Consider the following 72089-nt stretch of genomic DNA (forward strand, 5'->3'; position numbering starts at 1 on the left):
TGCGAACGGAATTAGTGGTGGGGGTTTGAATGTGTCTCGATTCATTCAATTTCGGACTTGAGCATATATTCAACCACTACCATGAATGATATATATATATATATATAATTATTTTTCTACTATAATAATTAAATATATATATATATATATATATATATATATATATAAGAAATAAAAAATACAATATATATATATATATATATATATATATATAAGAAATAAAAATTACAATAAGTTTACCAAGGTAATCAAAATGGTAAACTTTAAATATAAATAAATATATTATAAATATTAAAGAGTTAATATTTACAAGTAAAGTAATCTCAACCAGATGTAAAAGCTCAATAAAACCAAAAAGGAAATAGAGCTTATCTGTTCATATATATATATATATATATATATATATATATATATGTATATATATATATATATGTACATGTTCAGGGCGTCTGGAAACAATGCCGGGATAAACTGAGAGCACATACAGCACCTAGAATTTCCAAATGGTCACCCATCTGATACTAAGGACAATATTTCTTTGTTGGGTCAGCGTAATGGTAGTGACTGAGTTCCAGCATGATATTCATGTTTCATGCACCTCATCGCTGTAAGTCTTAGCCTAATTTAAAAGCATACATTCAACAGCACGTATTGATTTCATCACTATGACTTATTATTAGTGTTATCAGGTCGAATTTATTGATAGTCTATTACACTGCACTAAACTATATTGTCATTGCTCTGCTAGTTATGCTCTGCCTTTTGACGAAGCGATTCTTAACTGTGTAGAACAGGGATGAGGTACCTGCAGCCTTTTGGGTCGCAAAGTTCGGCCTTCTGTGTAAATATAATATTTATTTTTGAAAAAATAAAAACATCACTTTTTTCTATAATAATTATACATGAATTTAACAGACCCATAGTCTGCACACACATAAATAATTAACTGGTCCCCCTTATGTTAGGCTTGAAACCGATGGTACCAATGTTTTTCTGACCTTCTGTACAATTTTAAATAAATATATATATATTTAACCAAACTATTAAATTCAAGACAGGAGCTTATGACATGTAGTCATAAACGTTGGTTTAAATTTAATAAATATAAACCACCTTAAATCATTAAAAATTACTTATTAGTAAAAATAGATTACAATTTTTTTTTTTTTTTAATAAATTAAGTTAGACTAATTATCTGCCTTTCACCCTAAAATAAATAAAAGTAAAGAAAACATGACAATTATCTCCCCTTAAAATACGTAATAGTAATATTCTATATATATAAACCGTAGCGTCTTTAAATCAAAAATACGCAAACGGAAACAATTTATTGCACGAGCGTCCCCCCCCTTTAAAATTCATCATTCAATAAGATAAAAAGCTATAGCAAACATCTTAATGACTATTTTAACCACAGTTCCTGATTTCAAAAAACGAAAAATTAAAAGGTAAATATCTCTATATATTTTTAAAGCAAATTTATTATGTAAATTCAAAAATATATATTTTTCTCTACTTATTTCTATCTCTAACCCATATTAATTTTCTTATAAATTTTAAATCCAGACCTTTTATTTCAATTTTTTCAGATTCATCTGCCTTACTTTTAATGCTAGGTTTATTTATGGTGTCTTTTAAATTCAATAAAAACCCTTCAAAATTTGCTGACGAGGAGACCTTGCTTATCAAAAATCTATATATAATTATTGTACATAACTTGATGTATACCACAATAAAAAGCATTGTTTTCCGAAACGATCGTACAGATAATTGATTTTGTTGTTGCTCCTTCTTATGAAACGGATTTTTAATTTAATTATAATTTGATTTTTAAATTTTAAATTATCAATCACATTACTTAATATATATATATATATATATATATATATATATATATATATATATATAATTCTAAGAAAGAAACTTTGTTCATGGAATCCATGTTTAGATTTAGGCACAGATAAAGAGTGGGGGAAATTATTAATAGTGGTTTTAGCTAAACAATAGAGTGTGTGTGTATATATATATATATATATATATATGTATATGTATATATACTGAAATTTCAGTATATATATATAGGCTAATATATATATATATATATATATATATATATATATATATATATATGAGTAAAATAAAGCAAGATATAAACGATGCTTTAGACGTTATGTGAATAAAAAGGAAAAACCTAAAAGATTAAAAACAAAAATAAAATCAACGTTTCGTCACTATTTCAGGGGACATCATCAGGATTTCTAGGTGAGGATGTACAGGAAGATGGTCATATATCACATGCGAAAGAGGAGAAGTTTAGTTCTCTTTCTGTTCTGGAGAGAAAAAATTTCATGATGAAAAGAGAATTTATATCTAGTGTGTGTGGAGGGGGGTCGGGTTATATACATATATGCATTTTTTTTTAATCAACCAGGATCTAAATTAATGTTTTGTTCATTTATTATTATATTACCTATGATTGGGGCTACATTATAAAATCATTTTCTTTGTTTGATGGCATTAATGTTTGAAATTAAAGCAGATTCAATAAGTCTCCGTTTTGCTCTATCTGGGATGGATTTTATTTTTGTTTTTAATCTTTTAGGTTTTTCCTTTTTATTCATATATATATATATATATATATATCTTTCAAGACGTATTCATTTATATACGTATTTTCAATTTTCAACTAACACAATGCTCCAAAAGCAGTGTTTTTCATAAAGGTTTGGCAAGGGGAGACCATAGAGTCACGCAATCTCCAACCACACCTTTCCTATGTCAAGAAAAAACAAAAATTTTCTTTCCTAATTTCAATTTTGCGTGGCTGGCGCGACACCTCTGCTGATGACTGTTTTTATTTTTATTTTAAATATCGAGCTGTTACCAAGAACATCGGGCTACTACCATCACCCTCGCACGCAGAATTCCACCATGCAGTCAAGAAAAAGAAAAAGAAAAAAAAAACAGACTCTACATTGATAAGGATGTTTAGCATCGAAATAATCTGATATAAGCAAATAAGTTTGTTTATATATTAAAAAAAAATGCGTTGTTTTCAGCTTTCAAAACGTATTCATTTATATACGTAATTATTTTCAATTTTCAACTAACACAACGCTTCAAATGCAGGTAAAGAAGAAAAAAAAATGTTCTTTCCTAATATACATATAATATATATAACTACTTCATTTACTCACATAAAATTAATATACGAAAGTATAGATTTATGCATAAACTTAAAGTATTTACTTCAAAAAAATAAAGTATTTACTTCAAAATTGCTCAATACGTAGGTAGAGCTAGTTAGTAATTTATAAAATATATATGGTGATTAAGCTTAATCGGCATATATATTTTATAAATTACTATATATATATATAAATATATGCATATAGTTCTAAGAAAGAAACTTTGTTCATGGAATCCATATTTAGGTTTAGGTACAGATAAAGAGTGGGGGGAAATTATTAATAGTGGTTTTAGGTAAACGAGTGTTTTTCATAAAGGTTTGGCAAGGGGAGACCATAGAGTCACGCAATCTCCAACCACACCTTTCCTATGTCAACACTGTTGAATACCAGTGGAAAGTGGAGTGTTTAGGGTAACTAAAAACAATGCTGAGATAAGCAGAGAGCACCTGGAATTCCCAAATTGTTACCCATTTTAGTACTGACCAAGTTTAACGTTGCTTAACTTTAGTGATCTGATGAGAATCAGTGTGTGAACGTTACCAATATCAATGCCAACGTGATTATTTCCATAACATTGTCAACAGTTCTAACCTCTCTACCCGGGACATCCGATGTTGCGTCGGCCAAATTATAATATTTATTTCTCATCAAATCTTTGTCAAGTGAATCTCTGTCCTATTTGAGGATACTTTTATTATAGACACTTTTACTGATAGTACACGCATGAAACTCTAGTCCCCTTTGAAGTAATTGTAACGAAAAAGTGTAAGGAAAAATTCAAGATGGCGCCCGACTCTCTCTTGAACAAGGTAAGATATCCTCAACACGGCACAAGAAGCAACAGCCACACGATTCCCCAGCCAACTCAATCGTCACTCACCCACGTCTTTCCCCTTACCCGCTTTTATCGTCGTTCTAGGCCGGCTAAATTTGCATATTCCGAGAATTCGTGTGACTTTGCGAGACATCATACTTTACAAAAGATGGCGGCCGCCATCTTGGTCTTTCTTTTCTTTGTCAAGTGAATCTCTGTCCTATTTGAGGATACGTTTATTATAGACACTTTTACTGATAGTACACGCATGAAACTCTAGTCCCCTTTGAAGTAATCTCCTCCGGCTGTAATGCACTTGTTGTACCGTTGCAACAACTTTTGAAAGGTCCCATTATGTGAAAACGTCACAGCCTCTTTCATCTTCTCGATTGTCACGTAACGACAGCCTTTACCATTTTCCTTGAGCTTGGAGAATAGTCGAAATTCACAGGGAACAAGATCAAGATTGCAGGAGGAATTTGGGAACATGCCCGTATTCGTCAAATAGTCTGCACCCATGGGACAAACTTTAAGTAAATCTTCTGCATCTTCAGTTCCTAGCGAACAATTATGTGTACAGTTCCCACACTGACATCAAATTGTACACTTATTCTTGTCTCTATAGACACACGACGGTCCTTACCCATTAAATTCTTTATCCGGTTAATCAACTCTGGTTTTCTGATTTTCTTACTCCTCTCACACCTCTCATCATCTTTCACAGACTCCCTGCCTGCCTTGAATCTCTTATGCCACTCAAAACCTGATACTTAATTCACGCAAGATGGCCCAAAAGCATTCTGAAGAATTCCATGCATTTCTGTGGCATTTTTTCCCCAATTTTAAAACAGAATTTTATTGCATATCGTTCTTCTAAAGCGTCCTCACATCCAAATTGCATTTTTGAAATTCACCAACTGTGACAATCAGGCTTTAGTAGGGTGTATTCCAATTCCTGCCGTAGCTGTTCATTTGAACCTGAAATCATACAAATTGGTCAGTCATATCATAAGCTACATAGCAATAACAATTTTAGATGGCTCTACAAAAAAGTCTGGAAATTTATTGATATCTGTAATTGGATTGACACGTTAATATAATGTGTGTATATTAATATGTCATGGGCTTTTATAGTTTACTTTTTTTGTTGCTTTGGGCCATATAAATTTATTATATAAATTTATATAATAAATTTATATAATAAATTTATTATATAAATTTATATAATAAATTTATTATATAAATTTATATAATAAATTTATTATATAAATTTATATAATAAATTTATTATATAAATTTATTATATAAATTTATATAATAAATTTATATAATAAATTTATTGTATAAATTATATAAATATATTTATTTATTACTAGTTCTCCAAGACGTTCCTTATGAAAGTCTATGTAATCTCCACACTAATGTAATGTACTTGCAATAACCCTTATCCCTGAGTGGCTTCCAGGCCTTGATAAGTGGTGATCACTGTGTAAAAAAAAAAAAAATTCACTGTTGGACTGGTTGTCAAGGACGTATCCCCGACTGGCACAAACTCTTACTCAGTTGTATTATCGTGTACACAAACATTGTTGTTGTTGTTGTTGTTGTCGTTGTCAATCGGTTCCATCACTTTCTGACTGCAATTAGTATTTTTCTAAGATGCCATCAAGATTATTTGTTCGTAAACTTTCAAGTTTAACATTATGTCAGTCAAGATCAGCAAAGAAACAACTCAATGATTCATCCCCCCCTACCCATTAGCCTACCCGTCTCGATGATGTTCTTTACTTGTACTGTGACAATATCGAGGTCTTATTTGTGTTGCAAATACTCTGTGATTTTCAATACAAGTCGGCTTGAAAGTCAACACCAAAGTGTACCTGGATGTACTGAAGAGTGCGGTGATCCCCAGTTGTAATCAGGTGGCTGCTGGCCAACCCTGGGTATGGCAGCAGGATTCGGTGCCGGCCCACAAGTCCAAAGTGCCCCAGGCTTGGCTTCAGATCGCCGCCATCAACAGAGTATACACTGAGCTCCCACCGGCACTTATAGAAAAGGCATGCTCCTAGTTTCAGACCTGTATCTCGACGGTGATTAAGGCTACATTGAATAGATGTCAGCTCTATGACATAATTAAGTTAGCTGAATTCATTTTTTCAATAAAAGTGTTAAAATAAAGTGTTGTTTTCTTGCGATGTATTTCTGTTTGGACCCATGTAATATAGAAAGTATACAGAAACCTTAAAGAGACATTTCTTGGTGCGACTATGCGTCTCAATTAGAGACTTTGTCTGTCGTGCCACCGTGTGACATAGCATTCACATTGTTATGGCCTAGGAGCAAAATGACGCATATATGAATGCCTGTTTTTGTTGTATTCGCATCATCTAGTATGAATATTCTATTCTATCTCATTTATAATTGGTCCTCGCGACGAAAGAAGGTTGACCTGTAAATTCACCCGTGTCCGTTTGTCCGTTCGTCTGTTCATTCGTGTGTCCGTCTTAAAATGGCACAAATTGACACTTTTGTGCTTATTAAAAAAATGATGCCTTGAATTTTTATAGAACTTTCTGAAAAGTTGTAACTAACTGGTTTCTATATAATTTTGTTGTCTATGCTTCCTATGTTACCTCTCTCTTTTTTTCCTGAGAAAATGTAATCAGAATATTGGAGCTGTTCCTTTTAAATGCAATACTGTAATCTCATATTTACTGCTCCTCAGCAATGCCGAATAGAACAAAACAATGAAAAATTCTTGAATCCAGACAATTCTGTTACCCTTTATCAGCTTTCACAATTGTATGAAGAGAAATTATATTGATAATGGAAATAGTCCAAAGAGATAAATAAAGGTTGGTTTCTGCAAGTTTTAAAATAAAGCTGTAGTGTTTTTTTCTTTAGGGTGACAACTTTATCATTCCACCCTGTATTAAATGACGATATGAAACCATGTGATTTTCAATATTTAGTCAGTGTTTTCTTGTAGAGAAAAGTATTTGTCATGACAAACCTGAGTACAGAGAAACTTTAAATGCCCAAAGATAGGCATTCAAGTTTTTTCATGTGTGTGCAGAACCTTTAAGTTGTCTCCAAATGAAAAATATGTGCTGTCAACAATTATTTGTAGGAGTTCATAAATGTCAGAGGGTGTGAGACCGAAGCAGTATATAGTGTGCCAAAGAGTTCTTTCATTGGCTATGACACTTGAGGACATTCAAGTTCTCTCCTGTAGGCATTCATGTACGTAGCAAAGAGTTCTCTCCCTTTTATTTTGTAGGGAAAAGTATCCTTAAGTTTTCTCAAATAGGTAATCAAGAGTCTTTAAATATTTGAGAAGAGTGTCTAGTAGGTGTTCTAGTTCTCTCCAGTAGGCATTCAGTTATGTGCAGAACATTTAAGTTTTCTCCAAATGAAAAATACTGATTGACACATTAATATAATGTGTGTATATTGATATACCATGAACATTTATAGTTTATTTTTAGTTGCTCTGGACCATATAAATTTATGTATTTACTAGCGGAGGTACCCAGCATTGCCCGGGGTGTGGGGAGGTGGTGTAGGGGAGGATCAAAACAACAATAAGCAGCCTGAATGGAAAGAGGTGTAAAAAAAGAAATTAGTAGTGAGAATGCTCGGGTGTGGAGAGGTAGGGGTGGGGGGAATCAAACCAACATTAGGCAGCCTGGGTGGAGTGAAGTGTTAAAAAAAAAAGTGGTAGTAGGCAGGCAGGCTCGAACCCGTAACGCAAAGGATGAAAGAAAAAAGTCTTTGCCAATGTCTCCACAATCCGACTGGAAGTTCGGAACATTGAAATTAAGCAAAGTCAATCCGACCGATACAATGATTTGCAAAAATGGTGACGCAAAAAAAAAAAAACGACCCCTCCTTGTAGAAAACTGCTCAGTTTAGGGTGAAGGAATTAATGTTTTTCGACAATTTTTCGATATTTGTTGCCCGAAGGGTGAGGCTTTAAAACAATACAGATCTCGTGAGGATCTGTTGCTTCTGTCAAAAATTTTTGCGAGACACACACACACACACACACACACACATACACAATCAAGAGACTTTAGACATTTGAGGACAGTGTGTAGTAGGTATTCAAGTTCTCTCCAGTAGGCATTCATTATCTCTAAATGAAAAATATATATTGTCAGCAATTATGTGCAAGAGTTCTTTAACCTTATCAGTTTGGTCAAGATGGTGATGGGGCATCCTACCAGATACCAAGCATTCACCCACTAACTCAGATAATCCAACCGGGAGATCTTTTTTAAGATTCTGACGGTCTCTTTAATTGTTTGAATCTCTCTTGCACTTGGTTCACCAGGTATATTTGCGAGGTAGTTTTTGAAATTCTTTTTCACAAGTCCAGTTGCCCCTCTGCATATTTCTTTATTCCCCTTTTCCCGTCCTTCCCCACAACCCTTGCTTTATCCTTCATCCAACTCATACCTCGCTTTTTTTTTCCTGAGAAAATGCAATCAGAATATTGGAGCTGTTCCTTTTAAATGCAATACTGTAATCTCATATTTACTGCTCCTCAGCAATGCCAAACAAAACAATGACATTCTTGAATCCAGGTAATTCTGTTACCCTTTATCTGCTAACTTTTGAACTCTGTATGAGATATATAGGCATTCAAATGTTCCATCAAATCGAACCTTAATCTTAGGCTTAGAGCGTTCTCTTTTTTAAAATTTTCTTATCAGTTTGTTTAAGCTGGGGATGGAGCATCCTACCAGATGCCAAACATTCACCCGCTAACTTAGATGTTCCAACTGAGAGATCTTTTTAAGATTCTGACCATCTCTTTAAGTGTTTTAATCTATCTTGCACTTGGTTCACTAGGTATATTTGCCAGGTAGTTTTTGAAATACTTTTTCATGAGTCCAGTAGCTCTTCTAATAACTGGGATGATATCTTTTTTAAGATTCCGGTTTCTTTTCATGTCGTAAATAAGACGTTTGTATTTCGTTATCATTTCCCTTCCAACTCTGTTTAGTCCAGCATCATTGTTTACACTAACTTCTACTAAGGTGGCTTCTTTCTCTTTTCCTGTCCCATATCACCACATCAGATTTTATTGCTCGGTTTTCTAAGTATGTCGCTGTAGGAATTGCATAGTCATAGTGGATGGTGAATGACTTATTACCAACTGTTCTTTCTGGTAAACATGTTCCCATGATTTTTTTATATTTTTTTTTATTACATTTTCACCCCCAAACAAGGCACATTGCCACTTTGGTGTAGGGGGCTACTATCAGGGGAAACAACTACTGGGGTACTATGTAGGGATTTGGGCAGCAAGATGTTGGTTCACATTGCACTTGAACTTCTGCATGTCAGTACAGTTGGGGAAGCAGTGACCTGGAATGGAATTCCAAAGTCTAGCGGTTCTGGGGAAGAAACTACCGGAGTAGAAAGATCTTTTACATCTAGGGATCTCTACAGTGTGGGGGTGGGATTTTGCAGCTTGTCGGGTCTGTCGAGGGTGTTCAGGTCGTGGGGGCACAAGTGCTTGCAGTTCATTAGAGCATTCACCATTAAAATACTTGTAGAACAGGCAGAGGGATGCAACGTTTCGTCGATGGGACAGAGGCTGAAGCTTAGATGCCAGTTTAGGGCCTATCAGATTTGCGACTCTCTTTTGAACCCTGTCAAGGAGCGAGAGACTAGTAGCCGATGCACCAGCCCAAATATGACAGCAATACTCCATACATATGTGAATGGTTGCCTTATAGAGGTACAGGATACTTTCTGGTGTTAGTAGTTTTCTAGCACGGTAGAGAGAGCCCACCTTCCTTGCAGCGGCCCTGGCAATGCCCTCGATGTAATTGTTCCAACTCATGTTTCCTGTGAACGTTAGGCCAAGGAGCTTGAAAGACGTACTCTCACATAAAGAGTCGTTGCCCAATTCAGCTTTTTGCAGATCGTCCAGTAGAGATATTTACATGCGCCATCGTGTTGGGTTATATAATAGCCATCCATCAACAGAACCTGTTAGCTCGATGTAAGGTTGACACACACTCTCTACTTCTGTGTGGTAGAACCTGCACTTGTTATCAATGCTGACACCACTTATCTTTTTGAACACATTCATCATGAAGTTTTCTCTCTTGTGTTTTATTTTACTTCAGTTGAACTTCTCAGAAATCAAGGGGCCCACGACCTGGGGCTAACACTTGAACTCTATATGAGATACATAGATATTCGAATGTTCCATTAAAGTTCTTTATCTCTCAAACACTGAGTTAGTAAAGAAATTGAGAACATAATCTTCCTCTCCCCAATTAACCGTTTTTATACGTTGTAGTATATCTTTCATTTTGATCACTTGGTCTTACTGGATTCCAGGACAAGAATTTATCTAGTCTGGTGGAGTATCCAGCTTTGTGCTATTACTTGAGGTAATATCACTTGGAGAAGGAACTGGTTAGTCACAGTGGATGGTGTATGACTTATTCCTGACTGTTTTTTCTGGTAAACATGTTCCCAAGATTTGCCGGTGCATTCGATATTCAGATGATATTTTGTTATCTTTTCCCTTTCAGCCCTGTTTAATCCATCATCATTGTTGACATTAACTTCTATTAAGGTTGCTTCTTTCTCTTTCATCGGCTATGAGTTCTCATGTGTTTTGTTAAAGACGAATCTTGCGCGAAAGCTGAAGGACAAATTTCACAACGAAAAGGTTTTTCTCCTGTATGAGTCCTTAAATGATTCCTCAGTGTAATTTTATGAGCAAACGACGCTTGACAAATGTCACAGGGAAACGGACGATCGCCCGTGTGACGTCGCATGTGAACGTTCAAATTCGATTTCACGGAAAATTCCGATCCACAAATTTTACAAACATGCGGTTTTTCCTTGGTATGCGTTCGCGTGTGTTTTATCAAATGTGATTTTTCAGAAAACGACGACGGACACAAGGAACAGGAAAATGGTTTTTCTCCACTGTGTAATCGGATGTGTTTCTTCAAGTTGGAATTCTGTGAAAACGAGGCCCCACAAATTTGACAGGAAAAGGGTCTCTCACCGGTGTGTTTTCGCAGATGGATTTCCAGATTGCCTTCACGTGTGAATGACGAACCACATACTTGGCATGGAAATGATTTTTCAGGCGGTTGTTTCGACATCTTTTCCTTTTTTTTGTTCAGTATTCTATGTCCTTCAATATAATTAGGTTTTTTTTTTCCAGTAGATATTCAAGTTCTTTCGAGTAGGCATTCAAGTGCACACTTCTTCTGATAAAATTAAGTTTTTTCCTCCAGTAAACCCAATATCTGCAAATTAAGAAAAAGAGAAATATTTAATTTAAAAATAAAAAAAAATGCACCATGTTTGGTTAAATCAATCTATATAATTATACAACTCTGTCGCCTTGCTTGCATCTTTTTCCTTTTTTATTCAGTATTTTATGTTTTCAAATAAAATTAAGTTTTGTCAAGTTCTCTCCATAGGCATTCCAGTTCTCACCAAGTAAGCATTCCAGTTCTCACCAGTAGGCATTCAAGTTATCTCACCAAGTAGGCATTCAATTTCTCTCCCCAAGTAGGCATTCAATTTCTCTCCCCAAGAAGGCATTCAATTTCTCTCCCCAAGAAGGCATTCAATTTCTCTCACCAAGTAAGCATTCCAGTTCTCCCCAAGTAGGCATTCAAGTTCTCTCCCCAAGAAGGCATTCAATTTCTCTCACCAAGTAAGCATTCCAGTTCTCCCCAAGTAGGCATTCAAGTTCTCTCCCCAAGAAGGCATTCAATTTCTCTCACCAAGAAGGCATTCAATTTCTCTCACCAAGTAAGCATTCCAGTTCTCACCAAGTAGGCATTCAATTTCTCTCCCAAAGAAGGCATTCAATTTCTCTCACCAAGTAAGCATTCAATTTCTCCTTTTCACCTGTATCAGTTAGCCATTGTGTAAGCATGACATGAATAAGGCTTTTCAATTTTGGTCTCTTGGTCTTACTTGATTCCAGGACAAGAATTTATCTAGTCTGGTGGAGTATCCAGCTTCATGCTATTACTTGAGGTAACATCACTTGGAGAAGGTGCACCATTCCTTGTAAAAACTAATATAAGTCAGCTATAGTGAGGAGATCTTATTTGGGGAACGAATACTATGTGCTTTGAATATTTGGTCGGGATTTACTTCTATGAAAAAAATATCCTCATGCCAGATTGTCCTGACAAACACCTATACAGAGAGACCTTAGACACTCGAGCATAGTGTATTATCGGCATTCAACTTAGTTTCAATGTGTTTCCTTTTTTATTTACTATTTTATGTTCATAAATAAAAATTTATTTTTGTCCTCCAATAAAATCAATATCTGCGAATGAAAAAAAAGAGAAATATTTACTTTACAACTGATTGAACAAAAAAATTGGCATGGCTCAGAGGCCAAGGAATGAAGGTGGAGAGTTGTATTTTTTTTTGTTTCGATTCTAGCTGATGGCACCTAAGTCATATATATATATATATATATATATATATATATATATTAGTTTTGGTCTCACTACTATATGTTAGATTCAATTTCATGTTCCCCAATAAAATTCTGTCCTCCAGTAAACTCAATATCTGCAATTAAAAGAAAAAAAAAGAAATATTTAATTTACTAACGTTCACTCTCCATGAAAAACGATAAAAAAAATGCTCCACCAGTGTTCAAACAAATATAATGTCTTAGAATTACACCCTGTTCTTGTTGCGTAACATACTATATAGGGAACGCATTTCTCTTTCGTTTGTTTCAACATATTGTATTTTTGTATTTTGCCAATAACAAAATTTTTTAATTCTCTTTACATTCAAGTCAGAAAATAGTTGTCCTCCAGTAAAATTAATATTTGCCTTTCAGTAAATTAATATCTGTTCTTCAGTAAAATTAATATTTGTCCTCCAGTAAAATTAATATTTGTCCTCCAGTAAAATTAATATTTGTCCTCCAGTACAATAATTATTTGTCTCCTCCAGTACAATAATTATTTGTCCTCTAGTAAAATTAATTTTCCCTCTAATAAAATTAATATTTGGCATCCAGTAAAATTAATATTTAGTATCTAGTAAAATTAATATTTGTCCTTCAGTAAAATTGATATTTGTCTCCTCCAGTACAATAATTATTTGTTCTCCAGTAAAATTAATTTGCCCTCTAATAAAATTAATATTTGTCCTCCAGTAAAATTATCATTTTTTTCTAATTCCGGTTAGAAAATATTTGTACTCCAGCAATATTAATATTTGCTGTTTACATCAAATCCAGTGAAATTAATATTTGTCCTTAAGTAAAAGTAATATTTGCTTGCCACTAAAATTAATATTTATCCTCCAGTACAATTAATATTTTTCTTCGACTAAAATTAATATTTGTTTCATTAATATTTGTCCTCCACTAAAACTGATATTTGTCCTTTAATCAAGTTAGAAGATATTAATTTTCTAGTAAAATTAATTAGCAATAAACTAATCTCATCTCAAAGAGACCTTAAACACTTGGGCATATTTTTGAGTAGGCATTCAAATTTTCTCTAGTAAGTAATCAAGTTATCTCCAATAGGCATTCAAGTTCTCTCCAATGTTGATTCGGATAAGTTCGCTTTTTGGCTGAACTCTTTTCCACACATGTCTTCATAAAAGCTGGCGGGTTTGTTATACCAATTAGATCTTATTTGAACTGCAATTACTATGTGATTTTGAATATTTGGTTAGGGTTTACTTATAGGAAATGTCAATTATTAAAAACTAAAATCTTAACAAAATCTATTATCGATTATTATTAAAAAATCGATTATTATTAAAAAAAGAACAAAATTGGATGCCATCAGCCAGAAGCAAAACTGAAAGCAAAATCTCATAAAACCCTCTTACTGATGTGTTCATGATTATGCAGATGCTATGAAATCTCAATTTATAGTTATTTAAAACTACCGGGTGTTTGGAGGTGTGTTGTTGGGGGGTATATCAAAACATGGCCGGGTGTTTGGAGGTGTAAAAGAAAAAAAAAGTTTTGGTAGGAAGGTAGGGTTGAACCCGAAGCGTTGATGCGAACGTGGAAACAAAAGGGGAAAAAAGCCAGACACCTAACAATCTCACCATCTCGGCCACGAGGGGAGAGGAATTGATAAGCATGTTAACATTTATAAATTGAACTTGACGTAAGCAATGGCTATTCAGCAGTTAAGATTTTGTGCGGGACAACTTTTACCGAACTTTGAGGAATGAAAAACAGCTCCCACGTTTATTAGGGGAGTGTCTCGAAATGAAGGCACCTGTCTGATATGACGGTGAAAAGCCGACATTGACCAAATGTTACGTCACTTTCTGGAGACCACTGGCCGTGGGCCAGGGAGATGGTTATTTGAATCGAGTTTTGCTTTTTTTATACTGAAAAACAAAAGCAACATGCAGTGATCCAAAAATGTGGTATATTTAATGTTTCAAAGTTGGGCAAATTAAATAGACAGGCGAACCCCGTTGTTAACTCGTAAATATGATTTAGATGTGATATAAAAAGTTTTGAGAAGGAGTGAGCCGATCAAGAAACCCGATGAAAAAAGCCTTTTGCGGACATACACAAAAAGCAAACATGCATACACACATTTTCGCTTTTATAATATACTAGCAGGGGTACCCAGCATTGACCGGGTGTTTGTAGGTGTGTGTGGTGTTAAATAAAAAAAGAAACAGCCAGAATGAGTTAGTGAAAGATGTTTGAAAGTCGTCGAGCGTTACGACGACGACGATGATGTAAGCATTCAACGTTTTAATTAAGCGGGGGGGGGGGGGGGTAATCAAAACATAAAAAAACAAAAAAAAATCTAACTAAGGCAAACAAACGATGAAAACAGAAAAACGAACACGTGAAAAATGGCCTGTTTCAATTAAAAACTCGGTGGATACCCTGGTGTTTTAGGGTGTCGCTAAGAATAAGCAAAGTAAAAAAAAAAACAGGAAAACGAACGTTACGTGAAAAATGGCTTAAATAACACAGGGTTCAATATTTAAATTTAAAAAATCGAAAAAAAAAACATCTCACACCACGATTCGAACCCAAAACGTTTAGATAATGAACAAACGCGCTAATCAACTGCGCTAAAGCGACGTAGACAAAATGTGTTCGGTTTTTCAACTATTTAAACGTCATCTGATGCATGCGTAGAATCAGTCATTGTTACGAGAAATCTGTTTTTGTTGACCCCCCCCCGTCGAAATTCGCCGATTTCGGGGTGAAAAAGTTAACGTTTTTGGCCAATTTTTCGATATTTTTCAAGCGAAGGATGGGGCTTCGATATGATACCGAGTTTGTGAATTTTTATCGCGTCTGTCGAAAGTTTTTAGTAGGCACACAAACATACATACATTTTCGCTTTATATATATATAGACTAGTGAGGGGTACCCGGTGTTGCCCGGGTGTTTGTAGATGTGTGTGAAAAAAAACAGGTGCCCGTGAAAAAAAAAGCCTTGACGACACGCAGTTGGAAAATAGTAAAGTGTGAAAAAAAACAGGTGCGCGTTTTTGATTGACGTGACGGCGATAGGTAATCAGCAGTTAGCATTTTGTGCTGGACAGTTTTTAATGAGGTCAATAAATCGGTTTGTTTGTTTTTAAAAACCCGCTCCCTCATCTTGAAATGAAAGCTACCGTCTGATATGACGAAGTCGACATTGACCAAACGTTACTTAGCTCTCTAGAGACCACTGGCTCTGGGCCTGTGATTAGAGTCGAGTTTCGCTTTTTGTTTATACCGAAAACTGAATGTAACGTGTGCCGATGCAGAAAATGTGGAATAATTAACGTTTGAAAGTCAATAAAATTAAATAGACAGGCAAGCTCTGTGGTTAACTGTGAGATATTACAATTTATAGATGATATAAAAAGTTTTAAGAAGTTGTGAAGCGAGCGAGCGCTTCTCTGAAAGAAGCCTTTTGTGGACATCGAGGAAAAGCGTACATACATACATTTTTCACTTTTATATTTATAGATATAGATGAAAAAAACTATCCACAAGTAGTGCATGTGTGGTTAATGTTATAAACTTTCATTTGTCAGCTTCTTTTTTATGTTTTTTGCATTGGTTATAGGTGAATAAAAAAATAATTGACCGGTGCTTCCTTGTTGAGATGAGACAGAAAAATGAAGGATATTTAAGAAAGAGCGTCATCAGGGGAGATAATTCTAAATGCATTTTTTTTTATTTTAAAACATTTTGTGGTACTTGTTTAGGCATCATGAGAGCCAGTCACTATTTAAAGTTTGTCAATATTTGACAAAATTATTTTGAAACATGGACAGAAGAAAATACCTAAATAAAGATATTTTTTTTGTACTTATTTTACAGAAAAAATGGCTGCCATGGATTACAAATGTTTTCATATCTGATAAACAACTTATCAGCACCAAATTTAACTTTGATATTTGTTGATAGTAGGGACCGCCAAACAATTGTGAAGAACGGAGCACATAATCCCGTGACTATACAAAGTATGAAACAGCAAAAGTGACTTAATGATTTTTTAAAACCTTTGTTTATCTTCTTCAAATTGCAATTAATAATTAATCTTTGTTATAATTTTGTTAGGTTTTAAGATTTACACAGTTTAATATTAATAATATTATAAACATTTGTATATTAACTATGAAGTACAGTTTTACTAAACATGTATGAGTCTTCATTTGGTTAATTACCGGCTTCCATACTTTATTTGGTAAAAAGAAACAAACTAGATATCGTAGTCATCTTCAAAAAGTTTATTTTTTGTGCAATAATATTTTTCAATCAGTTTTAATCTGGCAATAAAATAGCTTGCAAGAGTCATGTTTATATTATAACTTAATATTAAAAACAACAACAAAACAGTTAAACACCATTAATTAAAAATCTATGTTGTAACGGAAAATTTTGAAATAATGGAATTTTAATTGTTTTAATCTTTTAAAAATTAATTGATTTTTACGAGGTTTATTTTTCTTGGCAATTCAACTGATTATAGTATATATTAATTAGAAAAAAACGCTATAAAAAAAAGAAAACAAAACAAAAACATAATAATATTAAATTTACATCAATTTTTTAATTGCAAATTCAAGGTAATTTTTTGTTCAATACGTGTATTTAAACTTTAAAAAAATAAAAAGTTTTTACTTATTTGAACTCTTATGTTTCATAATAAATAAAAATTTCGATTGATGCAAATATATTTGGTGCTAGTGTAGGCACCGCCAAAACTGGGGGGGCAGGTCAGTACTTTTTGACGGACCGTCTTTTTAAAAATCTACCAAAAATCAGGTAATTATCCGATCAATACGAAATTTTCAGCGATTATTAGGAGAAGAATGAACTTTATAACAGTGTACTTATTTTTCATAAACGATATTTATATATATATTTTTTTTTGCTTACAAAACCCCCCCTTGTTTTGAAGTGGGAACAAATATGCTTAAAATAATCATCTGAAACTGAACAAAACATATTGTGTTGTTGTAAGGGACAGAATTATAGATTAAAAAAAAAAAAAAAAAAAAAATTGTTTGCATACCTTATTTTGACGTCTGAATATCAGAACTTCGATTGTGTTTAATTATCCCGCTTTTGAGTTTTGAAGTGTGAAATTCGGTGAATATGTTAAGTAAAATAATTAATTTAAGTTAAGCAAAACAAAAAAAAAATTTTTTTAATATTTATACATAAAAAGCCATTTTAAAATTTTTGATAAATAAATTAACAATTTTTTTTTAGCGAGCCGAATAATGCATGACCATTATTAAACAGAGCATGCTTTGAATAATCGATACAAAAAAAAAAAATTCGATAAATATTGTGCCCTTTGTGTTAAAAATAGCATCATTTTTTTCGATCTCGTTGTAAAACGTTTGCCGCCTTTCGACTACGGTGGACCAAAAGCGCTGAAATAATTTTTTTTTTATTCTGCTTTAAATTGCCCCCTCCCCCCATTTTGGGGAGCCTGGCCCCCACACACATACACATTAAAAACCAAACTCATACAAATGGTCACCCATCTGGTACTGGCCAGCCTCAGCTTAATAATACATTGAAATTTTCGTCACTGAAAAATAAGTTTTTTTGGCCTGTTTAGTCTTCCATAGTTTTCGTCTCATCGAAAGAAAACGTAAACAGAGTCGATCTGAACTCTTCGGCGACGCGAAATATCTGGTTACATATATGAATAAGTGGAATTATTTGAAATTCAGGTACTTATATTATAATATTTTTGCATATTCTCTTAGAAAATCATCCTAAATCTTAGTTAGACAATAAATGAATAAATAAATTATTTCAAAAACCCTTTTTTTTAAATATTTAAGTACGTTTTTTGTGCAAGACAAAAAATAACAATTGTTAACTTTTTGGGAAAATTTAACATTTAAAATTGAATTAAAAATAGTAGAAAAAGTTTTACATTATTCTGTTTTCTATATGATAAAATTCAGGGTTTTATCTTTCTGGAAAAAAAAAAGTTACTCAGAAATAATGGATTTTAATAAATGTAATTTAGTTTTAAAAAACAACAACAACTTGATTTTGCGGCCATTTTTGGCGGTGCCTATGCTAGTGCACTTACTGATCCGTGCTATTTTTAAAATCGTATTTCCAAGTTTAATTAAAGTTTCATGATGTTTTTTATTCAATTGTAAGGTTAAAATATAGAATAGTTACAAAACACTCTCCCCTCCCCATGTTAAGAATGGCTTTTTAAATAATAACGTTATTATTTCAGCACAAATCAATAAGTGACCATATATTTTGTTCGAATATAGAAAAAATAAATAGGGGGGTGGGACGCACTAAAAAAATATTTCCCCTCATATTTTACAGAAACTGCATTTTATATGTAATTTCATTCTAAAATGGATAAGTATCGAAAATTTCACGATAATCTAACCATTACTTGATTTTTGCTAGATTTATTAAACACGGCTATGTTTTCACGTTCGGAATGTGTACTACATGGGAACGTTATTTTAAAGCGCCAATTATGTAAACACGATTTTCGTCTCGCAATTTCATTATTTTCGTTCGATGAAAGAAATTTGTTTTTTTTAATTATCACTAGTTTATTTTGTCCTTTTAAATGGTAAAAAAGTTATATTGATAATATTAATTTATAATAAAGTTACATCGTGTTACATACAGGGGGGTACTTCTGTGGTGACTTTTGGCAGTCTCTACTGACCATTAGTTGATTTTTGCTAGATTTATTAAACACATTCGGAATGGGAACGTTATTTTAAAGCGTCAATTATGTAAAGAAGATTTTCGTCTCACAATTTCATTATTTTCGTTCGATGAAAAATTTTTTTTTTTTAATTATTACTGGTTTATTTTGTCCTTCTTTTAAATGGTACAAAAGTTATATTGATAATATTAATTTATAATAAAGTTACATCGTGTTACATATGGGTGGGGGTATTCTGTGGTGTATTTTGGAGGTGCCTATTTGTCAGCATACCGGAAAACCTATAAAAGTCGACATTTCGAATGTGAACGGGGAAATAGAAAAAAGTACCGCATTTTATACTTACATTTTTTTTTTTTTTTTTTTTCGGAGAGAAATGGTATGTAGAGAGGTTAAGATTTTAAATTGATTGACCGTTGTTTTCTGGTTGAAATGAAACAGAAAAATGAAGGCTGGAGATGAAGTGTAAAGAGCGTCGTCAGGGGAGATAATTCGGTAATTATGTCCTGGGAGACACAAAACCTACCTTTAGGTACTAGTGCAGAGTAGAGTGATCCGGACATAAATAATAACGTTATTATTTAAAAAACCATTCTTAACATTGGGGAGAGAAGGTGTTTTGTACCTATTCTATACTTCAACCTTACAACTGAATAAAAAAAAAACATATCATAAAACTTTATTTAAACTTGAAAATACGATTTTAAAAAATAGCGCGGATCACTCTCTGCACTAACACCGTTTTCTATTGGTTTTCAGGTGTGCTGAAAACGAATATAGAATTTAAAATTCGGACCGACAGCTAGTTTTCATAATAGTGTAAAAATAGTTTACCGCGTGTTTCATCTAGTAATGGAACGCGGTAGTCATATTTGTCCATATTTGTAAAATTATACTTGGTTTTCACTTTAACATTTTCCTTTAAAATGACGAATTTAAAAAGTTTTCAGGTATGATGAAAACGAATATAGCATTAAAATTTTCCACTAATAATTAGTTTTCCGAATATTAAGCCATGTAATTCTTTATGTTGTAAGTGATGGTCATTGTTGTACGTGCAAGCCCAGCCCCAGCGCGCATATTTTTGCATATTATTGGTACGAAGAAGTTCCTATTAACTTGCCTCCTCACGAGGGCAAAGTTCCACACAAGGTCGCTTTTTAATGTGGGGAAAATCCAGCTCCCCAAAAAGGGATACTCTGGATAGGAACAAAAATAAAAGTTGTCTCAATCTAGAAGGATTTCTCCTCCACTAACCGAGGATAGAAAAAAATGAAGTGTAACAATAATATCCGAACATATACTACACTTAAGAAGTTGTCAAAAAAATAATGTCAAAAAAATAATGTCAAAAAAAATAATGTCAAAAAAATAAAAATAAACAGGTTATTGTCAGTACTTCCTAACTTCCGGCAAGCTACCAGAAGCGGAAGCGGTGTCAAAGCAAATCAGTTTCTTCTCTCTCTCTCTCTCTCTCTCTCTCTCTCTCTCTCTCTCTCTCTCTCTAATGCTTATATCTCCCCTGCGCATGTACTCGTATTTGGTGCTTGTTAAGATAGAGTCGATAGATCGTTTTTTTTTTTTTTTTAATATGTGCTTGTAAGCAAAAAGTAAGGCATTCCGGCATATTTCTCAAGACATTTCACTGTTGAATTACTTCCCCTGTTTTCTAAACGGTGATAGATGATTTAGCGTTCCCGACGAAACATCTTCCAACCGGTATTTTAACTGAAGGAATTTATCACATTCTTAAAAGGAAAAAGTAAATGTTTTCAAATTTCATCAGTGCTTCTCGTGCTTCCTGTTGATTACATCAGCTGCTTTGCTTGGCCTTCGGGACAAGATCAAAGTGTAGTATCTGTTCTTCAGATGCTGCACTTCTATTTCTTGTTCTCTTTCGGTGGAGGAGAAATCCTTCACGACTGAGACAATTTTTATTTTTGTACCTTTTCTCCACGTTAAAAAACGACCCTGGTGTCTAACTCTGTCCCGTGGGGAGGCACAGTAAATAGGTAAATAGGTACATCAGCTGCAACATTATATCGACGAAAAAGCACGGAAATGTGGGTCATCAAATACAGAAGTACCGTTCTTCTCATTGACCATGTTGCATTTAACACCGAAATTCAAATTATAACTTGAAATGATACCTGGCTTAATTTGGCAACTTATCGGCAATCTTTAACAATTGCGTTTCTAAAATTAAGACGGCGGAAATGGATACAGTTGATATAAAAACGAAACTGAAGTCACCAAGCATGAAACGAAATACGAAACCATATAAAAATGATAAATTGGCTCATAATAATAAATAATAATAATAATAATAATAATGATGATGATGATGATGATAATAATAATGATACTCCCACCAATTTCGATATATGAGGTTTGCCACAGCAACTAAGTTGTTCAGGAATCCAAACAGATGATTGTTGTTTTACAAAGGAGTCGCCACTTATCAACGCTTGGAGGCCACTCGAGGATAAGGGTTAATGAGTGTATGGTAGTCAATGGGACAATATCTTAGTAATTGTTAGTTGTGGATATTTGGTAAATTGGATTACTTAAGGGGGCTGGTTTATCAAGAATTTGTTTACATGGGACTTGTAGATGACTAAATTGTAGTCGGCTAGAAAGCAGGCAAATGGAAAAAAAGTTCCATAGGCAAAGCATTGTTCATAGAATTCAAGTTTAGGTTTAGGCACAGATAATGAGTGGCGGAAATTATTGACAGTAGTTTCAGCTTGACGAATGTTTTTTGTGAAAGTTTGGCGAGAATGAATCATGTATGTCATGAGCAGCTTTGTAAAAATTCAAACTGCGATTTGCGTCAACATTTTTGTGGATAATTGTTTTCTCTGTTTTTACTCCAATCTCTGTCATTTGATTGGAAATATGCGACCAAGGAGAGCCAGTGTGTCACGCTGCACACCTGGAGAAAATTTTGGAACACTGTGTCGTTGTACTTAGGATCATCATCGGAGCTCAACTCCTCTGATACACCATATGCAACAAATAGGTTACATAAAATGACTACCAGTGTCTTTCCATTGACTTTGTGTGCTTTCAGTGTATATACACAAGTCCGCCAACTAAAGTTGTCCACGACAGTCACATATGTATGCGACCAAACTTCAAAATAGTTGTGACATATTTGTTGGAACGGATATTCTGATGATTTGGTGTAGATTTGGTGTAGATAAGTGGCTCAGGTAGATTTGATTGTGCATGTTTTACACAATCAAGGCAATTGTCACTCCTTGCGACCAGACTAATACATACACACTGATTTGCATGAAACTACATGCCAGAGACACCCTAATTGGCAACATGCAGGTTATCAAGGACAACTTGCGCAATGCTTGTGGGATTACAAACTGCTGATCTAAAAGAGCAACACAATGAAAGGTAATGAGCCGATGACTCCATTTATTAGGAAAGCCAGTTTGGATAAGAGAAATCAGGTCTTGATAGCTCTGTGCTGCACCGGTGACATCATCAAGCATGATACAACTCAATTTGCTCATATTTGAAATGCTGGCCATCTCAGGTTTAGAATTGGTGCAAAAAGAATGCATGCTGGTTTGGCTGGTGGATTACGAGATGGCTGGACTGCTCTGACAACAGGTGGTGACTGCATTGGATAGAATAACTAACACTTTTTTGAAGCAAGGAAGCAACTGGGATTCATCGAGCTCATTTGTCTCAACTGTTTCAGGCCAATCAAGCATATGTTTGCATCACTATCAGGAAAAATGTCCAGAACAGCAGGTTGTTGTCCAATTATATCTGATTCTACAGATAACAGAAAGGGCAGTGTAGAGGTCAGTGTCTTTATCGAGCTGGACTCAAACTATCAGATTATTGTTTTTGGACATTCATAAAGATCTGCATACATTACTGGAGTGGTTGGTTTCCTGCACACCAAATAAGTATTACCCCAGGTGGGGCAATGTGTATATGGCAAAGGGGTGGCCAAATATACCATGGGCAATACTACCACACCCTTAACAGAATTGTGGTGATTTGAGTTGTTGAGCCTTGTTTCTGTGACAGGTCTACAAGCACAAATATCAGATGACTGTCTGAGCTGAGATTGAGCACTGAACGCTGCTTCAAAGGCTTCTGCATGCTTGACAACATCTTCGATGACTGGCAACTGACTAGCCTTAGCCAAAATGTTTGTTTGGAGAGTTGCTTTGTTGATCCCACAGAATAAACTCGTCCTCAATGGTGATCGGACACATGTCAAAATGTCAAAATGTCAAAATAGGACAAGCGAATTCACAATCCACTGCAACCTCTCTCCCACAGAAGAGACGTTGCGAGCCTATCCTTGTTTTATCGTTATTTCCATGGCAGGTGCTCGTCTGAACTCCAATGCCTAGTCCCCCCTCGCCAATCTTTCATGAAAAACACCCGTCTAGCTGAATCCATTGTGAAAAATTTTCCGCGCTCTTTATCTGTGTCTAAATCAAAACGTAGATTCCATGAACAAAGCTTCTTTCTTAGAACTGCACGCCTGTGGAACTCTGTTCTGTGTGCCTGCTTCCCACCTGACTACAACCTGGATGTCTTCAAGTCCAACGTTAACAAATTCCTAATGAACCTCCTCCTTAAGTAAACACTTTAATTAAATCTCCACACTAACGTACCGTACTTGCAATAATCCTTATCCCTGAGTGGCTTCCGGACCTTGATAAGTGGTGACCACCGTGTAAAAAAAAAAAAGTGATCACAAACTAAAAAGTGATTCAAAGCTTCATTTTCAGCTTGCGTGAGATTGCTGAAATTCATGCGATGGACAGCAGGATTGATGCATACCATAACCAAGGATTCAATTGGCTCAAGGATTTCATCTTCTGACATGCTAAAAAACACTGGGTACAAACTAATGACACTGTTATGTACGGAATCCTCACAGCAATTGCATAGACGTTTGTAAACCTGTGTTGAGGGTATGTTGGTAACGTTCTTGTACACTTTCCAATCAATGAGAAACTTTTGGAACTGAAGATGGGTCATGTTCGCTATGACAGTAGGGAGTTTGATTGAGACAGCGGGAGGTTTGATACTTATGGAACGGACAATGATGAACGGCTCTATCTTTGGATAATAGGTTCGTGTGAGAGCGAGGATAGCAAGCAAGTCTGTCACGAAGAACATGAATAACGAGACTGTCCAAATGAGCATCAGTTTGTGTTTGAACGGTTTTCTCAGTGATACGGATATGGTGGATATCTAAAAGAACTGTCTCCATTCAACATCGCTCTTGCATCATAGCAGCATATTCAAATGTGAGACCGTAGACTCGATGAAAGGGAGTTAAATGGCTAAATGGCTAAAGACCAGTCACCTGCTAAAATGAAAGAAACACACATTAGCAATAAGGAAAGAACTGAGGAGTATATTGTTCATCTCCTTCCTCCTACTCCTGTACAGCACGTGATAGTTTTTGATTCAAAAGCAAGAGTATTCAGGGTTAATTCCTTCAGAGCAGAGTTGTTGAAAGGCTGTAAGTTCTTCAGAGCTCGGGGCACCATCTTCGTCAACACCAGTCACTCCTTCATCTTGACATGTCATATTAGGAACATCAGAGTTGAGTTACCGATCATATATTGGTGTGGACTCACTTTGAACAGTGGCGTCAGTGATCAGTGGATCAGGAAGGGGAGCATGAACAGTAAGAGGAGCACGAACTGGTGGAGTATGAATTGTCAATGGATCACCAATTGACAGAATTAACTAATGATTGGTAATCGTATTTGGTGGCATCAGTCTCAGAAAGTGCCTGTTCCACAATGTGGTTCGACTGGAAAGAATCATATGATATTGGCGGTTTGGTAGAATCTCAACAATATGGTCACCAAACATTCATTTCTTGTCTTTACCCTGCAACAACATGTCAGCAACAATGAAGGAACTGAGGAGTATACTATTCAAAGTTATTTTCAGGAGTCAAGTGTTTGGTGTGAAGTTTTTTGTTCGTTTTACTGGATTCTTGAGATGTTTGACTACAGAATTAGGATATCCATTCATTTCAAGCACCTGATGATGAATTGTTTAGTACAGATTGTCTTATCCGATCGATTACTACACTTGTTCTGAATGCTGATTACTTCATTAGCAGAGTGCTTAATTTTGGGGAGGAGAGAGTCGAAATACACAAAAATATTTCTCGCCAAGTCATCAGCTTGATCTAATTGCTAATTCTATTACGACAGCAAAATCACAAGGACACAAACAGGTGTTTAAAAATCTATTGACTTCTAACCAAATTGCACAACTACTACGAAAATTCCTAAATCAACTTCATTTATTTTATTTCCAAGTTAAATTCCTGACTAAAAATTCCAAGCTGTAAATCCACATTTTCAAAAATTTAATTGCTTTATTTTTATTATAATAATAATAATAATAATAATAATAATAATAATAATAATAATAATAGACTAGGTTACTCGGCGTTGTCCTGGCATGCTGATATAATACTACAGTTTTAGGTGCTAAGCAGCTCTGCAGAGTTGTGCTCTGAAATTAAAATTTTTAAGGCTGTACGGTACTTGTTTTAAAAGTACTTGTTTTAAAAGTACTTGTTTTAAAAGTACTTGTTTAAAAATACTTGTTTTAAAAGTACTTGTTTTAAAAGTACTTGTTTTACAAGTACTTTTTTAAAAGTACTTGTTTTAAAAATACTTGTTTTAAAAGTACTTGTTTTAAAAGTACTTGTTTTAAAAGTACTTGTTTTAAAAATACTTGTTTTAAAAGTACTTGTTTTAAAAGTACTTGTTTTACAAGTACTTGTTTTAAAAGTACTTGTTTTAAAAGTACTTGTTTTAAAAGTACTTGTTTTACAAGTACTTTTTTAAAAGTACTTGTTTTTTCTACAATTAGAGGCTCTCAAATGTTACTAAATTCTTTGCTTGGTCTGCTTAGTAATTTTTCTTTTTTAGCATATTATTCCGTATGTTACATACTGGGTGTTATTTTAGAAGGGATGACGTATATATTCGTTGTGAGTGTTCATATTTTAACTTATGATCAGAATTCTCAATTCCAAATCTAGCTTCGCAGGTTTGAATCCTCGGCTATCCTATCTCATATTTACTCACAAGGACAGACAACTTATTCTTGTAACAATATGTGCTGCCCCCATGAGTTGTCTGACCCTCCACAGGGTTCTACATTGCGAGTGAAACAGTTGCATTTGCAAGTGATTTTTCAAAAAGCGACTAGAAATAATGGAACGCTTATCTTTTGGCGATTACATTTGTTACCACGACAATCTTCCAAAGCTTACTACTGAGTGAAAAATATCTTTTTTTTTTAATATAAAACGAACAAAGTTCAATTATTTAAAGAATAAAAGTTTAATAGAACGATATACTCTTTTTCTTTTTAACAAAGGCTGTTTAAAAAAATATCTTTTCAACTTTTTTTTTATATAAAACGAACAAAGTTCAATTATTTAAAGAATAAGAGTATATACTCTTTTTCTTTTTAACAAAGGCTGTTTAAAAAAAAAACGTCTGAAGAAATTCGAATGCTTATATCTTTAAGTATCAACATAAAATTTGTATATTTAGAATTACATTTATCAAAAAAACAGAAAAATCTTTATGATGTACATACTCGTCACACAACAAAGATGTCATATTCCAAAAATCATGAGGGGTTGGCTAGTAACTTTTCTATTTGACTAGTGAAACGAAAATATTTAGTTGTCAAATGTCAACTAAAGATAAGTTTGTCCATAGAGCCCTGCTCCACCTTGCATCCCTGTCAATTATTTTGACTTCATTCTACAAAAAACGTGATCAGCTAGTTATGACTTTTCAACCTCTCCTTGTGTCAGAATAATTGTTATTCTCTCATATTCTTGATTTGCCTCAGTCAAGAAGGATGGGCTGCTTGGAGAAGAGCATTAGATGCATCGCTTATGCAACTACAATGGAGTAATGTTGCCACATCTGGACAGGAGCTGCTTGTCGTTCCCTATCCTGCCTTGACAGAATTCAAAATTATTAAGTAATTTTTCTTTTTTTCAGAACTTTAACACGGGTTTTATTCATTTATCGATTCCCTTGTTGGAGTTTGGCATGCTGAGTCTCTTTCTACATATTCACTGATTTCGCCTCTTCTACTTCCAACGGGGGTTGTCAACATATCTGTTTGCTGACATGTTTCTCTCCAACTCATTAGTTTGATCTTTGCTAATTAACTATTATGTCAGTAAAGCAAACTAAATCATGTGTTGTTCACATAAACTAAAACCTTGTTTATGTGAATATTATGGAATACGTACATCAAATCTGTTGCCAAGGCCGCTGTAAAAATGGTCGGATCTTTCTATCTATCCAGTAGATATCTCACTGCTGATGCAATTCTCTATCTATATAAGAGCCAGATACGTCCAAGGATGGAGTACTGTTGCCACATATGGGCAGGAGCTGCTAGAAAAGACTTGTCCTGCCTTGATAGGGTTCAAAATAGACTTTGTGGCCTGGTGGGAGATGTCCTTTTCTCTTCGCTGCAACCTCTGTCTCACAGAAGAGATGTTGCGAGTTTGTCTCTACTTTATCGTTATTTTCATGGAAAGTATTCAACTGAGCTTCAATCTATGGTCCCCCCTCGCCAAACTTTCACAAGAAACACTAGACTAGTTGAAAACATTATCAATAATTTTCCCCACTCTTTATCTGTACCTAAACCTAAACATAGATTCCATGATCAAAGCTTCTTTCTTAGAACTGCACGCCTGTGGAATTGTGTTCCGTTTTCCTGCTTTCTGGCTTTCTATAATATGGTTGTCTTCAAGTCCAACGTGAACAAGTTTCTGATGAGCCGTTCCACTTAAGTTAACAAATTTACCGAACTTCCATTACTATCGATTACTATATTGTCCTTTTGACTACTCTACACTCTTTAACCCTTATCCTTGAGTGGCCTATCGGCCTTGATAAGTGGTGACGTCTATGTAAAAAAAAAAAATGTAATTAACTAAATACCAATTTACTTTAAAATTCCTAAATCAACTTTGCTTATATTTTTCTGAGTAAAATTCTTGACTATGCTGTAAATCTGAATCCACATTTTCCAAAATCTGATTGTTTTATTTTTCTAATAATAATAATCGAACAGGTTACTCAGCATTGTCGTAGCATGCTGATTTGATACTACAATTTTAGGTGATAAGTCGCTCTACTGAATTGTGCTTCAATGTTGAACGGTGTGTTGTTGTTTTTGGGTGATGCTGAATTTAGGGCAGAGGCCGAGAAGTTTCTTTTGTGAGGGAATCTGTGATGGCGTGCATTAATATGCGTATACATATAATAATGAAATATAGTTTGCTTAAAGCATTGTGTGTAATGTACAAAGGTAAGTGTTAGAAAGCTCTCATAGTGCAAGGAATGTCCAGGAATGTGTGTGGGGTTATTTTTTATGTAGCAGCCATGTTAATTTCGGCTGGTGCAATTGCTACTAGTCTCTCTCTCTCTTAGACAGAGTTCAAAAGAAAGTCACCGACCTAATAGGTCCTGCACTATCAGCTAACCTTCAGCCACTGTCCCATCGATGAAATGTTTCATTCCTCTGCCTGTTTTATAAGTATTTTAATGGCGGATGCTCTGACGAACTAGAAGCCCTTGTCCCTCTCAATGGAAATACACCCGACAAACCTGAGAAGCAGCAAAATCCCACCCCTACACATTAGAAATCCCCAGATGCAAGAAAGCCTATTACTCTAATAGTTTCTTCCCTAGAAGTGCTACTTTGAAATTCCCTTCTGGTTTCCTGCTTCCCTGACTGTACTGACATTCAAGTGTAATGTAAACAAACATCTTGCCACTCAACTCCCTACATAGTGCTCCAACAAATTATGTCCCAGATAGCAGCTCCCTATATCAAAGTGGCACTGTGCTTCGTTTTGGGTGAAAATGCAATAAAAAAATTTTTTGTGTAAGTCTTTTTCTTTCAATCCACAGAGAGTGCTGGTAGCATCGGTCTATGGCAGCCATAGTTTTATGAAGAAGGAGTGTTGAGGTTGTGTAGTTTTATGAAGAATGAGTGTTGAGGTTGTGTAGTTTTATGAAAAATGAGTGTTGAGGTTGTATAGTTTTATAAAGAATGGGTGTTGAGGTTGTGTAGTTTTATGAAAAATGAGTGTTGAGGTTGTGTAGTTTTATGAAGAATGTGTGTTGAGGTTGTGTAGTTTTATGAAGATTGGTAGTTGAGATTATGAATAGTTTAGTTAGGATGCAGTGATGGTAATGGAAGAGTTTCTTTATGCAGAAGACTTGCACGAAGTCTCTTGATGGTTTGAATTTGGGTTAGCAGCAGAATGTAGGTAGGTGTAGATTACTGATGGTATTGGGGAAAAGCAACGCTTGATGAAGTTTATCTGATATCCAGTTTCAGCACGTTTCTCAAATAGTTTTTTGATAGTTGCAAACTCAGTCCTGCTCAGATACTAATGAAATGTAATTTGAAGAATTGTGTGAGTATATGTTTTTTTGTATTTTCACAAATGTCACTGAAGCAATGTTGAAGTGTTTCAGTTTTGTTGTGCAAGAAAAGTTTCAACTGTTAAACATTTTACAAATCCAGTCAAATCATTGCAAGTTTGGATGGTCTTTGATGTCTATTGGTCCTGAGTCTGTAAATTCACTGAAAACTGAAACGAAATATATTTTTATTTTATTAATAAAGTCAGGTTATTGCCTCTTGACACATGTTATACTGTTAATTGTATTCCAAGAACCATTTATACTTATTTTTGTGAGTAAATGTTAAAAGAGTATTACAATGATAAGAATGGAATATTTTCAGTGTCACAGAAGAAAGACAAAAACAAATGCTATTATATAAATCTATATCTACATATAAATATATATATATAAATATATATATATATAAATATATATAAATATGTATATATATATAAATATGTATATATATATAAATATGTATATATATATGTGTGTGTGTATATATAAGTATGAATACATATGAAATTTGACCAAGAAGAAATTAGAGTTATCACCCCCTAACAATTGCGCCGTTTGTGTAATGCAGAAGTGCGTAAAAAAAATAAATTGTGTAGAACTACATTTGAATATTAATTTTACTCTTTACTTGAATTAAAAGGCGAATTAATATTACCAGAGGGGAGAAACCGTTTGTGTATATATATATATATATATATATATATATATATATATATATATATATATATATATATATAAGAGTAGGTAGTAGTTTGCTTGAAGCATTGTTTGTAAAGAAATGTATATATATATTTTTTTTTAAACAAAATAAAAAATACATATATATAAATATATAACCAAAGCTTACAACAGAAATAATGCAATAAATATATAAGTAAAATAAAATATTTCTGCAGGACTGTCACGCTCTCTCCGCCATCTTTAATCCCCTTTTGTCTTCTATTTTGAAAAAGAGAGGTACCTTTCTCTCGAAATTAATCAAGTTCCACACCACCCACGGACTTTACATACACCGGACATACCAGCAACTTGGTTATAAATAATTATACATTGAAGTGAAGAATGATAGTCAAATAAAGGTTAGACACTCCTCTACTCAACCATACTCGTCTACATCTGTTTGTTTTTCTTTTTTACTTCATCTTTTCTGGTCTTCCTTTGCATTGTTTTTGGCTTTAAAAAAAAAAAAAAAAAAAAATATATATATATATATATATATATATATATATATATATATTTAAAAAAAATATTTATGTATATATATATATAAATATATGTATATATATATATATGTATATGTATATATATGCCTACATTATTTAATCGCATAAATTAATATACGAAAGTATAATTTTATGCATAAACTAAATATTTACTTCAATAGTCCTCAATACATAGGTAGAGTTAGGTAGTAAGTTATAAAAATATATATGGCAATTAAGCTACACAAAATATTATGCATAAGCCTGACGAATCCTAGTGTGGATGAAACACGGAATATTCTGTGTAGCTTAATTGCCATATATATTTTTATAACTTACTATATATATATATATATATATATATATATATATATATATATATATATAATAAATTACACACACACATATATATATATATATAATAAATTACATATATATATATATATATAATAAATTACACATATACATATACATATATATATATATATATATATATATATATATATATATACGAGCAAACAGTTAATAAAATATGTTAAAAAACACTTTGAAATGAGTTAAAAAAATATTTAATCTGAAAAGGAAACACTTGATAAGTGGATAGTCCTTAATCCGTGCAGTTTTGAAGAAATACTTTCCTTCTTATCAGAGGGTAGGAATTAGCAAAATGCGAGATCGGATTTTGCATACAAAAGTATTTGATGAAACAACAAGTAAGTCAAAGATCTTACTTGATAACAAAAAGAAGTGAAGCAGAGGGAATATGGTGAAGAGAAAGATGATTACACGTGAATGGATAGTCTGGTGGAAGATAAATAATCCAGTGACGGTAAAATGCAAATACATAACTTCAAGAAAGTTAAAAGAATTTCCATTTGCACAAGTAAAATCTAATATATATATAGTAGTAGAGTTTAGTACATAACAACACCTGCCTATCCAAAAAAGTGCTCAATGAGTTAACAGAGCAAGTATATTTAATTTATGTATACAAACATTGATGGCTACATATGTGTATATATGTTTCTGTAATCACTCATTATTGGGGAGATTACGTGTTCAGGCCAAGAATATATAGCGTAATGGTTAGGAGCCTTGACTGCCGTACAAACGGTCGGGTTTCAATCCTGGCTTGAGGTAGTTGCCTGTCTAGCCGCACTGATGAGCTGTGAAACAGCGAAACAGTACTGTATGTGGATGACTATAGTGCTCCTCACCTTGAGTTGAGCATATTGAGAAGTGAAACACGAATTACCATTAGCATATAAGCGACGCTCTTTGTGTAAACAAATCGAGCGGAGGTATTTCAGACGATATCAAAACATCGTTAAACTCACTACTCGTTCAAGCAGCCGCCAATAGCGTAATGGTTAGGAGCCTTGACTGCCGTACAAACGGTCGGGTTTCAATCCTGGCTTGAGGTAGTTGCCTGTCTAGCCGCACTGATGAGCTGTGAAACAGCGAAACAGTACTGTATGTGGATGACTATAGTGCTCCTCACCTTGAGTTGAGCATATTGAGAAGTGAAACACGAATTACCATTAGCATATAAGCGACGCTCTTTGTGTAAACAAATCGAGCGGAGGTATTTCAGACGATATCAAAACATCGTTAAACTCACTACTCGTTCAAGCAGCCGCCAATAGCGTAATGGTTAGGAGCCTTGACTGCCGTACAAACGGTCGGGTTTCAATCCTGGCTTGAGGTAGTTGCCTGTCTAGCCGCACTGATGAGCTGTGAAACAGCGAAACAGTACTGTATGTGGATGACTATAGTGCTCCTCACCTTGAGTTGAGCATATTGAGAAGTGAAACACGAATTACCATTAGCATATAAGCGACGCTCTTTGTGTAAACAAATCGAGCGGAGGTATTTCAGACGATATCAAAACATCGTTAAACTCACTACTCGTTCAAGCAGCCGCCAATAGCGTAATGGTTAGGAGCCTTGACTGCCGTACAAACGGTCGGGTTTCAATCCTGGCTTGAGGTAGTTGCCTGTCTAGCCGCACTGATGAGCTGTGAAACAGCGAAACAGTACTGTATGTGGATGACTATAGTGCTCCTCACCTTGAGTTGAGCATATTGAGAAGTGAAACACGAATTACCATTAGCATATAAGCGACGCTCTTTGTGTAAACAAATCGAGCGGAGGTATTTCAGACGATATCAAAACATCGTTAAACTCACTACTCGTTCAAGCAGCCACCAATAGCGTAATGGTTAGGAACCTTGACTGCCGTACAAACGGTCGGGTTTCAATCCTGGCTTGAGGTAGTTGCCTGTCTAGCCGCACTGATGAGCTGTGAAACAGCGAAACAGTACTGTATGTGGATGACTATATATATATATATATATATATATATATGTATATTTCTGTGGAAATATACTTTATTTCCTTATAATATGTACTAATCCATATTTAAGAAGCTCAATGTAATTACAGAGCAATATAGTGAATAAATGACAAAACTCTATATTCCAAAGTTCATCATGTTGATGAAAATTCAAAATGGCATAATATAAGCATATTATAAGATATTTACAGCGTCTCTTCCAATTTTCGGATTTTTAATTATGTCAAAATACACTTTATATCCATTTGACGGATTGATGGTTGCTATTTCTTCTGATGAGTTTAGGGCATAATAGATTCACTGATTGATATAATAATTAAGTGATTGATTTTGTGCTATGAAACATATACTGTCAAGAATTGTAAATGTCAACTGAAGTAAAGGAATAAATTATAAGATGGTCAAGATCATGAATTTTGGAATATAGTTTTTTTGTAATTTATTCTCTCTCTATATATATATATATATTCGGTAGCATTATCTGACAATCGGGAAATATTTTCCTTGAGTGAGGCCCGCTGATGGAAATACTGACTGACAATGTTGCTGTTTTCATCCTCAAAGAGTTTGGTGAATTTGCAAAAAATTGGGACGTACATCTGCGACTTGGATGTAACTACTCACCGAGTGGAAACGGAATTGTAGAACAAAGTCATAAGACCGTTTTTGTTTTTTGTTTTTTTTACACGGTGGTCACCAATTATCAAGGCCCGGAAGCCACTCAGGGATAAGGGTTATTGCAAGTACAGTACGTTAGTGTGGAGATTTGATGAAGTGTTTACTTAAGGGGGCAGTTCATTAGGAATTTGTTAACGTTGGACTTGAAGACATCCAGGTTGTAGTCAGGTGGGAAGCAGGCAGACGGAACAGAGTTCCACAGGCGTGCAGTTCTAAGAAAGAAGCTTTGTTCATGGAATCCACGCAGCCATAAAGAATTGTTCAATATCGGAGGAAGTCTACTGGCATAACGTCACCGCAAATGATGATGTTTCACCTCCCACCGTGCCAGCTGACGTGCTACATAGATATCATGTTCGAATGAAAGGTGTTGAAGCTAACCCACTGGCCAAACCAGAAGTGACTGAAAGGAAGGGTGTAAGAGGAGACGTTGTTTGGGTAAAAAATCTGTGTGGTAGGTGCACAACAAAATATAACACAGGTTGCGTTACTGAAGTGATCCGTCCACAGTCTGTGAAATTTGACGGGGTGCCTTGGCACGTTAAAGATCTTTGACCAGTAATACGGACGCACTTATCAAGTGACGAAAATGATTCTGAGAATAGTGAGCAGCTAATCTATTGACATTCTAGAACCCTCCCAACTGATGAGGTGTCTGTTGAAAGCCGATCCACAGATGAGAGTATGCATGAGAGTGAGTCCCGCATCATTCCTCTCCGAAGAAGTACCCGACAAAGACAAATCCTACTCCCCTGCCCTGTTTGTAATCATGAGATTGAGGCAAGGAGGGGGGGGGTTAAGGAAAAAATAATTAAGAAAAAAGGAAGCTAAAACGGCGACATCTCTTTTGTATTTGATGATCACATGTGAGTAACGCCAGTCTATGCAAATCAGTTTATGCAAGATGCATAAAAGAAGTGGTAAAATGTTCGAAAAAACATACAGTGTTTATCGATGCATTTAAAAATTACAAATGGCGGCAGACTCTGTTGAACACGTTAAGTTTGGGAAAATGAGTTAAAACTAAAAAAAAACATATAAAATACTGTTAGAAACCCACCGAATATATGTCAGCCTATGTCATGGTAACATATATGAGTGATTTTCTAACAGTATTTTGAATAATTTTTTTTAGTTTTAACTCATTTTCTCAAACTTAACGTGTTCAACAAAGACTCCGCCACCATTTGTATTTTTCAAATACATCGATAAACACTGTATGTTTTTCGAACTGAATAAACATTATACATTAAATAAAAACACTAAAAACTTATCCAGTTATGTAGAAAAGTAACTTATCTTTCCTTTGATAACATTTATTTGTTATATATTTGTTTTTTGACAACTTTTTCGAATCTATGTGTACAGTAATACAAACCCACAAATATTAATTTTACTCCTAAGTTGAATTAAAAGACAATTTAATTTTATCATGTTTGTAATGTTCGAATATATATATATATATATATATATATATATATATATATATATATATATATATATATATATATATGTATAAGGAATGTAAAAATACCAGCGGTGGTTGACGCTATGTTTTGAGAAAAATAGAAAAACCGAATGAAATTATTAAAATAATCAACGTTTCGTCCTTATTTCAGAGAACATCTTCAGGATATTGAAGTAAAAATGCAAGAAAAGAAAAAGTCATAGATCGTACGGAAAAGAGGACAGTTTTTTAATCCTACCCATGTCGGGAAGGACAAATACGCATAGATACGCACGCATATGTTTGTCCTTCCCTTGTCCTGAGTTCAATTTGTTTTTAATATTATCTATGTGCGTGTTTTCAGGAAGAGAAATTAAAATGCCAATATATCTAAAATATTCTGTGTTCACACATATATATATATATATATATATATATATTTATAAACACAGAATATTTTTAATATATTGATGACATTTTGATTTTATTATATATTTGAATTATATATATATATTCCTCTCAATCAATGCCAGAGGTTTTGGGTATATATATATTTTAGTCATTGACATACAGACCTGTTTCGTTGTTTCACAACTCATCAGTGCCGCTAGACTAACACCTATCCCAAGCCGAGGATCGAACCTAGAACCGTCGTGATGACAGTCGGCAGTTCTAACCCCCTGACTACGAGACATATATATATATATATATATATATATATATATATATATATATATATATATATATATATATATATATATATAGGAAATTTATTACTGTGAGTCCAGAATGAGTTTACAAATTGTTTCAGCTAGAAGAAAATCCTCAAAGAGAGGAAAAATCCAACTAGCACGTCAGAATTAATAGATGGACTAAGGTATATATATATATATATATATATATATATATATATATATATATATATATATATATATATATATATATATATATATATATACATTAGTCCTCGCACGGCGAAAGAGTAGGACACAAAATGTTTTAAATAATAATAATAATAAAATAACAATAACAAAGACTTTTGCTGGCGAGGACTACTATTGAGCGTAACCAGTTATACAGTCCTTTTGAAATTTTCATCTCTATTTTTCTCGTTATCTACTGAATATTTTTAATGAAACCTATATGAAATATGTTCCTTATTAAATTGTAAAGATTTTCTATTCTGAAAGAAGTTTAAAAAAGTTTAATCTAAAAAAGTTATTTTAAAGTTTTTGTTAAAAAAATTAAGATTTTCTCATTATTCAGACATGTATGAAAAAGAGGGAGTTGCAAAAAAGAGCTGTGATGTGAGGAGAAATACAAACTGAAATAGAGAGAATATTCAGACCTGTAATAATAGAAAGAGGGGGGGATGCAAAAATGACTTGCAACAAAGACTTTTTATAAATAATTTTTTAATTTTCGGGCGTTGAAATTGAAAATATTTTCAATTCCCCCCCCCTCCCAGCTAATTTATATTTATATATATATATATGTATGTATATGTATATATATATATGTATATGTATGTGTGTGCATTTGTATGTATGTGTATTTGTATTTATATATATGTTTATATATGTATATATGCGTGTATTTTTACGTATCTGTGTGTATGTGTGTATATGTGTGCATATATGTGTATATATATTTATATATATGTATGTATGTGTATATATTTATATATATGTATGTATGTGTATATATATATGTACCTAGGCATGTGCTCTTCCCCCATTTATGTATGTGTATTTGCTGTACATATGTATGCGTGTGCTTGTATTTGTGTGTTACTTATTATCATAAAAATTTTTCCTTAATTTTATTAATCTATTATTTAAGTTACGTAATGAAGTTTTCACCTATTTTATTTTATTAAAATAAACCTGTAACGTATAATTTCTACCTGCCCGGCTAATTTATTTATTCATTTATATATATATATATATATATATATATATATATATATATATATATATATATATATATATATATAACTACTTCATTTATTCGCATAAATTTAATATATAAAAGTATAGATTTATGCGTAAACTTTAAGTATTTACTTCAAAAGTGCTCAATACGTAGGTAGAGCTAGTTAGTAATTTATAAAATATATATGGCAATTAAGCTACACTGAATATTCTGCGTTTCATCCAACTATAGGATTCGTCAGGCTTATATATATATATATATATATATATATATATATGTATGTGCGTGTGTGTTATGCATGTTTTTGTGTATGTATATGTATGTATATATACAGTGATGATCATATTTATTGGCACGGTAAAATAAAAGTTAAATTTTGTCTAATAAATTCTAAAAAAGGGATTAAATTAAATCAAAATTAAATTAAAGCAATCGGATTTTAGAAAAAATAAATAACAAAGGAACAACAAACATAATTGCAAAAAACCCTTGTTCAAAATTATTGGCACGATTTATTTAATAATCAATTGTATAGCCTTTGGCCTTGATTACCTTCCTCAGTCGCTTTTCATAGTTTACAACCAAGTTGTTGTACTCTTCAGTAGTAATTTTAGCCCACTCTTCCTGACAATAATCCTCCAATTGAATAAGATTCTTAGGCTTCCTTTGCATTACCCTCAATTTTAATGTTCTCCATAAATTTTCAATTGGATTAAGGTCTGGGCTTTGTGATGGCCACTCCAAAACATTAATATGATTGTCCTCAAGCCATTTCTTAGTCAGTTTAGCCGAATGCTTTGGGTCATTATCTTGCATGAACCACCAACGACGACCAAGTGAGAGCTCTTTAGCAGAGTCTTTCAGGTTTTCATCCAATATTTTAACATAATCTTCCTTTTTTATGCTACCTGTGACCTTAACAAGTCGCCCTGGTCCAGAGGCAGCAAAGGATCCCCAAAACATCAAACTGCCTCCACCGTGCTTCACTGTGGGTATGGTGTTCTTAGGCAGGAAAGCTTCGCCAGATTTTCTGTAAATATAAGACACTTTATTATGGCCAAATAACTCTATTTTCGTTTCGTCAGTCCATAGAACACGTTTCCAGAATGCAACATCTTTATCAATATGACGTTTTGCAAAGGCTAGCCTTGCTTTCAGATGCATAGGCTTCAATAAGGGAGTCTTTCTCGGACGACATGCTTTTAAACCAGCTCTCTTCAAAACTCTACCAACTGTATGTCGAGATACATTCACTCCAGAGGTGCTCTGTTCATCAACAATCTCCCCAACAGAGATCCTTGGGTTTTGTTTTACTTGTCGAACAATTTTCCGTTCATCTCTTGGGGAAAGAATCCTTTTTCTCCCTCTATCCTCTAAACTCATAACGTGGCCTTGCGATTTGAACTTGTTTATTATGGGTCTAACAGTGGATTTGGGAAGGTTTAGCTTCTTTGAAATCTTATCATAGCCCTCCCCATTGGTATGGCATGCTACAAGCTTCCTGACGTCTTCGCTGTGTTCCTTAGTTTTAACCATGGCGATTGAAAATTATAATTTAGTCACTTATAATAGTTTAAATAAATCGCTATCTAAAAATTATCTGAAAAAAATTATTCACTGAATTAACGTTAAACAAGCATAATATGGCTATAAAAAAGTTCAGAAAGCACGTAAACCGGAAATTGATTGATATTATACTGATACTAAAAGAAAAACAAAGCCGTGCCAATAATTTTGAACAAGGGTTTTTTGCAATTATGTTTGTTGTTCCTTTGTTATTTATTTTTTCTAAAATCCGATTGCTGCATCGGAAAGGCCAGTTAAAAATACATAATATACTTTGTTATTTTCTTTAATTTAATCCCTTTTTTAGAATTTATTAGACAAAATTTAACTTTTATTTTACCGTGCCAATAAATATGATCATCACTGTATATATATGTATATATATGTATATGCATGTATATGTATGTGTATGTGTTTATTTATTTTTATGTTTACGTATCTGTGGTTTTTGTATATATACTAAGGCATGTGTTCTCCCCCCATTGATGTGTCTCCGTAAATTGTACTGGTGTACGCGTGTATGTGTATTTATGTGTGTGTGTGTGTGTGCGTATTTTATTTACTTATCATTAACAATTATTTCATATTTTAATTTTTAATTTATTTTATTTACTTACTGATATTCTTACCTACCATTATACTATCAAAATAAACCTGTAAAGTATAATTCATTAATTTATTTTTCCTTTTCTTTTTCTTTCCATTTTATAAACAATAAATATCTTTCAATCTCTCCCCGCCCGGCTAAATCACTTTAAACCCCATTTTCAACCCGTTCCTTCACTAACATTAACTCTCCAACCTGTTGCCATGGTGATCATTTAAATAAACTGTTACTTATGCCGTTATAAATAAGAGTAGCGTCTTTTAATTTTAAACCGTTATAAACTAAAAAAAAAACGTATATAAGAATTCACACATAATTAATACTTAATTATAAACCCCTCTCTTATTGTATACACTCCTACTACTTTAAATTCCAACGTCCTCTCCCTACCACTCCCCCCTTCTTTTCTAACTCCCCTTCATCTACGACTTTTCCATTCTTATTTGATTTTATAACTTAGTCCATCTATTAATTCTGACGTGCTAGTTGGATTTTTCCTCTCTTTGAGGATTTTCTTCTAGCTGAAACAATTTGTAAACTCATTCTGGACTCACAGTAATAAATTTCCTATATATATATATATATATATATATATATATATATATATATATATATATATATATATATATGTCTCGTAGTCAGGGGGTTAGAACTGCCGACTGTCATCACGACGGTTCTAGGTTCGATCCTCGGCTTGGGATAGGTGTTAGTCTAGCGGCACTGATGAGTTGTGAAACAACGAAACAGGTCTGTATGTCAATGACTAAAATATATTTTATAAAGCCCCCCTCTTGGGTAGAGCACTATTGTAAATTATCTTACTCACTACTTAATTTAGCTGAAAAATGCGAAGCTCGCGGTTTGTTTACAAACAAACGTTTGAGCCCTCTACGAGTGGCGGACGGATGTTTATTTTTAAATAGACATTCGGACAGATTAATTTCGGCCACCGATTCCGTAGTCAGGGGGTTAGAACTGCCGACTGTCATCACGACGGTTCTAGGTTCGATCCTCAGCTTGGGATAGGTGTTAGTCTAGCGGCACTGATGAGTTGTGAAACAACGAAACAGGTCTGTATGTCGATGACTAAAATATATTTTATATATATATATATATATATATATATATATATATATATATATATATATATATATATATATATATATATACTAGTAGTTCAGCCCGGCTTTGCTAGGGCCCTATCTGTGAAATTTTATGTAAAATTTCAAATGTTTTGACCAAAATTGTCTGAGACAGATGTGATAGAGACCGCAGAGGTAATTTTTTTTGACTTTGATCCTAATTTTGACCCCTTAACATTTATTCATTTTTTTGGTCTCAAAACAAAATAAAAAGTTTGACCCATGTCCAAGTCATCTATATCTAAAGTTTCAAGTCTTTAAACCCAAAATTGGCAGAGGAGTTTGGTAGAATCTGCAAAGGTCAACTTTTTCAACTTTGACCTTTTCGCAGCCAAATTTCCGTCCCCAAACTGATTAAAATGCTTACTGCATGTCTGAATATCCGTCATGTAAAATTACAAAATGTTCAGACCAAAAATTGGCTGAGCAGTTTGCTAGAGATTGCAAAGGTCAAATCTTTTGAACTTTGACCCCTTGGCAGCTCAAATTTTTTACCCAAACCGATTAAAAACTTGTCCTACCTTTGAATACACTTTATGTAAAATTTAAAATGTTTAAACCAGAAGTTTTCTTACATGATGTGGTCTCTACCAAATTACTCATAATTTGGTAGAGACTGCAGAGGTCAATTTTTTTAAAACTTTGACCCCAATTTTGACCGTTTAAATTCAATTAAAAAGTTTGATTCATGTCCAAGTAACCTACATTTAAAATTTCAAGTGTTTAGACCCAAAATTGGCGGAGGAGTTTAGAAGAGTTTTCAAAGGTCAAATCGTTAAACTTTGACTCCTTGACAGTCAAATTTCTGTCCGAAAACGGATTAAAAAGATTTCCCCAAATCTCATATCCTTTATATCAAATCTCGAATCTGTAGACTGAAAATTGATAGAGTAGCTAAGGTAGGGAAATACACACACACACACACACACACACACACAATTTCATTTTTATAGATATATAGATAGATGTATATACTCGTAGCTATATTGAAAAAAAAATGCACTTTTTTGGTCTTAAAACTATTAAACTTTAAATTTCATATCGATAGTGCTTTTAACACAGTAGACTTTTAGAGAGAGAGAGAGAGAGAGAGAGAGAGAGAGAGAGAGAGAGAGAGAGAGAGAGAGAGAGATCCGATGAGCAGAGCACACACCACCTACAGTCAAGATCAAAGTGAAGTATCTGTTCTTCAGATGCTGCACTTCCATTTCTTGTTCTCTTTCGATGGATGAGCAGTCCTTCACGACTGAGACAATTTTTATTTTTGTACCTTTTCTTCACGTTAAAAAACGACCCTGGTGTCTAACTGTGTCCCGTGGGGAGGGATTGTAAATAGGCATAGTCTAAGAGGGACGTATTTTGCATTGACACCGGTCAGCCATAAACGAAGTCTCGTCGCGTTCACGTTCTATCCGTTATTTTTCCTAACATACGAGTCACCAGTATTTTCTTCAGGACGAACGTATTCTGGGATGACACCGGTCGTGCCCCCCCCCCTCCCAAACGAGATCTCGTGACCGAAGTAAAATCTCTTATACATAATTTTTCTTTGTCTCAACGATATTAATAAATCCAACGAATTTTTAAAGTAAGTATGAAAAATAATATTTTTGCTCCCCCCCTTTTATTTTTATACTAATTTTAAGTTCCTCATCGAAAAGACACGGAAAAGTTGTCAAAAAAAATAAACAAACAAATATATAAAATAAATGTTGCCAAAGGCAAGTTACTCTTCTACCTAACGAATTGATGTTTTTAAAGTAGGTAGGAAAAATATTATCCCCCCCCCCCCCACCTTCCGCTTATTTTAATTTCCTCCACGTCGAAAGCTCATCAAGTACAAGAAAGTCGCGGGTTTGTATTACAATCCGCAGGGTTACGAAAAAGTTGTCAAAAAAAAAAAAAACAAAGAAAAAAAAAAAAAAAAAAAAGCAACGCAAATTGTGTCGGAATCAGCATACAGACGAGTAGGGGGGGGGGAGAAAAGACGGTTTAAATCTTGCAACGAAATGTCGACGTTGCTTACAAGCAGTCTTTCCTTGTAAAAGTAACAAATGTGTAATTTGTCTAATAAGACAGCAACAACTACTACCACAACAGCAGAGCGGCCACTCCTTTTTATCTACTCCAACTCTCAGTCAACGAGATTCACGCGTGACTGAAATGTCTATTTAACTTGTAAGGAATAGGCAACTCCAGGACCAGGTTCTTTGATTCTTTGATTAACGGACCACCGGCTGTGTTGGTCACAGCTACCAGCATTCCATTCTTCCCCACCGACCTAACCTCGGCAAGTCAACCAATTCAAAATTCTCACAAAATATATAACAAATAAATGTTACCAAAGGCAAGAAGTTACTCTTCTACCTAACTGGATAAGTTTTTAGTGTTTTTATTTGATGTAAAATGTTTATTCGGTTCGAAAAACGCGTCGTGTTAAGAACTACGTATGAACAACAATAGACCCCTCCCCGATAAATGTCACAGTAACATTTAGTGGGTAGTTTTTTTTTTTACAAGGGAATTACCACTTATCAAGGCCCAGAGGCCACTCGACGATAAGGGTTAAAGAGTGTACAGTGATCAAACGGACGATATAGCAACCTGGCAAAGGTTTCAACCACCATTTTGTTTTATTTCTTATTTTTAAGCCTTTGTCAAAGGTTAAAAAAAAAAGCGCACGTATGAAAGCGGACCCCCTCCCCCCATATCTTTTTTTATTTTCGTCTCTTTTACATTTTTGGTACTTGTTTAGTTGGTAAGTGTTTATTTTAACTGTAGCACAACGCCGACTATTTTAGTTTGTGTGTTTTAGGGGCTATTGAGACTACTGAAAACGAATCTAGCATTTAAATCCGTCACAAATTTACCGTTTGCATGGTATTAACCCCTGGACCTAGGGACTATTTTGCGCTATTTCACTGTGTTTGTTAATGCCATGGGCGAGCGCATTTTCTTACATGATGGGTTTGCGCGTACACAAGCGTAGTAAAGTGACTTGTCACATCGCGGAGGAATCTTTAGTGGACATTTAAAATAATTAGAAAGTTTTCAGAAAAAATAATAAGATGGTTCATTTTTTGTGGTGTTACGTAGTTTTTAATGCTTTTTAATTGATCTAAAAAATTAAGTTTTCACAGCCGCCACAACACCCCCTCAACTCTCCCCCGCCCCCTCAAATGTAAACAGAATTTTTGTGAAATATCAAACGGTTCTTCGACACATTGCTTATGGAAAAATTGATTAATTAAACTGCAAAAGCACTTGTTAAAAACTATATAATCGAATAGCCCCTTCAAAAAAAAAAGAAAAGAATGAAAAAAATGTTTTTTGTAAATCGGTCGTGAAAACTTACTGACAGCATTATTTTTACTATTAAATGAGGTGAAAACTGTTTTTATGAAAAATATTTCTTGTAATTTAAAATCTCCACCATGCCTTCTGAAATGTCACGTGACTATGTATGTGCACATTTCAGTAAGAACTACTTGCACATAGTGTTAATGGAGGTGGTAAAATGGCACAAAATAGTGCCAAGGTCAAGGAGTAAATACCATGCAAATAGTAAGTTTGCGACGGGTTTGAATATCAGATTCGTTGTCAGTGACCCCTAGAACTCTCTAGAAACACAAACTAGAATGGTCAGTGTTAGGGTTAGGGTTAGAGTTGTGTTACGGTTAAAATAATCATTCACTGTTTAGTTTAATGAAGACATTAAAATATTGAAAAAAAGTTATATTTTACCCGTTATGGAATTAAGTTTTTATGAAAACATGTTCACCTAATTTGATCAAGTAATTTTTTTATTTAAAACATTTTTTTTTTACAGAGGAAAATCAAATTTTATTGCTATCGATTGTATCGCAGCCATCTTGCCTATTTCACACATAAGTAGGAGAGGTGCCTTTTAAATAAAAAGTTGATTAACAAAGAACAAAAAAAAAAAGAGATTAAAAAAGGACAGATAAACTCTTTAAAATAAGTAAAAAAAAACCTAAAATATTTATCTAGCTATTTTTTCTGCCAAAGCAATGATTGTAGGAGCTATCTCCCTTGTCCAGGAAATAGGTAAGATGGCCGCAACACAATCATTCTCATTAAAATTTCCTCTGTAAATAAAACTACTTGATCAAATTAAGTGAAATTTTGGTGAACGTGCACTGGGGGACCACCCGAAGACGGCCAATGTGCACTGGTTGTCCAATCTGCAAAGGGTGTTTATTTCGAAAGCTGTTCTTAACATTTTTTATGAGAACTTCATTCCATAACGTGCACGTACAATATAATATTTTTTTTTCAATATTTTCGTTTTTAATGTCTTGATTAAACTGTACAAGTACCTATTCTTTTCCAGAAGATTATCATCGAATGGTCACTAATCTACCAGGTTATATAAAAAATAAAAATCAGGGTTTGTATTACTGTACACATAGATTCGAAAAAGTTGTCAAAAAACAAATATATAACAAATAAATGTTATCAAAGGCAAGATAAGTTACTTTTCTGCCTAACTGGATATATTTTTCGTGTTTTTATTCAATGTAACATGTTTATTCAGCTCGAAAAACATACAGTGTTTACCGATGTATTGGAAAATTCAAGATGGCCTCTGACTCCCTCTTTAACACGGTAAGTTTGGGAAAAGGTGTTATAAATAAAAAACTGGATAAAATACTGTTAAAAACTCATTCAATATATGTTACCGTGACATAGCTTGACATATATTCGGCGGGTTTTTAATAGTATTTTGTATAGTTTTTTATTTATAACACCTTTTCCCAAACTTACCATGTTAAAGAGGGAGTGAGGCGCCATCTTGAATTTTCCAATACATCGGTAAACACTGTATGTTTTTCGAGCTGAATAAACATGTTAAATTGAATAAAAACATGAAAAATATATCCAGTTTGGTAGAAAAGTAATTTATCTTGCCTTTGATAACATTTATTTGTTATATATTTGTTTTTTGACAACTTTTTCGAATCTATGTGTACAGTAATACAAACCCAAAAATCAATATTTAATATTTTTTAAGGGGTGCTCTTTTTAACAATGTTTTTATAAATCAATCCACCTTTTTAGAAACATCAACTTATTTCTGCCAAATTTTGTGAATTTAACCTTTTTTTTAAACTTAAAAAGCTAAATCCGCAAAATTTGACCAAAAAATTTGATGCTTCCAAAATGAAGCATTGATTTACTAGAATGTTGTATTAGAAACAGAGCACCCCTTAAGAATTATTTTTGATAATCTGGGGTGCTTATTTAGAATTACACTTATTTAAAAAAAAAACAGGAAGCGCCTGAAGAATCGGCACTTCCTTTACAAATTTTTTCCGTTTCATCTTTTCTTTTTTTTTTTTTCCAACTATTTCTGTGGATTATCGATTAAATACTAACCTACTAGATTCTAAAAAGTCAAAAAAGAAAATAAAAGAAAATCAATATTTAAAGATTTGGAGGGGGTTCAGTTTCACATACAATGTTTTAGTAAATCGATCCCCCATTTTTAGAACCGATTTACAGCCTTGTTTTGAACATTGACTTCTTCAGCTTCCCTCCCACTCGCCACCATTATTATTATTGTTTTTTTTATTTATTTTTTGCGACTTTTCACCCGTTATTTATTTCACTTACCTTAAAGTTGTAAATAAAATTGGACATAAAAACACAAAACTTTTTCTTGATAATTTTTTTCTCGGTAATATAAATTATTTGAATTACAATAAAAAAAAACAGAATTCTAAAAAATAATTATTTTTAAAAAGCTTTAAATCATATTAAATTCAAATATTATACAACATGAAGTTTAAACAAAGATTTTTTTTTATAACAGGTTTCCGATAATATAAAATATATTCATATAATAGAATATATGACGCTTGAAATAACAAAAATTGTAAATCCAAAATCGGCCTAAAAAAACTTGCTTTGATTTTATTATTTAAATTGATAGGAGATGATCTTTATTTTTTTTTGTGCCTTTTTCCAAAAGGTACAGAGGCCTGTAAGCTACATTATCTTTAGATACATAAGTGTCAACGAAAGACCTTAAAATTAATTTTATTTTATTATCTCTCGTCTGTGTAGTTTGTTAATAAAAATCTATTTGTTTTATGAAAGGTAAGCCTTATATTATTTTTTATCCATAGCAAAAAAACGTTACTTCCATTAACCATTATAACGCCAATGCCCATCCAAAGAAATTGACACAAACACATGAAACGATGACGTTGCTGTTAATGTGTACAATGCTGACGTTTTACACAACGCTGTGGAGATACCTAATATATTTAAAATTTACAATTCTTCTGCAATTACTTTCGCATTTTTTATAATGTAAAAGTTTATATATATTTTTTAGTAACATTCTAAAACTTTATTACATTAAATGTCGGACCTGGAGAATCTTGCCCTCTCTGGAGAATTTTCAGCTTTTTTTTTCTATTTTTTCTATTGAATAGACACTAGCCTATCAGATTATTAAAAAAATGAAAAATTCAATATTTTAATATTTTTTTAAAATTTTTGTTTTGAATATAACGTTCTAGTGAATCGATCACCCATTTTAGAACCACTCGACATTCTTAGGCTAGTTCATAAATAATAAATTCATAAAAAGGCTAAATTTAATGAATTTAGCCTTTTTTAGATTATTTAAAAAAACAAAATCCATAAAAAGGCTAAATTTCGTAAATTTAGCCTATTTTTAAGCAGTTTATCCTCTCAGATTTTAAAAAGCAAAATTCATAAGAAGGCTAAATTTTGTGAATTTAGCCTTTTTAAAGCAGTTAAGCCTTTTTAGATTATTTTAAAAAGCGAAATTTATATATAAAAAAAGCTAAATTTTGTGAATTTAAAACAGTTTAGCTTTTTTAGATTTTTTTTTAAAAGCGAAATTCATAAAAAGGCTAAATTTTGTGAATTTAGCGTTTTTAAGCAGTTTAGCCTTTTTTAGATTTTAAAAAGTAAAATTCATAAAAAGGCTAAATTTTGTGAATTTGTAACATTACTTCTGTGTCACTTGTGAATTTGTAACACTCCCTCTGTGTCACTTTAAAATATCAGTGTTTTTTTTTTTTATTTTATATTAGTGTTTTATATTGTAACCTTAAGTCGGAAGAGTTTAAAATCGATCCTTAAAAAATGTTGTTTTTTTTAAAGATTTTTAAGTGGTCTTAAATTTTGGATCAGCAGTGTATATGTGTCTATCATTTAATGAGTTTTTTTTATTTAAAATGGGTGTTTTTTATTTAATATGGGTGTTTTTTTATTTAATATGGGTGTTTTTTTATTTAATATGGGTGATTTTTATTTAATATGGATGTTTTTATTTAATATGGGTGTTTTTTTATTTAATATGGGTGTTTTTTATTTAATATGGGTGTTTTTTATTTAATATGGGTGTTTTTTTATTTAATATGGGTTTTTTTATATAATATGATTGTTTTTATATAATATGATTGTTTTTATATAATATGATTGTTTTATATTTAATATGAGTGTTTTTTTATTTAATATGGGTTTTTTATATAATATGATTGTTTTTTATATAATATGATTGTTTTTTATATAATATGATTGTTTTATATTTAATATGAGTGTTTTTTTATTTAATATGGGTTTTTTTATATAATATGATTGTTTTTTATATGATATGATTGTTTTATATTTAATATGAGTGTTTTTTTATTTACTATGGTTTTTTTTATATAATATGATTGTTTTTTATTTAATATGAGTTTTTTTTTACAGGCAATAATTTAGGACACAATTGATCGACATTATCTTATGTGTATTTTTCTTGATGTTTTTTTTATTATACAATATTATATGACTTTTATTTAATATGCTGTTTTATATTTAATATGCTGTTTTATATTTAATATGCTGTTTTTTTATACTTGCCTGGGTGTGTCGAGGTGTATGTGTAAGGGGGTTGGTTGAGCAAACAAAGCCTTAAAAATGAATTAAAACAACTCCAAATAGCAGCGAAAACTCATGTGTGAGCAAAACCAAAAAAATAATTAGGAATAGTATGCATGCTCGAACCCGTAACGTGCAAGAGGAAAAAGAGGTGGGAAAAAAAAGCAAATGGTCTTATCAATGCGTCCTTCGTGGTTGTGATGTCACAGGCATTCAAAATAACATGTTTTATGCGGCGTCGTTCACGCGAGGCTCGAATGATTTTCCAAAATGTTGACGAAAAAGCTTAACTATCCTATAAAACGGTGATGGTGAAAGAATGGATGCTTTTGGACAATTTTTGGATATTATTCAGCCGAGTGACTGAGTTTTCAAATGATACAATTTATCAGTGTTGGTCGTGTGTGTCAAAAGTTTTAGTGGGACATACAAACATACATTCTAACGTGTTTTAAATTTATATAATAGATGCTGTTTTATATTTACATGCTGGATATTTTTTTTTAATATTGTGTTTTTATTTAATGTGGGTGTTAATTACATAAGGGTATTTTTTATTTAATATTGTGTTTTTATTTAATGTGGGTATTAATTACATAAGGGTATTTTTTATTTAATAAGAGTTTTTTTTCTTTAATAAGGGTGTTTTTTCTTTAATATGAATGTTTTTATTAAATACTAGCCTGGGTGCCTAGCGAGGTGTAAAAAAAAAAAAGTGGTAGTAGGCAGGCAGGCAGGCAGGCTAGAACTCATGACGAGGAGGTGGAAAAGAAAATGAAACAAAACCTGACGTCTTATCCCAACTCCATGACGTGACTGTAAGTGTAAAGCATTCAAATTTAAATTCAAAGAGATGACTTGCACAAATGGTGTTGCTTTTAAACCTCCCATGAAGGTCGTTTTTAATGTGAAGGAAAATCAGTTGGCAATATCCAAATAAATAGTAATCGCAAGTATGAAGGGTTTCCCTTACATTGACCAAGGACCAATTACAGAACAGATACTACCCGGCTTGAAGGCCAGGCGTTTGCATTTGAATAGTTTCACTTTATTTATACAAAAAAGACAAACAAGCACTTGAAACAGTGGCACGGAGGGAATTTTTTTAAACTCGTTTTAAAAAAATGAAAGAAACCGAGATATTATGATCTAGGAAGTATAAGAAAACTTCTCCTGGAATCTAACCGATGCGAGAACCCCGACACAAAAAGCCTTTCGTCGACATACACAAACACTTGTCTATTTTGCCTTATATATAATAGACTAGCCTGGGTACCTGGCATTGCCCGGGTGTTTGGAGACATGCGCTCATTTTGCCTTTTATATATTAGATGGATGTTTGTTTTTTTATTTATTATAGTATTTAATATTGGTGTTTTTTTTATCTAATATCATTTTTTTTATTTTATATCGGTGTATTTTTTATTTAATATGCATGTTTTTTTAATATGCATGTTTTTTATTTACAGGCATTATATATTTATTGTTTCAACAGCATAATGTTATTTATTTAAAGATAATCAGTTTGTTTTTTTATTTATTATAGTATTTAATATTGGTGTTTTTTATTTAATATCATTTTTTTTATTTAATATCGGTGTATTTTTTAATTTAATATGCATGTTTTTTTATTTAATATGCATGTTATTTACAGGCATTATATATTTATTGTTTCAACAGCATAATGTTATTTATTTAAAGATGATCAGTTTGTTTTTTTTTTAGAAGAAAACGACACTATTTTTAATTGCTGTATATGTTTTTCAATTTACAGGCAATTATTTTGGAGAGAAAAAATCAGACACAACTAATCGACATTAATTGAATAAACAAAGAAATGGAGAAAGACAAAAAAAAGAAGACTTTTTCTTGTGAATTTTGCGGTAAGAACTTCTCTGAGAATGGTCACCTGAAACGCCACATTCGAATTCACACAGGTGAAAAACCCTACGCCTGTGAGGCGTGTGATTCGGCCTTTTCACAACTCTCTGCTCTTCAAGTCCATGTCCGACGTCACACTGGAGAAAAACCATACTCCTGTCAAATCTGCAGCTCGACATTCGCCGATAACTCAACATACAAACGACACTTGCAAATGCATTCTGGGAAGAAACCATTTGTCTGTAACGCTTGCGGAGCTGCTTTTTCACACAACTATCTCTTAACGCGGCATGTTCGATCCCACACGGGAGAAAAACCACATCGATGCAAAGTTTGTAATGCAGCTTTCATCGACAAGTCGCATCTAACGACGCATGAGCGCGTGCACAGCGGCATCAAACCGTACAAATGTCTGATATGCGAGACCTCGTTGGCAAGTATAAGTTCGTTGAAACAACACCGACAGCGGCATATCGGAATAAAGCTCCACTCTTGCGAATTATGCGATGCCGAATATTACGAAAAGTCGTCATTAAAAATGCACATGCTCATCCACAGCGGAGAGAAACCGTATTCTTGTGACGTGTGCGATTCCTCGTTTCGATTGAAGGCGAGTTTACGAAGACATGTGCGGATTCACAGTGGGGAGAGGCCATACTCTTGCAACATGTGTTCATCGTCGTTTACAAACAGTACTGGTCTAAAAAGGCACTTGCAAACGCATACTGGTGTGAAGCCATTTTCTTGTGATGTCTGTCCGTCAGTTTTTGCCGATAAAGTTAATTTGAATATTCACGTTCAGAAGCACAATGAAGAGAAATCTTGATTTGTTTTCGTAACAAATACATATTGAGTATGTCTTATTGAAGAACATATCTAAGAACACTCCCAGAAATGTAAAGTACATTTATGTGAAATTGTTAAAAAAAAGTGGATTAAGCCATCTTGGAGTCTATAGGAAACACCCACAGACAAACACATACACAGATCTACCAAGACAAAGTCATATATATATATATATATATATATATATATATATATATATATATGTGTGTGTGTATGACAATTTTATTTGATGTTTATCCATCAGTTTTTGCAGATAAAGTGAACTTGGATATACACATTTAGAAGCACAATAAAAAGAAGTGTTGATTTGTTTTGGCAACAATTACGTGTTTGTTGAGCCTGTCTGGCGGGTTTGGTTTTTTACATCAGAGATTCTAAGAAAAATTTCCTTATTTATATAACTGTATTAGATTGGAGCCCTATAATAGTGAACAAGAAGGTTAGCTAGGTAAATATACAATTTATACAGATATGTGTTTAGCCTGTCTGGCTGGCTTGGTCAGTCACATCATGGATAAGGTTAAATTGAATATACAAAATAAACCAAAATAAAGACTAATCTTCATTTGTTTTGATGTGGTATTATTCGCTAAAGCAGAACCAACAATGCCATATCGGAATAAAACTTTACTCTTGTGAATTATGTGATGCCGAATTTTATGAAAAGTAATTCACAGTGGGGAGAGGACATACTCTTGCAAACACTGCTGGTCTAAAAAGGCACTTGCAAACACAAGTATTCGCAGCCCAAATAAGATCTCACTATGGCTACCCCACAGCTTTCCCGAGGAATGGTGCACCTTCTCCAAGTGATATTACCTCAAGTAATAGCACGAAGCTGGATACTCCACCAGACTAGATAAATATTTGTCCTGGAATCCAGTAAGACCAATAGATCAACATGAAAGATATACTACAACATATAAAAATGGTTAATTGGGGAGAGGAAAATTATGTTCTCAATTTCTTTACTAACTCAGTGCTTGAGAGATAAAGAACTTTAATGGAACATTCGCGTACCTATGTATCTCATATAGAGTTCAAGTGTTAGTTCCAGGTTGTGGGCCCCTTGATTTCTGAGAACTTCGACTGAAGTAAAATAAAACAAAAAAAGTGAAAAGCCATATTCTTGTACAATATGTGACTTTTCTTGTTCTCAGAAATCAAGTTTAGTCAGACATATCCAAAGACAACACTAAAACAAGAGAGAGTGCTGGGAAGATGGGAAAAAGAGAAAAATCATATACATATATTGCCTTCAATAAGATATGGTTTTGTACTCCATATCTTTGTGTTTCCATCAATGCATTTTTTCTCTGACCCTTCTCGTCTTGAAACTAACTCAAGTCCTACTACCAACTTCGACTCCAATCGACTGCCCCTTCTCTCTCTCTACTTCCTATAAATCCCATGTGCGTTTCTATTTATATCAGTGTGTATATGTGGAGATGGTAGCCCTATTAACTGGCCTGTACCTAAAACGCACCAACTCATTTTTTAACATGCAGGTGCACACTCTATCGATGGAAATCACTGAGTCTGATATATCACCAGTAAACCTTTGACCTTTCTGCACCTGCCCGATACAAGTAAGTTGGGTTCAACTCAATACCGCATTAACTGCATTACTGACACAACTGTTAATCTATTTTAATAAAAAAAACAGATGCATATACTTCTGGATGCAGGCAAATACACTTGGGGGGGGGGATTAATCTATAAATTTAAGTGTTACTGTTTTAAAATCAATAAATATTTACCGATAAATTCCCGATTCTAATACAATTACAGAGTCAAATTATATAGATTTTGGTTTAAAATCAATAAATATTTATCGTTTCGTTATTAGTTACAGCAAAGGAAAAATAAAGTTTTACACAAAAACAAAATAAACAAGAGAGAGGAATGGGCATACAAATAAACTTTTTGGGAGTTTCTATGCGTGAATGCACAAAACTAATAATAAAATATTAATTTGCCAGGCACAGAATAATTAACCAACACCTCTTTCTAAAACTAAGCAATGAAAGAGTTTATTTCGTAAAAAGTGAGACTTTGACTGAAGTGAAAAAAAGGAATATAATGTTTTAGAATGTTCCTGTGTCGGGAGGCAGAAAACTGAAGTGTTTCCAAGTTGTCCAATGGAGGTCATCAATGAACAAGTCACAGCCTGGAGGATTCAGTGGACAGAGGTCTGCCGTCTTTGCTGGTGGGAGCTCCTCTAGCGACTGTTGGCAAATTCTCGACAATTTCCAAGGGGTAATTAGTTCCTTAATAGATATATAGAATTAATGTACCCTACTAGTTGATAGGTTAGTGCGTTCACCACATCAGTAATAAAGGAGGCATTTATTCACAAAAGAAAATGGTTTGGTGACTGCTGGATGTAGTGAAGCATATCGCGTAGTTGATCTTTTGTCAGCAAAGAAGCAAAACTCATCAACTCGTTTGTATAAAAATATAAGATTTACTTATGGTCGTCGTCACTGTGTCAAAAATTTGTATGCTTCGCTGGATAACATAAAGGGGAAGGTGTCATTTTTCTCCCTTCGACTGGCGTATCTCTCTTATTACCGGATTAGGGTTATCTCTCTTGTTACCGAGTTGGAGTTAGGGTTATCTCTCTTGTTACCGGGTTAGGGTTATCTCTCTTGTTATTGAGTTAGGGTTAAGGTTATCTCTCTTGTTACCGGGTTAGGGTTATCTCTCTTGTTACCGGGTTATGGTTATCTCTCTTGTTACCGGGTTATGGTTATCTCTCTTGTTACCGGGTTAGGGTTAGGGTTATCTCTCTTGTTACCGGGTTAGGGTTAGGATTATCTCTCTTGTTACCAGGTTAGGGTTAAGGTTATCTCTCTTGTTATCAGGTTAGGGTTAGGGTTATCTCTCTTGTTACCGGGTTAGGGTTATCTCTCTTGTTATTGAGTTAGGGTTAGGGTTATCTCTTTTGTTACCGGGATAGGGTTATCTCTCTTGTTACCCGGTTAGGGTTAGGATTATCTCTCTTGTTACCAGGTTAGGGTTAGTTGATAGGTTAGTGCGTTCGCCACATCAGTAATAAATCGATGTGAAGCCATTTTCTTGTGATGTCTATCCATCAGTTTTTTCTGATAAAGTTAATTTGAATATTCAGAAACACAATGAAGAGAAATCTTGATTTGTTTTTGTAACTGAAGAACCTGTCTAAGAACGCTCCCAGAAACGTAAAATACATTGTGAAATCATAAAAAAAGTAAATGGGTGTAAACCATTTAGGAGTCTATTGGAAACAAACTCGCAGACAAACACATACACAGATCCACAAAGAAAAAGTCATATGTAAATAATTATGTATGTGTGTGTGTGTATATATATATATATATATATATATATATATATATATATATATATATATATAAAACCTATAAAATTTAATGTAGTTTCTTCATATAGAACCAAAGATATGAGCATTTCAATATTCAATTTGCCTGCAAACATAGATATATTCATAGATATATTCATATATATATATATATATATATATATATATATATATATATATACCCTAAACTCTGGCGTTGATGAAGGAGAGACTACAACTTGCTGCTATGGTTTCAAATGGTCTTTAAATTTTTATGACACTTGGTACAAAAAAAAACATTTATTTTCAAACTAATAAAATATGACCAAGCTTACCTACATTTGTATATATAGTGTCATATGTAGTAAATATTTATGTGTGTGTGTATATATATATATATAAGATAAAAATTACTCCCAGAACAGCAGCAAAAACTCACCATGAAGCAAGCGAACAACAGAAGATGTTGTGTTTGAAAGAAACAGCTTACCTTATAGGCTTGTATGTAATGGTGTTTATCAGCTGTTTTCACTTGTGAATTAATCCTTTTCGGATAAAGTTAGTGTCTAGAGAGAAAACGCACCTTTCTAGGGCTTTTCTCATCTTAGTTTTTTATAGGATGATGGGGGGTTATTTCATTGCATATCTTTTTTTTCTTTTTTCTACTTGTAAACTTTATATAGTCATGTTTTGGCGGTATTTCATCTTACAGATAATATTGGGTCATCAGGAGAGAATACATACCGTTTTGAGGCCTTCCTCTCTACGACTTGTCCACGTATAGCACCCCCCCCACACGGCCCCTCCCCACTAGTGTGAGGTTCAATTATCTACTCAATACAATGAAAAGAAAAGACGTTTAATAATTAAGCGCTTCCTGTTATAAGCAACGGCTTTGTGCATGTCGTTCAATGTTCTAAGACTACGTCTGACATTTTTGTAAGGATGCGCACATATCGAAGAAAACAATAAAAATAATAAACAATAATAATGATAACAACAATAGTAATAAAATATATATAGGTGTGTATCTCTCTCTCTCTCTCTCTCTCTCTCTATATATATATATATATATATATATTAAAAAAAATAATACATCAGTCGATTAAAAGTAAAATCACAAAGTGTAATACAATCCAAGAAAAAAGTGAACACTATTTGGAATGTTATAAATAAGTCGATTAAGAAAAAAAAAAAAAAAAAAAAGAATCACGAAATGCAAAAAGAACAAAACCCAAAGCGCTTTTTGTACAGACAAACTTTTTCAAGGATATATGTCTGTAAGGAGGAATAGAAATTTTTTTTTTTTTTAATAATAAAAGAATAAGCTCAGATGGAATGTGTCCCATGAAATAGTTTCAACTGCCAGCGAAGGTTTCTCTGCTTACAGAAAGTAGGGAAGCTAAAACTGATGGCAAGCGCCTCGAGGACAGACAGGTGGAACTTGGTGCATCCTCTGTGTAAAACAGAAAAACAATCTAAGTGTTGTCCAATTGCTGATTCTACTAATTTGGGGACTCCTGGAAATAGGCTGATGATCTCGGATGTAACGACTTATGTTTAAATATATATAAAGGGATCCAATGTATATTTTGATTATGTATTCTTTGTCTTGCATATAATAAAAATTTTAGATTTGAAATTTAACCATTTCACATCATAAAATTTAAATTACTAAATTATGACTTATTTGGTCTATCTGGTATATTGAGCAATTTTTATTTAGCTGGGATTGTCTTTATAAAATATTATAGCCAATAATATTTTGTAATATATATATATATATATATATATATATATATGAGCAAACAGTAAATAAAATATGTTAAAAAACACTTTGAAATGAGTTAAAAACATATTTAAACTGAAAAGGAAACACTAGATAAGTGGATAGTCCTTACTCCGCGGAGTTTCAAAGAAATACTTTCCTTCTCATCAGAGGGTAGGAATTAGCAAAATGCGGGATTGGATTTTGCATGCAGAAGTATTTGATGAAACAACAAGTAAGTCAAAGATCTTACTTGAAAACAAAAAGAAGTGAAGCAGAGGGAATATGGTGAAGAAAAAGGTGATTACACACGAATGGATAGTCTGGTGGAAGATAAAAAATCCAGTGATGGTAAAATCCAAATGTAAAACTTCAAAAAAGTTAAAAGAATTTCCATTTGTACAAGTAAAATCCAAGGAGATCCCGTCATTGGAAGAAGATGGTCCATAATAATCCAAAGGCAGAAATCCATGGAAAAATTCACAAAAATGTGTACAAGGAAAAAAATAATATTAATAAAAGAAAAATAAGATGTGCTTTTCACTCTACTTCCGAGGCATTATATATATATATATATATATATATATATATATATATATATATATATATATATATATACACACACACTTTAGAATAATGCAATAGATCTACTGGCATGGATTATCTGTCTTACAAAATATATATATATACTAGCTGTACCCTGCCACGCGTTGCTGTGACTCAAATTGGCGTAATGGAAAAAGTTCCAAAATGAGAAAAAGCATGTTTCTTATAGGTTTAATTTTCCATTTTGCATGGGTACACAGTTTTTGTTCCATTTTCTTAGCTGATATACAGATTTTCCGGTTTGGTGACTCTTGAATACGTAATATAAATTGTTGATGTGAAAAAACAGTCAGTGTGTAACTGTAAGGCCCACAATTGTAAAGATTGTTCCCTGTGCTTTGTTGATGGTTATTGCAAATGACAATAAAATTGGAAAGTTCAATTTCTTAAAGTGTAATGATGTATCCGTTGGAATCATAGGAATGCATGGAATGAAGATATATTCATCTGTGAAAGGTCCTGTTAAGATTGTTATTTCTATGATATTGTTTCTTAATTTTTTTTTACTACAAGCTATGTGCCATTGCAAAGCTTGGATTGGTTTATATTTCACAACATGATACTTAGTACACCAAATTTCGGTTGCAATACATGTGGTGGCATCCCTGGCAAATATAGCTGTTGGATAATTAACCACTTTATCTGCTTTCACAACAGTGTCGATGGATTTGTATTTGACTACCTCACTTGGAATTTTACATTGAATAATAGTGTTAAGTTCATGGGAATTTTTGTATTGACCTGCAAGAATAGCTCATTCACTCAGTCAAATGGAATTCTTATAATTCGAATATCTGCAAAAGCCTTTTAAACTAACTATTCTTTTGATGAAATAAAATTACAGAAAATACAGAAGTTAAAAGTCAAAGAATTTTGCCCTTAACTCTAATCAGCTGGCACTTTTTCGTAACCAATTTCCCACAAGTGATGCAAAAGTTTTTGTGCGGATCGAACAGTCTGCAACTGGATATGCATATTTTGAGTTAAGTTTAATGTCTTCACATGGAACAAAAAAGTAGAGTATTTGAGGCAAGCATTTATTTCATCTGCTGGTGTTGATTGAAGAATAACAGTTAACATTTGTCTGAAATCTTCTGCAAGCAATATTACTGCATTTCCAAATGGTCTGACATTGCTATACAAATCTTGCAAGGATCGACCAAGAGCCTCAAGTGATTTTTTGCATACCATTGTGCATTCATCCTAAACAATTAGTTTGCATTTTTGCAATATTTTTCCCCATATTGGATGTTTTGGAGATGTCGAACATGAGATTTTTGAAAAATTGAATGTTTTAAAGTAGAATAAATAATTCTTCTACTTGGCAGCAAGGTCGCAGGTATTCCTCATGCAGCAAGGGCTAAGGCTATGTCATTTTGTTACCAAATGGCTGCCAAAATCAATTTAATTAGAAAGGTTTTACCAGTTACTTCTGGTGCTGTTCAAGGTAGCAGTAATTTCCAAATAACTTCTATTCTCACAGTCAGTAAATTAGGTGACTAAAATAGGATTTATCCATGTTTTGACAATGCTTTATTCACTGTAATTAATTTAGGATACTAAAATAGGATGAGGGATTAGAGATGGACAGATAGAGAGGAAGATATATAGATAGAAAAGAGAAAGTGAGAGGAAAATAGAGAAAAAGAAGGAGATAGAGAGATAAAGGGATTGATAGATAAACAGAGAGAGGGATGAGACAGAGGAAAGTAGAGAGATAGAGGGAGTTAGAGAGAGAAAGGGGCTCAAAGAGAGATGGAGAGGGTGATATAGAGAGAAAGATAGATTGAGAGAGGGAAAGGGAGAGATGGATAGAGAGAGATATTAAGAGGAAGAGAGAAGAGGAGAGAAACAGAAGGTGAACTACACTTCACCGTTTTTTTCCTCGTTCAGTAGAAAAGAAATCTTTCGAGACTGAGGCAATTTTAATGTTTTGTTATTATCCAGAGTACCCCTTTTTTTTGGGGGGGGGGGGCTAGATTTTCCTCACATTAGAAACCGACCGGGTTATCTGTATTTTCACTTAACAAATTAATAAAAGAAAAACATATTGTAAAATTTGAATGTAACATGAAAGTACTATTTAAAAAAATAGCACGATAACATAAGTGCCACTTTAGGTACTCCTTGGGCGTTGAGTTCCATGGCGACCAGCATAATTATTTAATTGTCACTCCCTTAACCCTCCCTAGTCAAGGCTAATGCATGCGCACGTAACGTTTTTTTTATTTACTGACGTTGGCTTAGTAGCTAAACGATTTATTGATAATTTCGTAACCCTTAAACGCATGCCGGAAGATTTAAATTGGTTCATTATTGTTGTAATGAAAAAAAAAGTTTCATTCAACAAAAAATTAAAAACACATATTAATGATAAATGATTTATTATTCTATTCATTGAAATTTACTAATTTAAAAAAAAAAAAGTTAATAAAAAAATAGTTGCTTATGTGCGCATAAAAAACTTGTTTTTTTTTTTGTTTTTTTTTAGATTAGGTCCACCTTGGAATCACCCCCCCCCCCAACCTCCTCATCTTAAGAACAGCTTCCGGATTAAACACCACTTTTGGAGGGGGGGGCTATTTGAAAAATTTAAGTGATATTTGTTGTCAGCATACCCACCCGAAAATACTATTAAAAAAAAAAAGGAGGGGTTCAGTGCCCGTGGCAGAGAAGTAGATTAATTTATCAATAAAAGTTGTGGAGAAGTAAATTTATAATGGTTTCATCCAAACGGTATAAATACAGCAGACTTGTAAATAAAAAATACTTTCTTTTTTGGAAAGAAGGACGAATGACACCGACAAGGAAGACCTTTCTCAATATTTTTTTTAAACGTGAATAAGTTAGTCTAATTAATCTAGAGCAACAAAAACTGGATCTAATATCCGGAACATTTTTTTGTTCTTTTGTTTAAATAGGTGGTGTTTGATCAACACTCCTGGAGAGCAATGATTTTAATATACTGTTTTGTTTTTAAATCCCCAAAAACAATCTTTTATGGTAAACAACTGATGATCCCTGAAATAATATTGTGAGTTTACGACAGAAAATTGAAATGAAACCTCTTGCGCCAATCTCAACAGCTCGGAGGATTGTAACGTAACCTTCACAAGCCAACTCTCTTTTTAAGTCTTCATATTTCTCCATCTTGTATTAATATTGTTTTTCTACCCAGCTCTCATAAGGTACTGTCAAGTCAATCAAGATGAGTCTTTTCCTTGTCCTTGATGAGAGAACAATGTCTGGCCATTGACCCTTTTCTTTTATAATTTTTTGATAATTATTTTGCTGTAAGAGATTAAATCCTCGTCTGAGTTCCAATCTATGGTCTCCCTTGCCAAAATTTCATGAGAAACACTCGTCTAGTTGAAACCACTATCAGTAATTCCTTCCACTCTATATTGTGCCCAAACCTAAACATAAATTCTTAGAACTGTATGCCTGTGGAACTCTCTTCTGTTTCTCTGCTTTCCAGCTGACTATAATATGGTCGTCTTGATGAACCGTTCCCTTAAATAGTCCAATTTACCAAGTTTCGACGAACGATTACTAAGGTATTGTTCCTTTAACTAGTGTACACACATTAACTCTTATCCTCAAGTGGTATCCTGACCTTGATAAGTGGTGACTTCCATGAAAAATAAAAACTGTAATGACTTTCTGATAAAATAATTTTCCGATGAAGGACTAAAAATTAAATTTTAAAAAATTATTTGTATAGTTTTCACGGTTAAACACTTCCAATATATATATATATATAAACTCTCCCACTCGCTAGCATAGGGAAGGAGGCACCTTATTGACCCTGATCGTGAAAACGCTTCAACACTTTGCATGTAACCAAACCCCCCCACCACTGCCATCAGCCTTCTCTCCTCTTCCTAGATAACTCTCCTATTAAAGGAGGAAGACCTACTTGATGTAAGATGGCTGCTCAATAAAGTTGCTGTTTAATTTAGCTCTGTGTCCTTTTTTTGTTGTTGTTTTAAATTCAATTTTCGCTCCAAACAAGGCACAGTGCCACTTTGAAGTACGGGGCTACTATCGGAGACATAAGTTGCAGGGGTATTATGAAGGGAGATCAGTAACAAGATGTCTGTTCACATTACAGTTGGGAAAGCAGAATCCCAGAAGAGAGTTCCAAAGTCTAGCAGTTCTGGGGAAGAAACTATTGGAGTAGAAGGCTTTCTTACACCTAGAGATCTCTACTGTGAAGGGGTGGGATTTAGCTGCTTGTCGGGTTTGTCAGGGGTATTCACTTTGAGTAGGCACGAGTGCTTGTAGTTCCTCAGAGCATCCACCATTAAAATACTTGTAGAACAAGCAGAGAGATGCAACATTTTGTCGATGGGACAGACTGAAGCCTAGATGACAGTTCAGGACCTATCAGGTTGGCGACTCTCTTTTGAACCCTGTCCAGGAGTGAGAGACAAGTAGCAGATGCACCAGCACCAATGTGACAACAGTACTCCCTAGAGGTACAGGATACTTTCTGGCGTAAGTAGTTTTCTAACACGGTAGAGAGAGCCCACCTTCTTTGCAGCAGCCTTGGCAATGCTCTCAATGTATCTATTCCAGCTCATGTTCCCAGTAAACATTAGGCCGAGGAGTTTAAATGAAGTATTTTCGGGTAATGTGTTTTTTGCCATTGCTATTAGTGTCCTCATTTCGATACTAACCTATGAACGCAACAAACCTTACTGCCTTATTCGATACCTAGTATTCCCAAATGATCGCCTATCTGGTACTGGTTAGGTTTATCGTTGCTTAACTGGTGTGCAAATGTGATGATATTTTATTAGTACAAATTGGTAAATTAGAAAGAATCCACTTTGTCATGGCTTTATCTTGAACCAAAGAAAAATTACAAATCTTTAGTTATTTTGGCAGTTTGAATTCTGTTAATTGATTTACAGTTGGAAAAATATTTTTAGTCTCACTTTCGAAGAATTCCACTCAGAATAAGGGGAGACAATTCAAAGAGTTGTTAAAGTTTTGTGTTAAGTTTTGGGCAGAATCAAAACAAACACACAAAATAACACAACACTTAGTAAAACATTGATGATCTGAACATTTATTGAATTAACATATTTTTTTTAGTTTTTAAAAAAAAATTAGAATATCGAAAAAAAAAAAAATGGTGACTATAAGCATTGCAAGAGGATCCTTTATAATTGCCGAAAAATTGAAAATTAAATTACTAATAGAAACACAGCCAGTAAATGTCAATATCCATAAAAAATCCAATGTTATAGCAGTATTTTGTTTAATTTTCGAGCTTGAGCTATTATCAAGGTGACTTGTACATTTTAATTCTTAGGGACATTTTTTATTTTGATTTTTAAAGATTACTATTCAAAACAAGGTGAGAATTCAATGAGGACTAAAGTTTTTTCAAATATTTTCTCTGAATAACAAAACGCTCCTGATGGGGGAAATACTTCAACCATACCTGATATTCCTAATGGTCACCCATCTGATACTGGTAAGCTCCTTGGTGCTTAACTTTGTGTATCTGACGAGAACCGGTGTGAAAATATAATTGTTGTGGCCTTATTTTAGGGGTTCACAATATCAAACAGGAGAGTCGGTAAAGTCATGTCAACGATTAGGCTGGCATGAAATCTCTGATTAGAGAGTCCAAAATGGCTGCCTTTCACAGCGATGGGGAGAGTCCATGTGAAGACAGGAATAGGGGTGTCAGTTACCCCAGAACAATAATTATGTTAGTACAAACCAATAAAATAGAAAGATTCCACTTTTTCATGGCCACCAAATCAGAAAAAAAAGATTACAAACCTTCCAATTATTTTGGCGGTTCAAATTTTGTTAATAAATAATTGGGCAACTGTGTATTTTAGGTTGAAAGAAAAAATTTTAACTTATAGGTAAAATTTAAAAGCAACAATAAAACTTAGGTTTTTTCTAACATTTAATAAACAGCTTCATTGGTCATCTTTGTGTGTAAGAATATGGAAACAGGTTTTTTTTTTTCTGAGGAGTCACCACTTATCAAGGCCCGGAGGCCATTCGATGATAAGGGTTAATGAGTGTGCAGTCGTCAATGGGATAATATCGTAGTAATTGCTAGTAGTGGAAATGTGGTAAATTGGATTACTTGAGGAGCTGTGTCATCAAGAATTTGTTTATGTTGGACTTGAAGACGACCATATTGTAGTTATGGAAAGCATGTAAACGGAAAAAACTTCCAGAGGCATGCAGTTCTAAGAAAGAAACTTTGTTCATGGAATCTAAATTAAAGCTTAGGCACAGATAAAGAGTGGGGGAATTATTGATAGTGGTTTCAGTAAGATGATTGTTTTTTATGAAAGATTGGCAAGAGGGGACCATAGATTGGAACTCAGACGAGCACTTGCCATGAAAATAACGATAAAGCAGAGACAGGCTCACAACATCTCTTCTGTAGGAAAGAGGCTGCAGGGAAGAGAAAAGGACATCCCCTACTAGGCTACAAAGTCTATTTTGAACTCTGTCAAAGCAGGACAAGATACTCTGCCCATATGTGGCAACAGTACTCCATCTTTGGATGTACCTGGCTCTTATATAAGTAAAAAATTGCATCAGCAGTTAGATATCTACTGGTGCGGTAGAAAGATCCCGCCATTTTTCCAGCGACATTGGCAACAGATTTGATGTGCATGTTCCATTTCAGATCAGGAGTGAAGGTCAGACCCAGAAGCTTGTCAAAACATGGGGACTCCCCAAGATGAGAGTCATTCATCTCGATTGATGCCTAACCGTCTCAGAGTGTTGATGATGGAAAAATAGAAGCTTGGTTTTAGATGTATCAAAACGGGTTACTTATGAAAAGTTTTCCTGTGTGGGGACGTAGATTAAAGATTTGCATCACGAATGATCATAGATGGGAAAGATAGTATGTGTGTATGTGTGTTGGCTTGTTTGTATTCACGTCAAAACCCGAACCTAATGGCTGGGTGAGTTCTATTGAGTTCTAAGAGAGAAGTTGGTATGACGTGGAGTTGTGTTCTGATTGGACAAGCCAGAAAAAAAGTGTATTCGAAATCTCCAGCTGCCAGAATTTGCTCCTGCTAATATTTGTTGCAATTTCGTCTGGTACAAATTATCTGAGCATTTATTAAATTTAAAGGAATTAAGAAAATTATAAAAACACATTATAAAATAATAAACACACAAAAAACAAAAAATAGAACATTAATTATCTGAACATTTATTGAATTAAAAGGAAATTTAATAAATTAAAAAAAAGACATTATCTAAACATTTATTGGATTAAAATAAAATTTTAAAAATTCTAAAAAAAAACAAACAAAATGGAACATTTATTATCTGAATATTTATTGAATTAAAATAAAATGAAAAATATAAAACAAAAACAGAATAAAACATTAATTATCTGAACATTTATTGAATTAAAATAAATTAAGAAAATTATAAAAACAAAAAATTAAACATTATTTATCTGAACATTTATATAATTAAAATAAAATAAAAAATACAAACACAAAAACACAAAATAAAACATTAATTATCTGAACATTTATTGAATTAAAATAAATTAAGAAAATTATAATAGCATCAAAAAACACAAAATAAAAAATTAATTATCTGAACATTTATTAAATCAAAATAAAATTAAGAAAATTATAAAAATATAAAATAAAACATTAATTATCTGAACATTTATTGAATTAAAATAAAATTAAGAAAACACTAGCAACTCAAAAGAAAACACTACAATTTTCTTAATTTTAATTCAATAAATGTTTTCTTTTGAGTTGCTAGTGTTATGTTCTTATAAAAAAAATTCTGAAAAATGTTTTGTAAACTTCACTAGTTAATGAGCACTTACCCCCCCCCCTCCCAAAAAAACAAACATCCCCGCGAGAGACTTAGACGAGGTATGTCCAACTTTAATAAAACAGAAAAAAATAAATAAATAAACGGGAAACTAATTTTTTAATTCCCTAATTTTCATTCAAACGAAATAAAAAAAAAAATTAATTAAAACACCAGTATTAATGTTGGAGTCCCTCAAGTTCTCTCTCCTCCGATCTTGATCACGTTGTACAATGGGGAAAGTAGTGGCTGGTTATTTCTAATACATCTAAAACCAAGCTTCTATCTTTACATCATCAACGTTCTGATCCCCATCAAGCATCAATTAAAATGAATGGCTCTCGTCTTGGGGAGTCCTCAAGTTTTGACAAGCTTCTGGGCTTGACCTTTACTCTTGACCTTAAGTGGAATACATACATCAAATCTGTTGCCAAGGCCGCTGGAAAAATGGTCGAATCCTTCTATCGACCCAGTAGATATCTCATTGCTGATGCAATTCTCTATCTATATAAGAGCCAGGTACATCCAAGGATGGAGTACTGTTGCCACATATGGGCAGGAGCTGCTAGAAAGGACTTGTTCTGCCTTGATAGAGTTCAAAATAGACTTCATGGCCTCATGGGAGATGTCCTTTTCTCTTCCCTGCAACCTCTATCTCACAGAAGAGATGTTGCGAGTTTGTCTCTGCTTTTTCGTTATTTTCATGGAAAGTGTTCGTCTGAGCTTCAATCTATGGTCCCCCCCCCTCGCCAAACTTTCACAAGAAACACTCGTCTAGCTGAAAACATTATCAATAATTTTCCCCCACTCTTTGTCTGTGCCTAGACCTAAACGTGGATTCCACGAACAAAGCTTCTTTCTTAGAACTGCACGTCTGTGGAATTGTCTTCTGTTTTCCTGCTTTCCAGCTGTCTATAATATGGTTGTCTTCAAGTCCAATGTAAACAAATTTCTGATGAGCCGTTCCACTTAAGTTAACAAATTTACCGAACTTCCATTACTATTGATATTGCCCTTTTGACTACTGTACACTCTTTAACCCTTATCCTTGAGTGGCTTTTCGGCCTTGCTAAGTGGTGACGCCTATGTAAAAAAAAAGAAAAAAAAAACCATAATATTATAAATATCGGCTGTGAAGGACTCAATAAAGTAGCAGAACAAAGAACACTAAGAAAGCACATAAAAATTGTACCTATTTACTATGCCTCTCCAACGGGACAGAGTTAGACACCAGGGTCGTTTTTTAACGTGGAGAAAAGGTACAAAAATAAAAATTGTCTCAGTCGTGAAGGATTGATCCTCCACCGAAAGAGAACAAGAAATGAAAGTGCAGCATCTGAAGAACAGATGGTATTTATTTGCTCCCCCACCGAGCAAATTAGGCACAAGGCCGATTTTTAATGTGAGGAGTGAAGGGAGGGGGAAGGGAAAAAGGGGACCAGCTCCCGAGAGGTGGGAAATTGGAGCTGGTTAATGGTCAGGCATGTGGGGTTGCCCCCACATCTGGTCTTTGCTAGTCATAGCTAGTCATAGCTTGCAGTATCTGCCGGAACAGATACTACACTTTGAGATATTAAATCTTTTATTCATGTTAAAAAATACAGTAAAATTAACGGTGAACAAAAAACTTAGGCACATGGCCAACTCAAAAGGGGGGATTTTGGGGGTCGTTGGTCATCCTTGTCACTCCAGAACTAAACAAAGTCAAAAGTTTCTCCCAGCTAGTATCTTCTTTCACCATAATACCGCATTCACCCTTTCATATTGGGGGACGACCTAGTAACTCCCAATTTTTAAAACATTTTTTATTGACGTGTAAAAACAAAAAAGATAGCAATAAAATGGTACAATAATTCATTTGTGTCGAGGGCGGGGGAAGAAAAAACAAAAGGTGATTAGTAGGACCCTCCCAACCCCGTCTAGTTGATAGACTGCCCGTTCCACTAGGTTTGTAAAAGGAACCTCGCTTCTGCGGGTCAGTCTCTAGGTGGGGATGCCCTCTAGATGGGGATGAATGGAGAAAAGAAAATTTTTGTGGGTAAGGGATGGAGGTTAGTTTGTATTTCTTTTTCTCCAAGATGGGTAAAATTTAGAGGAAGGGGTGAAAACAAAAATTGCAGGTAAGAGGGGATGGGGATCTTGGAGGCTTCCTAATCGGGGAGGGATGGAACACACACTCAGCTAGCTGAGAGACTACTTGTTTAATTTTACTTAACAGAACTGCGCGTTCCACACCTAGGCGGGGAACACGTATTCAAATTTGGCTCATGTATCCATTACACTTTGATCTTGACCAAAAGGCCAAATTGTTTTTAAAAATTGTAGCGAAAAGTTTGTGCACATCAATGTAGGTCATCGATATATTTGAGGGTGGGATATGATACAACGGGCAAAGTTCGACAACTCTTGAAGGGTCACATAAGTATTTTACACCGCCAAATCACGAATATTACGAATTATTAGTTTTAAAATAAAAATTATTAAAATTTTGAAAAGAAAAAAAAAAAAATACGGGTTTATATTACTGTACACATAGATTCGAAAAAGTTGTTAAAAAAAACAAATATATAACAAATAAATGTTATCAAAGGCAAGATAAGTTACTTTTCTACCAAACTGGATATATTTTTCGTGTTTTTATTCAATTTAACATGTTTATTCAGATCGAAAAACATTCAGTGTTTACCGATGTATTGGAAAATTCAAAATGTCGCCCGACTCTCTCTTTAACACGGTAAGTTCAGGAAAAGATGTTATAAATAATAAAATACTGTTAGAAATTCGCTTAATATATGTTACCGTGACATAAGTTGACATATATTCGGTGTTTTTTTAATATTATTTTGTCTAGTTTATTATTTATAACACCTTTTCCCAAACTTACCATGTTAAAAAGAGTGTCGGGCGCCATTTTGAATTTTCCAACACATCGGTAAACACTGCATGTTTTTCGAGCGGAATAAATATGTTACATTGAATAAAAACAAAAAAAAAGTATCCAGTTTGGTAGAAAAGTAATTTATCTTGTATTTGATAACATTTTTTTTTTATATATTTGTTTTTTTTTTACAACTTTTTCGAATCTATGTGTACAGTAATACAAACCTAAAAATACGTAATTAATATCAAAAATATTTTAATATTGGAAGTAAACACTTGATTAAATAAAGTAAACGAACAAAATATACATTTATAACTATTTACTTAACAGAAAAATGAAAATTTTTAGAAAGTGTATTACGAACAAAATAAAATCTGAAGTAATGAACAACACGTAAAAAATATAAATTTATACAAAATAAATCAACTTTGAAAATTAAACATACAAAGTGTATTCTTGTCTTATGCTTTTAATAATTCGTGGAAATGCGTGTCCTGTCTAACGCCGTCTCCACAACTCTTCCATTAGATGCGAATGGAACAAATTTTCATTAGTCGCTCCATCCTCATCTTTCTTTTCACATGTACCTATTTACTATGCCTCCCCACGGGACAGAGTTAGACACCAGAGTCGTTTTTTAACGTGGAGAAAAGGTACAAAAATAAAAATTGTCTCAGTCGTGAAGGATTTCTCCTCCACCGAAAGAGAACAAGAAATAGAAGTGCAGCGAAGAACAGATACTACACTTTTATCTTGTCCCGAAGGCCAAGCCACAGTTTATTAAATATTAAGGTATTATTATACAAACACCGTGACAGCGTTAGGGTTAGGGTTAGGATTAGGGTTAGGGTTAGGGTTAGGGTTTAGGGTTAGGGTTAGGTTTAGGGTTAGGGTTAGGGTTAGGGGTTAGGGTTAGGGTTAGGGGTAGGGTTAATTCGCTGTCACGGTGTTTGTATAGTTTTACCAATATTAATTACATATTTTTTTTTTTTTTTTTTAAATTTAATAATTTTTGGTTTTATTTTAAAACTTTAATAATTTTTATTTTTATTTTAATAATTCGTAATATTCGTTATTTATTCGGTGTAAAATACTGATGTGACTCTTCTAGTGTTATTGAACTTTGCCGGGACTTAACTGCAAGACCGCCATACAATTTTCAATATTTAGTCAGGGTTTACTTGCAGGGAAAATTAACTCTATGCAACGTTTGTCCTTGAGGATAGTTTCCAGTAGGTATTCAAATTCATTCCAGCCACGATTTAGTTAGCTTGGCATGATTAAAGGAGGACTTCAAAATTGTTTCCTCCCCTTCACATAAATCTTAGCATCATCAAAGTTTGTGAAGGCTCTTGATTGGTTGGTTGCTTGTTTTACGGCATATCAACACTTTTCGGGTTATTTAATGCCGAATCCAGTAATTTTGGAAATAGTATTCATGTTGTATCCAGTTATTTTGTAAAAGGTTTTTATTCTTCAAGTTCTTTGTATTTTCAATCACTAGTTTGTAGTGTTTGGTTTAGTTGTTTTATACTGGATTTTATCGTTTTTGTTCTGCAGAACATGAATGAGAGGGGGAAAAGGGTCACAATATTAATGTTTGATACATTTTAAGTTAGGAAACCCGTCAGGAAGTAGGGAGAGATAGAAAGAGGAAGGGTAAATGGAAAGAAGGAGGAAGGGGAAAAGGTGAGTTGTTTTTGGTTTTGGTTTTGCAGAACATGATTGAGTTTTGCAAAAGGTAGTAGAAAAACAAGGGTTTGTATTACTGTACACATAGATTCGAAAAAGTTGTCAAAAAACAAATATATAACAAATAAATGTTATCAAAAGGCAAGATAGGTTACTTTTCTACCAAACTGGATATATTTTTCGTGTTTTTATTCAATTTAACATGTTTATTCAGCTCGAAAACCATACAGTGTTTACCGATGTATTGGAAAATTCAAGATGGCGTCTTACTCTCTCTTTAACACGGTAAGTTTGGGAAAAGGTGTTATAAATAAAAAACTAGAAAAATACTATTAAAAAACCGCCGAATATATGTCAAGCTATCTCACGGTAACATATATTGAGCGAGTTTTTAACAGTATTTTATCCAGTTTTTTATTTATAACACCTTTTCCCAAACTTACCGTGTTAAAGAGGGAGTCAGACGCCATCTTGAATTTTCCAATATCTTTGATAACATTTATTTGTTATATATTTGTTTTTTGACAACTTTTTCGAATCTATGTGTACAGTAATACAAACCCAAAAACAAAAAGCATCAATGTTAGGTGCATTTCGTCTCAGGAAGCCAATATCTTCCAACAGCCTGATCTGATAGCACCAGAAAGGCTCTTGAGAAAAGAAGCAACTATTTCAAATATATTTGCAGGAAATTTCCAGGTCATAGAGAAATTAAAAGCTGGAATTTATTTTGTGGATCCCGGATTTGCAATTTAATGAATGACGCAAATTTCTGTAATTTTATGAATACTGCAGAATTGGACAGTATTTATGAATGTAGTAAAGTTCTATATGTTTGGAATATGATGTAATATAGTTGGAATTAAATTAAATCCTTCATAAGTAAAAGAAGAATACAGGTTGTCCTCAATGGTCGTACATCTAAACAATATGATATAAATGCAGGAGTACCTCAGGAGTCTATCCTTGGGCCTTTATTATTCCTAATATTCATAAATGACCTCCCTGATAAAATTGTCTCTGAGATGGGTATATTTGCTGATGACACCACACTCTATAACAGGCATGAAAGTATCAAGGACTTATGTATGATATGAAACGAAATTGGAAATTAAAAGACGTTTCAATTATACCAGTCATCATAGGAGCAACTGAGCTTATGAAAAAGAACTTTAAAAAGTACATAGCAAGCATACCCGGTGAACCAAGTGCAAGTGAAATACAAACGATTGCACTGAAAGGGACGGCTAGAATCCTGAAAAGATCTCTTGGTTGGACTCACTAAAATAGGGGTAAATGTCAGACATCTGGTTGGATGTTCCATCCCCTAGAAGAAAAAGTTTAAGAAGCATGGGGAGAAAACAAATGAACGTATATCTAAGGAAATGGCAAAAACACTAGAGGAAGACCTCCAATTTCTGATTGTATGAGGACAAAAATGGATGGTCACATTCAATGCTGCCAAGACTAAGCTTGTTTCCTTCAATAACAACAAGAAACCCTTTCTATCACCAATAACAATGGCCCAAAACACATTATCTGAAAGTACTTCTTTTAAACTCCTTGGCCTAACGTTTACAGGGAACAGGAGTTGAAACAGATACTTGAAGAGCATTGTCAAGGTTCCTGCGAAGAAAGTGGGCTCTCTCTACCAAGCTAGATGGCTACTTATGTCTGAAAGTATCCTGTACCTCTACAAGGCCACCATTCGCCCATGTATGGAGTACTGTTGTCACATTTGGGCTGGTGCATCTGCTGCTTGTCTCTCACTTCTGGACAGTCGCCAACCTGATAGATCCTGAACTGTCATCTAAGCTTTAGCCTCTGTCCCATCGACGAGATGTTGCATCTCTCTGCCTGCTCTACAAGTATTTTAATGGAACTACAAGCATTTGTACCCTCTCGACGTAAATAACCCCTGACAAACCCGACAAGCAGCTAAATCCCACCCCTACACAGTAGAGAACCCTAGGTGTAAGAGAGCCTTCTACTCCAATAGTTTCTTCCACAGAATTGCTAGACTTTGGAACTCCTTTCCGGGATCCTGCTTTCCCAACCATACTGACATGCAGAAGTTCAAGTGTAATGTGAATAGACATTTTGCTGCCCAACTCCCTTCATAATATCCCCTGCAACTTATGTCCCAGATAATAGCCCCCTACTTCAAAGTGGCACTGTGCCTTGTTTGGGGTGAAAATTGAATAAAAACAAAAGAACACGATACAATATATTTGTAATATGATGTGCTATAATCAAGTAAAAGTATCTTCATGCCAGATTGTCTAGTAGGTATTCAAGTTCTTTCCAGCTAAATTGGCGATGGGATTTTTTTTTTGGGGGGGGGGGGACTTTGAATACCATGCAAGTTTGAATATTTACTTGTATGGAAAATGAACATAACTTTTGCAAAGTTTCAAGCAGTTCACAATTACAGCAATAAGCCTCAAATCCAAAAAAAATGTCCTAAAGTCCAGATTGCATTTTTGAAATTCACTAGCTGTAACAATCAGGCTTTAGTATGATGTATTTCAATTACTGTTGCAGCTGTTCATTTGAACCTGAAATCATAAAAACTGGTCAATTATTCAGCAATAACCTACAGAACTGTCAAAAGTCTACAATAAGTTTAAATGCCTGCACAAAAAGTCTGGAA

The 72089-nt window shown here is 33.7% G+C and overlaps 1 protein-coding gene across 3 annotated transcripts; it reads left to right on the plus strand.

Annotated features, from left to right (window-relative positions):
- The first annotated feature begins 42034 nt into the window (after positions 1-42034).
- On the plus strand, positions 42035-56326 carry LOC145271097 (uncharacterized). 3 transcript variants are annotated; one of them, XR_013865689.1, is made up of 3 exons: positions 42035-42242; positions 50355-54290; positions 54323-56326. XR_013865689.1 is itself a non-coding variant. In XM_080126640.1 (2 exons), the coding sequence occupies exon 2, from the start codon at positions 50418-50420 to the stop codon at positions 51285-51287; it is 870 nt and encodes a 289-aa protein (XP_079982766.1). In that variant the 5' UTR covers positions 42035-42242; positions 50355-50417; the 3' UTR covers positions 51288-56326. The 3 variants fall into 3 exon arrangements, 1 of the variants encoding a protein (XP_079982766.1); XR_013865688.1 differs by having other exon boundaries at positions 50355-53922; positions 53981-56326; XM_080126640.1 differs by having other exon boundaries at positions 50355-56326.
- Positions 56327-72089: the final 15763 nt, after the last annotated feature.

This window comes from Euprymna scolopes, chromosome 46 (genome assembly GCF_053919585.1).
Source record: "Euprymna scolopes isolate OS-2025 chromosome 46, ASM5391958v1, whole genome shotgun sequence".
In the NCBI taxonomy this organism is placed as follows: domain Eukaryota; kingdom Metazoa; phylum Mollusca; class Cephalopoda; order Sepiida; family Sepiolidae; genus Euprymna; species Euprymna scolopes.

Bases quoted from the DNA above. Each gene is read 5' to 3' on its own strand.
- LOC145271097 (XM_080126640.1), top strand. From the start codon at position 50,418: ATGGAGAAAGACAAAAAAAAGAAGACTTTTTCTTGTGAATTTTGCGGT.